At 46.9% G+C, this 61318-nt stretch overlaps 2 protein-coding genes across 3 annotated transcripts; both read right to left on the minus strand.

The window, feature by feature from the left end:
* Positions 1–17554: 17554 nt before the first annotated feature.
* On the minus strand, positions 17555–33914 carry nlrc3 (NLR family, CARD domain containing 3). 2 transcript variants are annotated; one of them, XM_056429889.1, is made up of 19 exons: positions 33848–33914; positions 33126–33265; positions 31140–31403; positions 29173–30919; positions 29012–29098; positions 27700–27783; positions 27365–27448; positions 27179–27262; positions 27013–27096; positions 26597–26680; positions 26382–26465; positions 25675–25758; positions 25345–25428; positions 24896–24979; positions 24606–24689; positions 24355–24438; positions 20690–20773; positions 19911–19994; positions 17555–17896 (listed from the first exon to the last, which is right to left on the minus strand). In XM_056429889.1, exons 2-19 carry the CDS (start codon positions 33241–33243, stop codon positions 17806–17808), a joined length of 3399 nt encoding a protein of 1132 aa, XP_056285864.1. In that variant the 5' UTR covers positions 33244–33265; positions 33848–33914; the 3' UTR covers positions 17555–17805. The 2 variants fall into 2 exon arrangements, with proteins under 2 accessions (XP_056285864.1, XP_056285865.1); XM_056429890.1 differs by lacking the exon at positions 27013–27096.
* Positions 33915–35038: 1124 nt separating this feature from the next.
* si:ch211-183d21.1 (uncharacterized) lies at positions 35039–46973 on the minus strand. The gene is made up of 12 exons (XM_056430308.1): positions 46888–46973; positions 45273–46126; positions 44979–45159; positions 43298–43437; positions 42189–42754; positions 41506–41779; positions 40688–40883; positions 39578–39762; positions 38737–38832; positions 38171–38335; positions 37307–37400; positions 35039–37025 (listed from the first exon to the last, which is right to left on the minus strand). Exons 2-12 carry the CDS (start codon positions 46090–46092, stop codon positions 36962–36964), a joined length of 2781 nt encoding a protein of 926 aa, XP_056286283.1. The 5' UTR covers positions 46093–46126; positions 46888–46973; the 3' UTR covers positions 35039–36961.
* Positions 46974–61318: the final 14345 nt, after the last annotated feature.

Raw genomic sequence — 61318 nt, forward strand, 5'->3', positions numbered from 1 at the left:
TGTATGCATCCAATGATGACAACTGAAATATAGTGAGAATGTAAAATGACAAATCTAGAATAAATATCTTTGGTCTTGAATGCTGGTTGAATCTTCCACATGATTATAGGGGGAGAAAAATGCATCTCCTGGACTCGTATGCATATGAACACTGCATTTGTACGACAAAGTCGAACACGTGATTTATAAATCTAAATCAATATGAAAATAAGTGCACATACACAATCGTTATTTACACTCCCACTACCATGAATAAATGTGTCTCTATCCATCTGTCTGTTTTAGTGTGTCAGACGGACACGTGTGGTAGGTGGTGCACACTTTTCAACATCAGGTCTCTGAACCTATGCATCCCAGGACAGGATTGATTGTGTGTGTCCCACGGCCACTTCAATTAAATAAATCAAAAGTAAGCAGAAGAGGAGTCGTACACAATAACCTTATACAAGTTAACACCATTATTTCAGCAGTGCAACAAAATAGGCTGTGTCTGTCCCACGGCCACTTCAATTAAATAAATCAAAAGTAAGCAGAAGAGGAGTCGTACACAATAACCTTATACAAGTTAACACCATTATTTCAGCAGTGCAACAAAATAGGTCTATTAAATGTGGTCTCCTAAATATTCGATCTCTGTCATCTAAAGCTGTGTTACTAAATGATTTAATATCAGAACCACATTGATTTATGCTGGGTAATCACATTGATTTATGTTGAGCCTAACTGAAACCTGGCTGAGCCATGAAAGAATGTCTCCCTCATATATTCCTCCAAGTCATTAATACTCGACATTCCTCGAGGCACGGCAATCGAGGGGGGTGGAGTAGCAACCATCTTGAATCGAGCCTACTAATCCTAAACCTTAATTAAACCTAACCCTAAACTACACCCCAATTCTACACACACTTTGAAAGCCTTGTTCTTAGTCTTTCACATCCAACCTGGAAAACACTACAGTAATTCGATTTGTGATTCAGTACGGCCACCAGGTCCATTTCAGGTATATCTGAATTCTCAGATTTATATCAAGTTTGGTTCTTAAAACCGATAAAGGATTATTATTGTTGGATTATTGGATGTTGATAATATCCATGTGGATGTTGATAATGATTGCCAGTGCTGCATTCATTGACTCGTTTCTTGATTGGCTTCTACAGAAAGTACCAGAAACCCACTCACAGCTTTGGCCACACGCTTGATCTTGTTCTTACTTATGGGCGTTGACATTTGTTGAGCATTTGAAACGCTCCCACAGAACTCTCTGTCAGACCAGACCTCATACCTTTTGAATTTATACTACGGTACTGCAGTGTACTCCGTTAGTCAAAAGTTTCTACAGATGTCTAACTGACAGTGAGTAGTAGTTAACAAGAAGCGATTCCTATTTGATCTTCCGATTAATACGCGTCTCAATATAACAGGAGGACTCCCTGGTCCCTTAGTCCGTCCCAGATTGATCATCTTGTTGATGAAAAGCACAGTGCCACAGGCTCGCGCCGAAATGACACTGACACTGACTCGATAGCCCCTCTGAAGAAGAAGACAGGAAGAGAGAAGGAGCTTCTGCTCCTAGTAAATCAGACCGTAAACTAAAGCAAGCGTCACGTAAAGCTTGAGCATATGGCGTTCAACTAATCTCGAAGAATCCCGCTTTAGTTTGGCGAGATAGTCTTTAAAACATATAAGAAGGCTCATATAAGAAGGCCAGCGTAATTGTAGAGCAGCCTATTACTCATCAGTAATAGAAAAATTAAAACAACCCAGGTTTCTCTTTTCTCTCAGCACTGTAGCACTGTAGTGACAGAGTCACAGCACCTCTAAGGAGCCGAGCATTCCTATAAACCTTAGTAGTAATGACTTTATGAACTTTTTTAATGAAGATTTTAACTATTAGGACAAGATTAATATTCTCTTGCCATAACCAGTGCCAATCTGTCCTCAAGTGGAATGGCCTTGGACCGCTATATGCCCTGGTGTATATTTGGAGGGCTTTTTTTTCCCATCGTGACCAACCGTGACTAATTATCTTCAACGGTTTCTACTTTAACACTAACTACTCCCTGTCTCTCTTGACCCCATCCCGAGTTTAGGCTGGGGCTGCTTAAGGCGTGTTGCCTTTAATTGGCGGCTCTCTTAGATATTATCAATCAATGTGTCTCTGCTAACAGGCCCGCCAATGACTACACCTCCTTCAAGGTGGCTGTTATTAAACTCTCCTGAAGAAGCCCACTCTGGATCCAGAGTACACCAGACCATAACTCTAGACCTCGATCCTCTAACCTCCCCAAGATTCTCCAAGATTCTTGAGAAGTGGTGAGTAGCAAATCATTTGTGCGACTTTTCTATCATAACAGTTTATTTGAGAAATTTCAATCAGGATTTAGAAAACACCACAACGAGGCCTAGACGGCACTGGTGAAAAATTACAAATGACCTCTCAATGGCAGCAGATAAAGGACTTTCTCCTGTCCTGTCTCTTGTTGTAATCTATAGTGCTGCATTCATACCATTGACCATGACATCCTGTTACAGAGACTGGAGCAGTCGATGGCATTTCAGGCACGGCACTAATTTGGTTTAAATCATTATTATTGTGATCGATCCCAGTTTTCCTTATTTATGTAAACGATGGCGCCTGAGCAACTACTCAACGTTAAACACGGAGTCACGAGTTCACAAGGTTCCGATGTTTGGACCAACTTTATTTTACCTATACATGCTTCCTTTGGGCAATATTATCAGGAAACACTCCATAAACTTTCATTATTATGCAGATGACACTCAACTTGAGTATTCGATCGAAAAAACCAGAGGAGAAGCAAACCAACTCATAAAATTCATTCAAGCATGTCTTAAAGACATAAAAACATGATGACCTCCGTAACTTCTTGATGTTAAACTCCAGACAAAACCAGTTAATTTTAATCGCCCTGAGCACCTCAGAGATCAATTATCTGGTGATGGATTCTGTAGACGGCATTGCCCTGGCATCCAACAATACCGTAAAGAATCTGCTATCTTTGATCGACTTGTCCTTAACCCCACGTAGCAAATCTCAAGGACTGCATTTTTTCATCTACGTAATATTTCCAAAATCAGCACATCTTGTCTCAAAAAGATGAAAAATTGTCTACGTTGTCACATTTCGAGACTGATTACTGCAACCCTTATTATCAGGCCGTGTTTCAATAAATCTCTAGGTCCCTCCAGTTGGTCCAGAATGCTGCAGCTCGGTTCTACTAAACTAAAGAAAAGAGATCACATCACTCCTGCACTAGTTGCCTGCACTGGCTCCTAAATCAAGAATCACTTTTAAAATTCTTCTTAACCTTATGTGCCTGATTATGATGCTCCATCACATCTTTAAGGAGCTAGTAACCATATTGTCTACCAGAGTCATGTCACTAAACATGTGGGACTATCTAGTTCCTAGAGTTTTAAAAGTAGAATGGTCAGAGTTTTAGCGTCAAGCTCCTCTTTATGGAACCAGCTCCACTCAGTCCGGAGGCAGACACAGTCACCCTCGCTTTTAAGTAGTAGACTTCTAAGACCTTCCTTGACAGAGTTTATAGTTAGGGCTGAATCAGGTTTGCCCTGGTCCAGCCCCTTGATATGCCAAGCAGGCTTATAGCTGCCGGGGACGCGTAGGATGCACTGAGCACCCATTCCTCTTTTTCTCCTTAAGGATGAATGTTCATCTCAATCAGACATGTTACTAACTATCTCGCTTTCTTCTCTCATAAGGATGGATCATCTCTCGTCACATGGGCAACTACTACGAGGACGCCTATGAGACAGCATAGATCCCATTCGCGCTGATTCATGGACCATGCGAGTAATTCGTCGTGAAATCCTATCACCTGTTGACTCATCCACTGTCCTGCTGAGACCGCCACTGTTGAGATTCCTGCTCCTGCCCACTCCTCCTCCTACCTGGCTGAGAGACTCCGCCTGATGGATCGCGGAGGTTCCGCCTCCTCCATCCCACCGCCATCACCTACTATGATCGTAGGAATCTCCATATTCATGGAATATACCTGTCATATCTATTCATTGACTCTGTCATTTTTAATTTAGATATCTGTCAACTTCTGCAATAACATTACCTTCTGCATTACATCTATTGCATCTGTCCATCCTGAGAGGACCTCTGTTGCTCTCCTCCAGTTTTTCCACAGGTTTCTTCCTTTTTTCCCCTGAAGGGTTATTTGGGAGTTTTTCCGGTCCGATGTGAGGTTTTAAAGCAGGGATGTCTATGTGTACAGATTGTAAAGCACTCCGAGACAAATTTGTAATTTGTGAAATTGGGCTATACAAATAAACTGAATTGAAACTGAATTGAATTGTGTGTGTTTTCTTGTTTGTGCCGTCACATTTCAACACAATTATTGGATGGATCGTCAGGAAATGTTGTCCAGACATGAATTTGATCCACAAGGTCAGACCTGTGGGTGCTATACGATGGAGGTGAGCGGGAGACAGGAGCTCCTCGGCTCAGAGGGACGAACTATTCTGAAAATTAACATGTGGATGAATATCAAAATTCCCAAGAAACACATTTCTAACTATCCAGGCAGAGCAATGAGCTGTACGACGACGGGCGTTGGCAACATGTCGGTTGGATTGTAATATCTTGCTATATTGATGTGAACCAATCAAGCTTGAATTATGTCTGTAGCGTGTGAGTTAAACCACAAGAGCCAAAAGTTAACTTTTCATTAAAAAAGCATCTTCAAATCATCTATTAATCAACTGAAGAGCATAACAATCCTAGCCTACCCTTGACACACACACACACACACACACACACACACACACACACACACTTTCTATGAGGACATTTTAAATAAAATGACAAAGAGGTAGTTGGGTCCTCATCAGATATCTGATTGGCGAACACGTATCTTACAGATCTCTGCCCTCGTTAGAATGACAAAGTGGAAAATAACCGTTTAAATGTCAGTGTCACTTTATTGTTATACACCAGATTAAATGTGCAAATAGAGCAAAAGTACAGATTGACGTTTACATTAGGACTGCCGCTCCACTTTGTCCTGGTGTGTTTTCACATATGAACACGATGCCACTCAACACATCTCTACCCTGTTAGAAGAAGGACAAATAAATGCGAATTTTTCTGGGATTAGCAAGAGCAAGACCAGACGGGATGGCACCTCTTGTGAGATTCAAATGCCTGGATTCATGTGTTTTAACCTGCCTGTAGATCAATGGTCATTGATAGGATAATGTGATATATGTCTCCCAATGTGTTCCTTATCCTGACCCCCGGTTAGAGGGTGTTGGCGGTCACTGGCTCCGGAGAGTCTCACCAGTCTGAAAGGATCAGAGAGTGTCGCCTGAGAGGTCAGAGGAGGCATTTACAACAGGCTGGTCAAGACAGGACAATGGCATCTCTGGTGATATTCAAATGAAGACCTGGTGGATTGTGTGTTGAGGAGCCCAAAGCCTGATCAAAGGGCCAGAGAGGATGAGACTCGAAGTGAATAATCAAATGCATGGATTCATATGTGTTGGCCTGCCTGTAGATCAATGGTCATTGACATGATAATGTGATATATGTCTCTGTCACTGGCTCCGTAAAGTCTGACCCAGTCTGAAAGGATATAGAGGGGACCCAAAGTACCCAGAGACAGGAGGAACAACGTCCCCTCTTTGATGTGGGACAGAGAGTCTCCAGGACCTCTCAGGAAGAGAGGGGGGATGAAACCCGTCAACTCCCAAAGAGGGGACGGATATCCGGTAAATGTGTGAAGGGTCGTGGGTATAAAGGTGACGAACAGAGGAAACGAGGCTTTTGGAAAATGAGGTTTTGAAAAGAAAAGAGGTTTTCATAGGTTGTGGTTTGCGTCAGGCGTCCGTGAAGAACTCACGGGCGCCTGACGTCTTTATTTCTATTTTCTTCTTCCTTTTCTGAAAGGCTGAAGAAAAGGGTTTATTAAGTTCTTGTGACTTTTGCGTCAGGCTCCCGAGAGGGAAATCATTAATAATTGTACTTTGTTTATTTCTTTCTTCCTTTTTTGAATAAAATACTTGGCTGCCTTGCGGTCTTAAAACTTTACATTCGGTTCGTGGACCTACTTTTTTGTGAGTCCTATTTCTTCACCCGTCAACCCGCCCGAGGAGACCCAACGAGGAGACCCGAAAGCGGAACCCCGCCGCCCCCGAGGTGAGTCTGAGCGACATCTGCACGGCTACACCCACTGATCTACGTCACTCAGGACACATACTGATTCCTCACACACTGGTAACTGACATTTTGTACAAAAGAGATATCGCTGCAGCTGGTAGACCTCCGGCTCTCGGCCGAGCCGTGGTTGGCTCCGGGACCAAGAGAGGGACTCATAACACTTGAGTCCTCGTCGCGGAGTTTGTCCTAAGAATAAGAATATTAATAAGTGTCCCGCCAGCCGCTCTAAGAGCCTAGTAACCTCGAGCGTGTTTAGGAGGAGACTAGATTATTGAATACCCAGCATTTCTCTCCGCGGAGATCGATCTGACATCATCCGGGGTGCCGCGTGCCGAGAATAACAGCTACCACTGTCTATGTGCACGCGTCATTCATCAGGCCCGAACGATCGCGGAATCATATAGAGGAGTTACTGATCTCCGCCTCCTCTCCCCTTAACTCGGTCTTCGCCCTCGCTCGAGTTTCCCGTTCCCCCTCGAAGCGTACGGCGCGGAGACCGTGACCGGGGCCGTTCGTCAGAAGAGAGGGACAGGGCATCGTGACGCGTGGTCCCGCGTCCTCTCCAGTGCGACAGGTTAGCAGACGCGCGGTGACGCGCTGCGCTTGGACGCCGCCGACGGGCTCTTACGACAGTTATCTACAGGTCTGTCATTAGAGCACGATTATTTCCCCTCAATAAAGTACCCGGTGTGAGCCGGCTCGCACCTCAAACCTTTCCCCCTCCTCTCCATCTCCTCTCCCGTCTCGTTCCCGTTCCCCCCTCTCCCCGCTCCTCTCCCCCCCGGTTTCCCCTACACAGAGAAGACTGCGGCGTGCCTTTTTCTTTCCGTCTCTCACCCGAGGCGACAGAATTCGGTTCACGTACGTCGTCTCTCTTAACATGGCGCCCGAACAGGGACCTGAGAGGTAGATAGGCTTGTGTATCATACCTTAATTAATCAATACGCGGTTAATTAAATGGAAAATAACGATTCACGTTTGAAATCTTATTTTAACTTCGAGCACAAGGAGCGGATTCTTCTCTCTCAGGTTAAAACACACGAACCCTCCCCGACGAAAACTGTATGAAACCAGTGAAAACGAACTGAATTGATTTATTTACTGAGCCAGAGAAGGTAACCGGTGATTTCGGGAGCATTCGGACTAACTGTATGTTCTGCACCCGTGCCGGCAAACACCCATTATCTGTCCTCTGCCCTACTCACCGAGGCACTCCACCTGTTTATCAGGGCAATCGAAGCCCGTAATCTGGCCGTCCTTTTCCTGGAAAAGGAACCGTCCATTAACGCGGTACCGATCGATTTTCAGCGTTTTGGTAGTTCGGAGAGGAGGAAACTTTAAAACTAGAAGTACTTCACGCGCGGGCGTTTTAAAGGCAGTTAGCATGGAGTGAATAAATCAGTGCGCAATAGGTTGAAGAGTTACCTAGCTCGTTGGAAAACCCGCTTGGCGAGCGTAAATTTCTACGCTCGTCTCCGTCTAAAACCCAGCTTAACCCTAAAATGCGTTATTGGCACAGAGAAAGCCCAGCTGAGCTGATCCTCAGTGCGATAAAGGCTCAGGAACTGAAGGGACGAAAAAGGCACAAAACTCTCCTAGTACTTGTAATTAATAGAATTTAATTACAAAACTTTAAACACAAGCCGATGAGTTAGGCTCCCCGCTCGGAGATAGCCGTCGCTAGGCATGTGTGTTTAAATAACTAACCGTGAATGAACAGAGTGAGCGTATCACCATTTATTCCGACTGACGTGTGTGGGTGTGATTGGATATAGTGACGCCGTTCTAACCAGACTGCGGCTGTAACAATTAATCTAAAACACGATAGGGTCGAAATCCTTCTGGATTTCCACAAACAAAGTAAAGAGGTGTGTGCGTGGGATCACAGCCTTTTTATTTGGAAGAGATGTGCGCGGTCTGAGCGGAGGCTGAGAGGGAAAAAAAATAAAAAAAATAAAAGGGGCCGGACGAAATCGTCACCACGGCTGGAAGTGACGTCCCACTTTACTCCCCGCAGATGGACCGCCCAGATACTGGTCTCCTCTTCCATTATTGTGCATATTGATGTGCAGGGTGGCGTGAATAATATTGTAATAACGGCAGTGTTGTTTTGACCATCTACTATAAATCTGGCAGTGTTGGATAAACAATCCTTGTGTTCCCCCAGGACATGTGGAAATAAATATATGACTAAATCCCGATAGGAGGCTGCAGTGGGTTCCATGCTGGAGCTTTGTTTACATTGCTTTCCCCCCCTCTTCCCAACAGGCTGTTGTCAAATGCATTGTGCTTCATCCTAAATGATATCAACATCAGAATAGCAGTTTATGGACACTGCGATGTCCTAGTTAAACAGGAAAATATACCAGTAACCTAGAATAGGATAACATATCCTTCTTTGATTTCCAAAGCGAGTGGGACTACCTTGAACAGGTGTGATCCTACTAGGCTGTGAGTGTTCAAGGAACACACTGTATTGACTTTAAATTAATTGATAGTTTAAATCTAAATGACCAATAACTTTAGTTTAATTTGATTTTTTGACTTTGATTTGATCTATTGACTTGAAGTTGATTTAGTGACCTGATTCATATGAGGCGTTTTGTTCAGGTTGATCTATTGATTGCAAATTTCAGTTTGGCGTCAAGAGTAACACGTTCAAAATAGGCTTCTATTTTAAATCAAAGAACAAATCACTACCGGTGTACCCACACCACCCGCAGCAGGGCAGTACGAAGTCCACAACCTAATACCAATTTTGATTTGTTAAACAGTTCCCCAGATGATACTCTAAACTATATCCATAGGACTAAGACTAGGAAACCACAGACCCAAAGATGGACGACGGGCGTCAGAATTCTCGATGCCAGTGGCATCGAAGGGGAACCTACACCCGCACCACGAGGCCAACGAAGATGTTAGAGCCCAACCCCATAATTACAGGGACCGGGAAGTTATTTAAGGGACTTCATGGAGTCCGAGAACCCCTCCGCACCCCCCGCCTATAAAGACCACAACGCCAGACAGACTGAACCGGACTACCCGGCCACGCCCCAACGTGAACTTAGAGCAGCCACTGGAGGCAAAGGTCAGCTGACCCTCCTCCAGACAAGGTTGCAGGACTTAGCCATAGAACACCCATGCATGTTGGTGAATCCCGCCAACGCTAACCTCCATCATGATAGTGGCGTGTCTTTAGAAATCCGACGAATGACAGGGGACCGCATGCAAGACGAGTCTCGAGAAGAGCTGAGGAGGAACCAAGGACCTTTCGCTCAGAACTCAGTGGTGACCACTCGGGAAAGTAACAACCCACTCATTTCCACTGTCCTACACACCGTACTTGTACCACGACAAGACGCGGCAACTCATGATCCAATCTATGCCTTAGGCGAGGCCTACGATGCCATGTTTCTACACGCCATAGAACTAGTCAGAATGGACGAACCCAATTACCTCATAATGCCTCCCTTCGGGGGCGAACCACTGAACTACCAAGCCAACGACTCTAAGGCCGCTTTCACTCACTCATGGGAAAAACACGGCCGTCATTTGAACATACTATTGTGCCTTAAGGACCGGACAGAGTACCAAATGTGGGCCTCCGTCCTAGAGCCCTCGACACTTTCCCAAACCCCACACCCCATCCCGCCAGACGTGGCGGACCCGTCCGACCCCAACCAACCGAGCGTTACTGGAAGCGGACTTTTCGGGACCCGACGTGACAGACACGTTCACACTAGGGACGACCAGATTCCTAATCGAGGTGAAAGCCCCGGATCAGATAGACCCCGCCCTAGGACGAGGTCCCTTGTTGACTCTACACGAACCCCTACTCACCACAAACCCAGACCATGAAGCCGAGGTCAGGAGAATGTTAGGCGAACCACTCGCCCACGCGCATTTGTGGAGTCTAATCGCAGAGCAAGGGCCATAGATAGGATCAATTGCATTTATCATAACCAGTAAAGATAAATAAAGTTAGATTGGGTTGGATAAGTAATTGAGACTCTGTTGGACGACGGATGGCCATTTAATAGATGATTCCTCCCACACGGGGTGAGAAGCTGTTCCTCCGACTCAGTTAAAGATTGCGAATTCAAGCCTAGAAAGTATTAGATACTTATTAAATATAGAAATTAAAATACAATTTTTCATAGTCAAGTGTCACATTCTGTATAGATCCGGCCTAGTGGCTGTTGTGTATTAGTGGACACCCCCAGCTTAAAAACCTACTTGAAGGCCCAGCTAGAAGAGGCCTACGCAGACAGCTGCAAGTCGACTGAGGAATCCGACAGTGAGGGAGAAGAAAGAAACCTACCCCCTAGAAGCCCAACGCCCCACCCACTCCGGGCGCAAGACATAAGACCGTCCCGTCACAGCTGGCTACCCGACATAGGGAGACTTAACCTGACTGACCCTCCTCTGACCTCAACTCCCAGAGACAAAGGCCAGGACCGGGGAGACCCGATCCGTCCTGATCCATCCCAAAACCCGCGTGAGGCCCGCAGTGTGAGCTTTGCGCCCACTCTAGCACCCATCTCCCGGGGCAATCATCCACGAGCCAAGCCCATAGCTAGGAGACAGTATGACCCCCGACAGGCTCCTGCCCAGGAACCAACCTGGTATACGCCCGAAGGCTACCCCTATAACCCAAGGACCACCTTTAGCGACCCACCAAACATCGCTAGTAATCCTGTCCATCCCACCGAGCCCTTGGCCCCATGGTACCCAGTGACGCAAGCCGAAGCTCAATATTCCCAGGCCGCTCCATCAGCCAACACAGTGTTAGAACAGCCCCGACTTCCCCGACCATGGAAGGATTCATACCTATCGGCCGGATACGACTGGTACCGAACAGGAGCAGTAAGAAGAGATGAAGCCGTACAGAACCACGTTCAAAACCCACCGGCGTCGGACCAGCGAGCAGACAACCCCCCAGCCCCGCAGAAACCCTACCCGACGTTGGCGGACCCAAACCCCGGAACAGAGCCCCCACCCGACATTAGGCTCGAAAGTAACTCCTTGCTACTGCCCAACTCCACACAGGGGTCAGGTCTGACCCACCCCAACATAGGCCCCAAGGAATTAAAGTACCTGATCCCCGAGCGTTACAAGGGTGAGTCGGACCTCGCATTCTTCACCCGGTGCAGAAGCATGGTTCCCCACGAAATTCTGACCGATCCCGCGTACACGGGTTTTTTTCAGAGTAATGAGACAACAACAACATCAGACTTATCCCTCAGAGACAACAACAACATCAGACTTATCCTCAGAGAACCGACTTCGCGAAAACCTTCCTTGAGGTCAATACCTGCAGGGGCCACAGGGCAACCGTCCGACCCCAGTCAAAACTTACCATCAAACGCCGAAAAGACCCGAAGACCCCGAGTCGACAACGCCACCTATCAGGCCATGAGCAAGGAGGAAAAGGACAGTCTACGGAAGCAGCAGGAGGACTGGGACGAGGAACACCCCAAGAAGAACCACACCCGATCTTAGAGATGTTGAGAGAGTATACTTGGGAGAACGGTGCGGAAATTTAAACGCAGATTTTAAAGGGGACGGCTACAGAGTAGACACAGGAGCAGACCTGTCCGTTCAGCCTCAGGGCATGTTCACAGGGAACAGAATCTCCGTTGAATTAGCCGACGGAATCAAGTAATGTTAAAAGAAATTAAGCACTGTGGCCTGATCGGGGTTCAAGGCCGCGATAGATTAATTGGCGCTAAAAGACCTACCATTATGCCGTAAAATAGCTTACCTAAAGGAGGTTAACATCGAGACCCAGATCCAAGACCAGGTAGCCAAGACTAACCTCCCGAACCCGAGAAACTGAGAGAAGTACTCAAACGAGGAACTTACGCCCGGTTCAAAATGATGTCGGATACGCCCAAGTACACACATTCCATTCAAGGAGGAATGCCACCCAGACAATCCCAATACCGATTAAACCCGAGATCAAAAAGAGCTTAGACAAACCATCCAGGAGCTAGAACAGCTGGAGATTATCGCAAGGTGCAGAACCCGCCCACTAATCTCCCGTGATGGGGTTCCAAAGCCAGACGGCACCAATCGATTAGTCCACAACCTCATCGAGCTAAACAAACGATCGTACTCCACGCCCGACATTTAATTAATCCTTCCCGCACTATGAATTCTCCCACAGAAACGATACAAGACCAGCTTGGATTTAAGCAATGGATTTTGGTCGATACCCATTGATCCGCAGTCACAGCTAAAGACGTGTTTTACCTGGGGGTAGATGCGTGTCGTTGGCTCCGGCTGCCAATGGGCAACAAAAATGCAGCGAACGTTTTTCAGACGGCTGAGGTAAATGCCTTTTTGGAAGGCCTCTTAGCAGCTAAGAAGAACAACACTTCTAAACCAAGACTTGTAACTGACAGTGATTACTGTTACAAAGCGGGTACTCAAGAATTGGAGTACTGGAAACAAAGAGATTTTACCAATGTATAGGGTGAACCACTCGCCCACGCACATTTGTGGAGTCGGATAGCAGAAATAACTGGTTCTATGTACCTAGATTGGAATCATGTTAATAGTCACACCGACGTTAGAGATTACGATCAGAAAGGTAATAGACAAGTGAACCTAATGGCCCAGACACGACTCAAGGTGGCCAAACTCTCCCTGAAATTTCCACCGGGATGGAAGGGAGAAGACGCACTCACTAAGGTGCCGCCTGACGATGCCTATCAGGTGGTCACTGAAGTGCACGAAGGACTAGGGCATGTGGGTCATGAGAAGATTCTAAAGGTTCTGAAACATGATCGGCATCCCTGCTCTGAACACACACACAACACAGGTCAGATCACGATGTCAGCAATGTGCCATGGGAGATGGGTTTAAGAAAGCTACCAGTAGCGACTTAAGTCGAATGGCAAGTCCTTATCCCATCAATCCTGAACCTGAACTTGACATCGGTGACCTGACCACACACACAACACAAGCCATGTGGACGCTCAGCTGCTCGGGGGACTAAATTGGGGAAGGCGAAAGCCTGAGTAACCTGAAATTGTCTCTCACAGGCAGCCAAACCCCCTGTGGGTTTAGCCAGAGAGGGCCTCCCCTCCTGTCGCCTGATTTTTATGGGCCCTGCGTTACCACGTTTGGCCTAAAAACAGTAATGGGGCGTTATGTTGTAACGACCCAATAATAACTTTGATAGACGATTTAAGGACGAGCGTCCTATTTTTCTTTGATACTTTTATTCAGTTTTGTTTATTGTTTTGACCTCCCAGGATATTTCTGGTGGCGGAAATATCTGATACCTGTTCTGATTATGGTGATATTGGTTGCCATAATTGGTCTGCTGCATAAATTAGGTTTGTTACCCTTAGCCCGATACATCACGGCTAAAATTCTGAAGGGGATATGTTATGTCATCAAACACACCATTATCATATTGTTCCGTGTGTTAAAATATTGCGTAGTGGCTCTAGCAAGGGCACTACATTCAACAGGTGCGAGCCCGAGGAATCGGCTCGTGCGGACCAGGGGTAGGTCTCCCAAGGTGAGATTTGCACCTGGTACTAAAGAGACAGGTAGGAGAGCGCCTCCCACAGATGTTCCTTAAGAACAGGACGAGGGGCGCGAGGAAAGGAGAGAGGGTGTTAGGGGCAGCGGTTCTCTTAAACAGGATCTCCTGATGACAGGTAAAACAACAATTTTTTGACAGGTTTTTAAGACATTTTTAACGAACTGACTGATCGACTGAATGTGTGGATTTTTGTTTTTGTTTTCAATTTTTTATCACTTTTAGCCAGTTAATGGTAAATGTTTAAACGGGTAACTCTTATGTTTTGAATTTTGGGGACGGGCGACCTGTTGACCTTTTTGTTTCTCTCACAGGGTGACCTTGTCACCTGAGGGGAGTTTACTTTTGAACCAGTTATGTCGTTTAATAGAATTTCAGTAAATCATTGATGCTGGCGGCTATCTAATAGGAGAGCACCGTGAATTGGAAGTCGCGTACAGAATCATTTGCTCATAAACCTGGCCTTAAAAGGGACCTGACTGTTTAAATGTTTAATTTTAATTGTATTATTTTACATTTTAATATTTTAATATTTTTTATTATTTTAATTTTTTATATTTTAATTTTTTACGATTGTTTCCATTTTATGTTTAAAAAAAAAAAAAAAAAAAAAAAAAAAAAATGCATTAATTAGTCCAACAGAAGGTTTCTATAACTAGCTTTCTGTTTTTCTTTGATATATTCTTTATTATTAGCTTTTGTGTTTATTGTTTTAACCTCACATCACCCATCGGTACTTTGACAAGTTCAAACCCTCCGCCCAGAATGGGAGCACCATGAATCCCAATGTCAAGCAGGTCCAGGGCTGTTCGCGTCATCCACACAGCGAAGCCTGGATCTGAAAGATCGAGAGAGAAGCCCTGCATGTGCATCCTGTGACCAGAACCAGTGATCCGTCTTCCTGAAGACCGAGCAGCGCATGCAGTGACGTTCCGACCTCTACCTGGGGATCAAGACAGACTGTCACAGATCCCACCAAGGCCAACGGCGTTTCGAGAATCCCCGAGCTGACCTGCCTCTTGGAAGCAGAGCCAACGGACGTGGCACTACCAGGACCGCAGGGGAGCAGCAGAGATCGAGCAGTATGAGGCTTCATAAAGGGGGCCCGAGGTTGACAACCAAGGTCAACACTACAACAGTGTGGGCTCCACCCACATTGTTTTTCTACAAGCAGGACCGGGGCAGACACGTCCCGGTGCTGACCTTTTCGAACTGAACTGTTCGACCGGGGGGACCAATTGTAATTCGTGCAGAGGGTTCCCCCGAAGGAACTCAATTGCACCCGGTGCAGAGGGTTCGAAGAAGAAGACCCGGCTGTACATTGCACAGCGGGTCAGGACAGTTTGTCTACGAACGGAATATTGGACTTGATGGGTAATCATAACTCATAGACATTTAGCGGTCCTGATTTCTGGACTATGTGGATTATATGGTGACAACGATGCGGAAGAGACACTGGGACAATGGAGGGGTACCAAGGTGATTGAGCGTGAGTAACATGGGAAAAAGAAAAGAAAAAAATATGTGATATGACTTGTATTGAGGTATTCATTTTATGTTACTGATTTCAAGGTTTTCAATAGTTTATGTTGTATTTTGTTTTTTTATGTACATATAGGGGTTTTGGTTGGAGCATGATTCAGGTTTTGATGTTAAGTATCTGTGGCTAATCCGAGAGAGGGTGTGAGGAGTAGTCGGGTTAACACAGATAACTGATAATAAGGGAAACAAATTAAGTACCATTTGCCTAAAAGTAATTGAAATATTAAAGGGGCTTGGTTTATCAAAATTCACAAGAGAGGTGTTAGAAGAAGGACAAATAAATGCGAATTTTTCTGGGATTAGCAAGAGCAAGACCAGACGGATGGCACCTCTTGTGAGATTCAAATGCCTGGATTCATGTGTTTTAACCTGCCTGTAGATCAATGGTCATTGATAGGATAATGTGATATATGTCTCCCAATGTGTTCCTTATCCTGACCCCGGTTAGAGGTGTTGGCGGTCACTGGCTCGGAGAGTCTCACCAGTCTGAAAGGATCAGAGAGTGTCGCCTGAGAGGTCAGAGGAGGCATTTACAACAGGCTGGTCAAGACAGGACAATGGCATCTCTGGTGATATTCAAATGAAGACCTGGTGGATTGTGTGTTGAGGAGCCCAAAGCCTGATCAAAGGGGCCAGAGAGGATGAGACTCCGGAAGTGAATAATCAAATGCATGGATTCATATGTGTTGGCCTGCCTGTAGATCAATGGTCATTGACATGATAATGTGATATATGTCTCTGTCACTGGCTCCGTAAAGTCTGACCCAGTCTGAAAGGATATAGAGGGGGGACCCAAAGTACCCAGAGACAGGAGGGAACAACGTCCCCCTCTTTGATGTGGGACAGAGAGTCTCTCCAGGACCTCTCAGGAAGAGAGGGGATGAAACCCCGTCAACTCCCCAAAGAGGGGGACGGATATCCGGTAAAAGTGGGAAGGGCCGGGGGTATAAAGGTGACGAACAGAGGAAACGACGGGCTTTTTGGAAAATGAGGTTTTGAAAAGAAAAGAGGTTTTCATAGGTTGTGGTTTGCGTCAGGCGTCCGTGAAGAACTCACGGGCGCCTGGCAACGATGTCTATTTTTCTTCTTCCTTTTCTGAAAGGCTGAAGAAAAGGGTTTTAAGTTCTTGTGACTTTTGCGTCAGGCTCGAGAGGGAAATCATTAATAATTGTACTTTGTTTATTTCTTTCTTCCTTTTTTGAATAAAATACTTGGCTGCCTTGCGGTCTTAAAACTTTACATTCGGTTCGTGGACCTACTTTTTTGTGAGTCCTATTTCTTCACCCGTCAACCCGCCCGAGGAGACCCAACGAGGAGACCCGAATGCGGAACCCGCCGCCCGAGGTGAGTCTGAGCGACATCTGCACGGCTACACCCACTGATCTACGTCACTCAGGACACATACTGATTCCTCACACACTGGTAACTGACATTTTGTACAAAAGAGAGATATCGCTGCAGCTGGTAGACCTCCGGCTCTCGGCCGAGCCGTGGTTGGCTCCGGGACCAAGAGAGGGACTCATAACACTTGAGTCCTCGTCGCGGAGTTTGTCCTAAGAATAAGAATATTAATAAGTGTCCCGCCAGCCGCTCTAAGAGCCTAGTAACCTCGAGCGTGTTTAGGAGGAGACTAGATTATTGAATACCCAGCATTTCTCTCCGCGGAGATCGATCTGACATCATCCGGGGTGCCGCGTGCCGAGAATAACAGCTACCACTGTCTATGTGCACGCGCGTCATTCATCAGGCCCGAACGATCGCGGAATCATATAGAGGGAGTTACTGATCTCCGCCTCCTCTCCCCCTTAACTCGGTCTTCGCCCTCGCTCGAGTTTCCCCCCTCGAAGCGTCGGCGCGGAGACCGTGACCAGGGCCGTTCGTCAGAAGAGAGGGACAGGGCATCGTGACGCGTGGTCCCGCGTCCTCTCCAGTGCGACAGGTTAGCAGACGGTGACCGCTGCGCTGGCGCCGCCGACGGGCTCTTACGACAGTTATCTACAGGTCTGTCATTAGAGCACGATTATTTCCCCTCAATAAAGTACCCGGTGTGAGCCGGCTCGCACCTCAAACCTTTCCTCCTCTCCATCTCCTCTCCCGTCTCGTTCCCGTTCCCCCCCCCCTCTCCCCGCTCCTCTCCTCCCCCGGTTTCCCCTACACAGAGAAGACTGCTGCGTGCCCTTTCTTTCCGTCTCTCACCCGAGGCGACAGAATTCGGTTCACGTACGTCGTCTCTCTTAACAACCCGTCTCAAGTCCTTGTTCATCACACACATTTACTCCTGGGTAGATTGATGTGTTCAAATAAATAAACAAATGAAATGAAATCTCCTTTGGCGACTGCTCCCTCTATAGTAATAATACGAGAATAAATATGTGAATGTCTCTTAAAATACGTGAAACAGTGACAAAGTGATGTTCAGCACCGACATGCAGCTTGAACTAAATGACACCCACCACCCTCCTGACCGGCCGCTCTTCAGGGCGAGCCGTGCTCCTGGTCAGATGTCCACCTCACAGCCTGGAGCGCCGGCTCGGATCGCGTCAGATATGACCTTTGCCCCCGATTCTCCGAGGCCGTTTTCCTGCAGACTGCAGAACACATGCAGGTTTTATTCTAGTCAAAATACAACATGTAACTGTCCCTGAAACGACACATATACAGGATATATATACACATATATATATACACATATATATATATGTGTATATATATATATACAGGACTGTCTCAGAAAATTAGAATATTGTGATGAAGTTCTTTATTTTCTGTAATGCAATTAAAAAAACAAAAATGTCATGCATTCTGGATTCATTACAAATCAACTGAAATATTGCAAGCCTTTTATTCTGATTTATTGCTGATTATGGCTTACAGCTTAAGAAAACTCAAATATCCTATCTCTAAATATTAGAATATCATGAAAAGTATACTAGTAGGTTATTAAACAAATCACTTGAATTGTCTAATTAACTCGAAACACCTGCAAGGGTTTCCTGAGCCTTGACAAACACTCAGCTGTTATAAATCTTTTTTTTTACTTGGTCTGAGGAAATATTAAAATTTTATGAGATAGGATTTTAGAGTTTTCTTAAGCTGTAAGCCATAATCAGCAATATTAAAAGAATAAAAGGCTTGCAATATTTCAGTTGATTTGTAATGAATCCAGAATGCATGACATTTTTGTTTTTTTAATTGCATTACAGAAAATAAAGAACTTTATCACAATATTCTAATTTTCTGAGACAGTCCTGTATATACACATATGTATATATATATACTCATACATATATATAGACATATATATACACATTAATATATATATGTATATATATATATATATATATATTAATGTGTATATATATGTATATATATTAGGGCTGTGAAACGGTTAAAAATTTTAATCGGATTAATCACAGGTTTTTGTGGATTAATCATGATTAATCACATATTACCGATATTCTCGGTATATTTTGTGAGAACATAGAGATTTATGACAAAAGACGGATATATACATTTATACATTCTTCTATACAATGGTGCTGCAACTCAGCAGTTATTTAGCAGTTTTCTTCCATATGGAACATTAATACATCTTCATCCTAAACAGAATGTTTAACCCTCCTGTTACCTTTAGGGTCAATTTGACCCCATTCAATGTTTAATGTCGGTGTTCTTTGGGGTCAATTTGACCCCAGGCTGTTTTTCACTGTGTCAAACATATCAGAAATATCAACTTTTTATTTATTTAAAGGGCTATTTAGGTAGTCAACAAACAAACATAAAGTACCTCACACTTAAACTTGGGAAGCAATATTAATTCTAATAATTTTCTGGAGGTTTTAATTGCTGGGGTCAAATTGACCACGAGGGTAAAATATGTTAGTAAATGTAAAGGTAACAGGAGGTTAAACAGAACATTTTCTCTTGTTTGTCAACCATTAACTCCACCATGACACAATCTAAAGGCCTCTAGTCTTCCTCAAACTGACACAGGTGGACAGATTGACAAGTGACTTTTTGCTCGGTCCGATGCGCGCGCACGGAGCTCTGTGGCGCGCGAGACGGAGATCGATAAGTGTTAACGCAACGCGAAGAGACAGAAATGACATGCTGCTGTGGAGATACGATCAACAACAGACGTTTAGTTTAATAAAAGAACAAAGACGTGCTCTAGAGAACATGTCAGGGGCGGGCCAATCTCTTTAATGTCATGCGATCTACCGACACTACGCCGCGATCGACTGGCAGGTCGCGATCGACGTGTTGAGACCCTGATCTACAGGAAGTAAAAGTCGTAACAAGGTTTCCGTAGGTGAACCTGCGGAAGGATCATTACCGATGAACAGACCGTCTGCATGAGAGCGGACAGAGTTCAGATTGAAGTGGTGGATTGGAAGCTCATTTTGAAAGTGACTTTTTTTTCGTCCCGACGACCAACAACAGACGGATTGGAAGCTCATTCTGCGCATGCGTTAAATGCGTTAAAAAAAAAACTAGTTAAACCTGTAATTGAATTAACTGAGTTAACGCGTTATTTTTCACAGCACTAATATATATATATACACACAGTTTATATACATATATATATATATATAAACTCACTTGATGTATGTTAATTGGTGGTTTCCCTTCAAGGCGGTTGCGATGAAGATGGCTCCGTCCATCCCCAGAGAGTTCTCCTGGAGACTGATGAACACAACGATAAACATTCATTGCCTTTCATTAAATGTTCAGTGAATAGCTTTTTATGTAAAAGATGCAAAGTGCTGGATTTGACGGACGAAGAGTAGCAGGCTGTTTGATGAAGCGCCTGAGCTTTATTGTTGTACCTCAGCAGACCATCGCCCCCTCGCACTCAGCTGGTGGCCTCGATGTTAACAATGTCTCCTATCCAAACCACGACTGTCAGGCCATTTAAACACATTTAAATATACGTTAGGGTTATTAGAGCCGTACAGAGAGGGCAGCGGGTCCAGTCTGACAGCTGCCACCAAGCGCTCAGAGAAAGAGCTTCACTCTCTGGTGCTATTGGTGTTTCTTTTGGTTTAATCTTGCACCTCTCAACTAACTGTCAACATTAAATGATCTTTAATCAGAATGTGTGTTAGACCGTGCCACCAGACCATTGCATGACATGTCAGGTGTCTGTTCCAGATTTAATGCATTTAGACAGATTTAATATCAGAATATTCTGGTTTTAAAGTGCGTGTGACATTCCTGCTCTGCCTTCCTCTCTCGCCATCCTTGTGTAAAACGATGTTCTCCACAGTATAGCAGGTCAAATGCAATACATGATATATATATATATATATATATATATGTGTTTATATGTCGTCTAAACTGGACACTCAGTGACATGTTGGATCCCGACAGACACTTACTTCAGTGACTTGAGGCTCCGGTTGCTCTTCAGTGCGTTGGCCAGAGCCTTCGCGCCCTCCATCCCCACAGCGTTCCCACGGAGACTGAAGCAGTGGGAAATGTGCGATCATCAGGAAACACAACAATAGCTGTCGCACATACATCCAAATGAATGTTGTAACACTGGAAGCATCAACAATGTCAAAACATAAGAGGTTGTAAAGATTAGAGGCAGAAGTGAAAGTCTAGTATATAGTCTTTCACTTCTGCCTCTAATCTTTACAACCTCTTACGGCTGAGGAGGATTTCTGTTGAACCAGATCGTTCTCTCAATTTACGACCATCATTTTGCGGTCTGCAATTAAAAAAATTGGTCCTTCACCAAAACAGGGAAATGAACAGCTTCACAATGAGCCGCCTTGTGTGCTGCATATTGTAAATGCTCTGCAGGGGTTCATCACGACTTCGAGTGCCCGCGCTCACCCTGGTTGTTGTTCTGCTGTCTGCGGTTCACAAGGGGTTCATTGAAACCCTTAAAAACCTGATAAGTCAATGTGCTGTCAGACTGATTTATAAATCAACAATATGAACACAAAACTGTTTCCCGCTGTCGACGATGATCCAATACACCAGAAATATATCTGACTTGGACAAATTCACACAGACACAAAGTACACAGTGTGTAACCCTGATTGAATGAATGGGATATCAAATAAAGAACAGAATGTAAAGGATTAAAAACATTGTTTTTTTGCGGTTAAATTGATTGAAACTCAATCAAAAGAATCCACTGAGAATCAATAACTGCAGAAAGAGGAACACATGCAGACGGCTGAGAAGAGTGAGAATGGCTGGTTTTAAAAGATGTGCTTCCTGTTACTGAAAGTCACATGAAACTGAGACAGGGTGACTCCATAAAGAGCAGGACTGAAACAGGAACAGTGTGACTCCATAAAGAGCAGGACTGAAACAGGGTGACTCCATAAAGAATAGGACTGAAACAGGGTGACTCCATAAAGAATAGGACTGAAACAGGGTGACTCCATAAAAAATAGGACTGAAACAGGAGCAGGGTGACTCCATAAAGAGCAGGACTGAAACAGGGTGACTCCATGAAGAGCAGGACTGAAACAGGGTGACTCCATGAAGAGCAGGACTGAAACAGGGTGACTCCATGAAGAGCAGGACTGAAACAGGGTGACTTCATGAAGAGCAGGACTGAAACAGGGTGACTCCATAAAGAGCAGGACTGAAACAGGGTGACTCCATAAAGAGCAGGACTGAAACAGGGTGACTCCATAAAGAGCAGGACTGAAACAGGGTGACTTCATGAAGAGCAGGACTGAAACAGGGTGACTTCATGAAGAGCAGGACTGAAACAGGGTGACTCCATAAAGAGCAGGACTGAAACAGGGTGACTTCATGAAGAGCAGGACTGAAACAGGGTGACTCCATAAAGAGCAGGACTGAAACAGGGTGACTTCATGAAGAGCAGGACTGAAACAGGGTGACTTCATGAAGAGCAGGACTGAAACAGGGTGACTCCATGAAGAGCAGGACTGAAACAGGGTGACTTCATGAAGAGCAGGACTGAAACAGGGTGACTCCATGAAGAGCAGGACTGAAACAGGGTGACTTCATGAAGAGCAGGACTGAAACAGGGTGACTTCATGAAGAGCAGGACTGAAACAGGGTGACTCCATGAAGAGCAGGACTGAAACAGGGTGACTCCATGAAGAGCAGGACTGAAACAGGGTGACTTCATGAAGAGCAGGACTGAAACAGGGTGACTCCATGAAGAGCAGGACTGAAACAGGGTGACTCCATGAAGAGCAGGACTGAAACAGGGTGACTTCATGAAGAGCAGGACTGAAACAGGGTGACTCCATGAAGAGCAGGACTGAAACAGGGTGACTTCATGAAGAGCAGGACTGAAACAGGGTGACTTCATGAAGAGCAGGACTGAAACAGGGTGACTTCATGAAGAGCAGGACTGAAACAGGGTGACTTCATAAAGAGCAGGACTGAAACAGGGTGACTCCATGAAGAGCAGGACTGAAACAGGGTGACTTCATAAAGAGCAGGACTGAAACAGGGTGACTTCATGAAGAGCAGGACTGAAACAGGGTGACTCCATGAAGAGCAGGACTGAAACAGGGTGACTTCATGAAGAGCAGGACTGAAACAGGGTGACTCCATGAAGAGCAGGACTGAAACAGGGTGACTCCATGAAGAGCAGGACTGAAACAGGGTGACTTCATGAAGAGCAGGACTGAAACAGGGTGACTTCATGAAGAGCAGGACTGAAACAGGGTGACTCCATGAAGAGCAGGACTGAAACAGGGTGACTTCATGAAGAGCAGGACTGAAACAGGGTGACTCCATGAAGAGCAGGACTGAAACAGGGTGACTCCATGAAGAGCAGGACTGAAACAGGGTGACTTCATGAAGAGCAGGACTGAAACAGGGTGACTCCATGAAGAGCAGGACTGAAACAGGGTGACTCCATAAAGAGCAGGACTGAAACAGGGTGACTTCATGAAGAGCAGGACTGAAACAGGGTGACTCCATGAAGAGCAGGACTGAAACAGGGTGACTCCATGAAGAGCAGGACTGAAACAGGGTGACTCCATGAAGAGCAGGACTGAAACAGGGTGACTTCATGAAGAGCAGGACTGAAACAGGGTGACTCCATAAAGAGCAGGACTGAAACAGGGTGACTCCATGAAGAGCAGGACTGAAACAGGGTGACTCCATGAAGAGCAGGACTGAAACAGGGTGACTTCATGAAGAGCAGGACTGAAACAGGGTGACTCCATAAAGAGCAGGACTGAAACAGGGTGACTTCATGAAGAGCAGGACTGAAACAGGGTGACTCCATGAAGAGCAGGACTGAAACAGGGTGACTCCATGAAGAGCAGGACTGAAACAGGGTGACTTCATGAAGAGCAGGACTGAAACAGGGTGACTCCATGAAGAGCAGGACTGAAACAGGGTGACTCCATGAAGAGCAGGACTGAAACAGGGTGACTTCATGAAGAGCAGGACTGAAACAGGGTGACTCCATGAAGAGCAGGACTGAAACAGGGTGACTCCATGAAGAGCAGGACTGAAACAGGGTGACTCCATGAAGAGCAGGACTGAAACAGGGTGACTTCATAAAGAGCAGGACTGAAACAGGGTGACTCCATGAAGAGCAGGACTGAAACAGGGTGACTCCATAAAGAGCAGGACTGAAACAGGGTGACTTCATGAAGAGCAGGACTGAAACAGGATGACTTCATGAAGAGCAGGACTGAAACAGGGTGACTTCATGAAGAGCAGGACTGAAACAGAAACAGTGTGGCTGCTGCTGAAGTTGAGACGCTTCTGTTGGCCAAAAGGCAAAATGAAAAACGCTACTGCAACTACGAAGATGTCAACATTCGTCAGAGATTAACTGTAAATGGAAATATCACAGACATATCTTTAAAGAGACTGTAGGATTAAAAATAAGTGGAATATGATAATGTAGGTTGTGGTTTGGCAGCAATGTTCCCTCAGGTATGAATACGTTTACTAAATCCATAACAGCATCATCGAGCTGTCAGGCCCTCGTGCTGATGTCGTTTCACAGGGCTGTTAGTGACTCAGCAGGCGGTGCAAGAATGAGAAGAGGAATACAAAGGAAAGAGCTTGAACTCACTCCAACGTTTGCAGGCTCTGGTTCGTCAGCAGAGCCTCTGCTATCGCCAGCGCGCCGCTGGAGCTCAGGGACACTCCCTGGAGACTGAAGAGACGGCGGAGAGACGTGAAGGAGAGGAGAACACAACCCGCTGGAGATGCCTGGCTCTATCACAACTGTGATGTCATTAACTTCAGAGTAATGTGTCATTCATTTGAAGTGAATGATCTAAATATTGATCAATATATGGTATTTATTGCTGTAATGCCAACCATAATGTGTGCAGGGATGTGTTGGTTTGAAGGGCTTTGGCTAGAGAAATGACGCCTTCATTCCCGATAGCGTTCTCCTGTAGACTGCAGAGAAGATGGAGACACAAACACAGACGACTGTAGATAAACAAACTGAAACGACACGCAACCCCCAGCGGGACGCCGAGACGCGGTCAGTCGCCACGATGCCGCCGCGGGAGAGGCGTTTACATTTAATTACAGAGGAAAGGAGTCTGAGGAAAAGAGGTCAATGTAAACGAGGTCAGAGGTCAGAGCGGTGGGCCTCTCACTCCAAGAGCTGCATGGTGTTGTTGGAGAGCAGAGCCTGGGCCAGCGCTTTGGTGGCAGAACATTGGATGAAATTCCACTGCAGACTGTAAAAAAAGAGCAAGAGAAAAGGAACACATCGTGAACTGTGAGGAGGATCTGTGAATACGTCTCGAGCAAAGACAGTAAATGCATAACGGAAACCACTGGTGGCAGCACAACAAACTGTAAACAACAACAACAACACATATTCTCACCTCACACATTTGACTCGTAGAGGGAGTGAGCTTGGCTTATTCACATAAAGGAGTATCACAAAAGGACATTTCTAATCAATCTGCACACTTCATTTGCACTGCAATAGATATGAATGCATAATGCTCAATAGTCTGATGTTTTGTTTTCTTTCAAACTAAAATGTCATGACACGCCTCTGACTGAGCGGCTCGCTGCGTCTCTGTTGCTCACTTACTGCAGAGCGGTGAGGCCGTGATTCAACTCCATTGCGCCGGCTATAGCTTGAACCCCTTCGTCGTGCAGCAGGTTGGCTGTGAGACTGAGACACACACACACATGCACACACACACACACACACACGCACACACACGCACACCTCAATTGTGAGTATCACCATTCTTCGTGTTCATTCAGTAATCTCGGAGGATTTCCCAGTTTCCCATCACACAATAGCCCAAAGTGAGACACCACAGTATGGGGGAGTGACATTTTCTGAACACTCGATTATTTCTACGCCGCTGTGGGGTCAAACTCGACGAAATGCTTTGAATGAGGTGCGACTCACTCGAGGTCCTGCAGAGAGTGGTTCTCCTGGAGGGCTCGGGCCATGTTCTTGGCCCCCTCCACCCCGATGGAGTTCTCTCTCAAGCTGACGGATGGAAACGTGCAGAAAGGGAGAATAAGGGGCAAGTACTCCCAACAATCTCACTATTTGCAATTTATTATTATTTTTCCGTTTAATGTAAAAACTGATACCACTCAAATGTCGATACATTAAATGTGAAGCTACGGCCGGCTGCTTAGCGTGTAGCTGAGCATTATAGATACTGGAAACAGGGTGAAGCAGCGTCTGGCTCCGCCCACCAGGGTAAACCCTACAGCTCACGTGCTGCTGCAGGGTTCCGTTACAAAACTATAAGATATGGTAATAATAACAAATATAACATTTTTATTTATAATATTATTTTGTTTATTTTCAGCAGCTACGACACGACGTCCTTCTCCACAGTCGGTGTGTCCGTGGGGCGTTAAACTAAACTAGTGGAGCAGAGGGACGCCACTCCTCCGTTTACTGGCCACGCAGGAGTTATTCCATCCACCGCGAAGGCACGACCTGCTACTCTACTTCTGATTTCTACTTCTGTGACGTCCTACAAAAAACAAAAGTGCTTCCCGGACAGATATGAGAGTGTAATGAATGCTAAGAAAGCCAAGAAAAAACCTAGTTCCCCAACTGTGGATGTACTAAAGACTGATACCGTATGTTCTTACTTTAAGGAGATGAGGCCGCGGTTCAGCCTGAGTGCTCTGGTGAGGGCCGACATCCCCCTGTTGCTGATTGAGTTACTCTGAAGTCTGCCAAAAGAAAGGTTCCACACATCTGGAGTGAATCAAACTGTTAACGCACAGGATGGGAACACAATGACAAGATGCATCAGCGGTAGACTGTTGAATGGGAAGTGAGGGATGATAAATAGAGGACTGACTGGAGCGAGAGCAGAGTGTGGTTGACTGCCAACGCCTCCGCCAGAGCGACCGCCCCTCTGTCCCCGAGCCGGTTGCTGCAAAGACTGAGGCGAGAACAGAGAAAGACTGGACACATTAAGAAAAAGTTAAATCTTCACCATCAGAATGTGACCCAATGACTGGATCTGCAGTGAGATTTCTGCGACTTGAGCACGACAAACACACTTCTGGACAATCAAGTGAAGCCCCGCGTTCGTCTATTCGTGAGCTACGGCAGATGTGAACAGAAATCTACAAGAAAAGTTGAGAGAACGTAGAAAAAGAAGAACAGCTTCTATTCTTTAATCGAATTTAAATGTAAAAATATGTTTGCATAATTGCACATTATAAGATATCATTGAAAAGCAGCACAGTGAATATATAAATGTGAGATTACATCAGCTTTGTGAGAGTCCGGTTCGTCTTCAGGGCCTCTGCAATCCTTTTGGCTCCTCCCGCTCCGATCGTATTGTTCCGTATGCTGAATCATTATATGCATGGAAGAAAAGATCTACTATATACTCTTCATTGTTAGCATGAACACACACACACACACTACTCACTTCAGAGACACCAGTTTGCGGTTGCAGTGCAGTACCTCTGCCAGGGCCTGAGCCCCGTCCGCCTCGATGTTATTGTTCTGGAAGCTGAGGATCGGGCCGTCGGCCGTCAGACCACAGACAGCGTCACACGGACCTCTTGGAGGATAATCGTTTGTATGAACTCAAATCTATTGATCATTCACTCACTTGATTGATACCAGGACTTGGTTCATTTTCAGTGCCTCTGCCAGGAACTTTGCACCTTTAGAGCCGATGTTGTTGTTCCGGAGGCTAAAATTATTATTTATAATAACAAATGAAGAGCTGGTTAGATGATACACAGAATCATAATATAAATACTATGTATCACTTCATATTTGTGAAGACGCATAATTGAGTATATAAGGGACTTTGAGATAAGCACAGAGTTTGACTCTAAAGAAATGTAAGAGAAGCACACACGTTTCCTCTTATGAATTTAAAAGGTTACGACTTTAATTCAGTTGTGATCAGTCAAAGGTCAAAGGTCAAAGGCGTCTCACTTGAGAGATGTTAGGGTCCGGTTCACCAAGAGGGCTCGACTGAGGGCTTTGGCACCTTTGTTACCGATGGCGTTCTCCGCCAAACTGGGAATGAAGAAAAGAGGTCACCATGACATATAAAGAATAAAAGAGGTCACCATGACATATAAAGAATAAAAGAGGTCACCATGACATATAAAGAATAAAAGAGGTCACCATGACACATAAAGAATAAAAGAGGTCACCATCACACATATAAAGAATAAAAGAGGTCACCATGACACATAAAGAATAAAAGAGGTCACCATCACACATATAAAGAATAAAAGAGGTCACCATGACATATAAAGAATAAAAGAGGTCACCATGACACATAAAGAATAAAAGAGGTCACCATGACATATAAAGAATAAAAGAGGTCTCCATGACATATAAAGAATAAAAGAGGTCACCATGACATATAAAGAATAAAAGAGGTCACCATCACACATATAAAGAATAAAAGAGGTCACCATGACACATAAAGAATAAAAGAGGTCACCATCACACATATAAAGAATAAAAGAGGTCACCATGACACATAAAGAATAAAAGAGGTCACCATCACACATATAAAGAATAAAAGAGGTCACCATCACACATAAAGAATAAAAGAGGTCACCATGACACATAAAGAATAAAAGAGGTCACCATCACACATAAAGAATAAAAGAGGTCACCATCACACACATAAAGAATTAAAGAGGTCACCATGACATATAAAGAATAAAAGAGGTCTCCATGACATATAAAGAATAAAAGAGGTCACCATGACATATAAAGAATAAAAGAGGTCACCATCACACATAAAGAATAAAAGAGGTCACCATGACACATAAAGAATAAAAGAGGTCACCATCACACATAAAGAATAAAAGAGGTCACCATCACACATAAAGAATAAAAGAGGTCACCATCACACACATAAAGAATAAAAGAGGTCACCATGACACATATAAAGAATAAAAGAGGTCACCATCACACATAAAGAATAAAAGAGGTCACCATGACACATAAAGAATAAAAGAGGTCACCATCACACATAAAGAATAAAAGAGGTCACCATCACACATAAAGAATAAAAGAGGTCACCATCACACATAAAGAATAAAAGAGGTCACCATCACACATAAAGAATAAAAGAGGTCACCATCACACACATATACACACATGCGAGTGTCTTCTCGTCATCCCCCAGACTGACACTTCTTAATGTTGTTGCCATCCTGTGAGCATCAGTCACGTGATCAGCTGAATGCTCTTCACACGACGGGTGTGTAAAGAGTGATCTCACCTCATCTTCTGGATGTGGCAGTCTTTGGCGCTCAGGAGGCTTCCCAGCAGCTCCATGACATCATCTTTGAAGTGATTATTCTCCAGCCTGTTGAGGAGACGAGGAGACGTTTCACCATCTGTTGTCTGAGTGTTGGCTGAAGGGTGTTTGGGGAAGCTGACCTGAGGCAGCTGCAGTACAGCAGCTGTGGGAGCAAACACTTCACCGTCGTGAAGTTCAGAGAGCCGCTGAGGTCGGTCTGCTCGCTGCACTGTGGGGACACATGCAGGAGGAAGCCCAGCACGACACAGTGAGCCCGTGTTAGCTTCCCCGCTAGGCTACGTAGCTGTAAGTCTTGCTCAACGCTCCGCAGCAGCTCTGTGTGTTGCAGCTCCTGTAAACAATAAGCCAGGTTGACCTCACGCAGGGACACCACCGCACCCCCGCCGACCAGCAGGCCTTGCAAGAAGCCGGCCGCCCACGCCTTCTGACTTCCGTCATCTTTTCCGAGGGCCAGAAGCCCAGCGAGAGGTTTCAGCGCCGCTGGGCACAGCAGGCCCGCGAGAAAGCGCACAAACACATCCAAGTGACCGTCGTTGGCTTGTTGCGAGCGCTGAAAGGCACTTCTGAAGTGGTTCTGGAAACCAAGCTTGGGCCAAGACATGGTGCTTTCTGAGAATAAGTCAAAGATGGCCCGCTTGGAGGAGATGTGGTAAAAAGTAGCAGCGAGAAACTCCTGCAGAGACAAATGAGTGAAGCGGTACGTTGTGTTCATGGCCAACTCCTCCCGGACGAGAATCCCAGAACCAAGACTGCTCTGACTCAGCAGGAGGTCGATGCCAGAGGCCCGGAGGTCCTGCTCGCTGAAGGTGTACTTGTGTTTGAGGAGCCCGTAAAACGCCAGTCGCCCAAGGTTCCCCAGCAGTTTACGATTGCTCCCATGGAGCGGCTCCGTCTTCACCGGCTCCCGGCCTCTGGGTTCACCCACTTCTGCCTTCATGGAACAGAAGTGAGCGTAAAGCTCGGTGCAAGTTCTCGGAAGGCTCTCCTGCGTTTCGCTCTGCATGATGAACGTCAGAGTGTCAGCTACGATCCAGCAAATGCACGGAATGTAGCACATCACCATGAGGATCTTATGGGACTCCAAGTGCGCCCAGATCTGACCGGCAAAGTCCCTTTCAGAGAAGTGGTGGTTGAGGAAGAGCTGGATGTCTTGCGGGCTGAATCCTGGGATCTCAGTCACCCTGTCAACCAATCCTCCGGGGATGAGCGAGGCCACTCCCGGCCTGCAGGTCAGCCACACTGCCACGTCAGGGAGCAGATTACCGCGGAGGACGTTGGTAACGAGGTCATCGATGGACACTTCTTTCTTTGGATCGCTGCAAGGAGCTGCATCGGAGAAATTCAAAGTGTGGCGGAACTCGTCCAGACCATCAAGTATCAGCAGTGTGCGGCAGGAGCTGCTCAGGACCACGCCCGGGTCTGTTAGATGAGGGAAAGCCATCGTCACCAGCTTCTCAGCGGAGACTTTCTCCAACGAGTTCAGCTCGCAAAAAGTGAAAGGCAGGACGAAGCTCACGTCGGTGCAGACGGCCCCTCGGCTCCACTGTCTGATGAAGTGTCGGACCCAGGTCGTCTTCCCGATACCAGCCACCCCGACCGTGAGGGAGACCCGGGGGGGTAAACTGACCCGTGTCAGGGGCTCCAAGAGTTTGGTCAGCCCCAGCGGTCTGAGGTGATTTCTCTTCCTGCCTCGAGTCGCCCCCACCTGCATCAAGTCGTGTTCCTTCTGCTGGATGTCGGATAGTCCATCCACCAGAAGTAAGGTTCTGGAGGAGATGCTCAGTTTGGGGCAGCTGACTGAATCTCTGTCTCGGTACTGCTCGTAGCGCCGTAACAGCACCTCTTTGTGCTCCTTCACCCAGGAATCTGCAGAAAGGGAAATTGGCTCAGATCATTTATTTTTTCCGATCCAAAGAAATAGATCGTATTCATATTTTGTATTCAAAGAGAAGTGCTTTCCAAGGAGTTTCACTTTACACAAACACATTCAAGCACAGCACTCGTCATGTCGGAGGCTACGAGGCTGTGAGAAGATTCATGAATCAAAACCCCTTTAAAGGAAAGACACACGCAGAGAGCCTCTCACCGTGGCTGATGATGAGCCGGGCCGCCTGGCACTCTGAGCTCTCGATGAAGCCCCGCAGAGCATCCCAACTGTGAGCGTCCTTGCCAGTGACAATAGTGGTGAGCATGTGGACCTGGTCCTGCAGCCGGGCCGCTTCCTTGATCTTGGTCTCCTCGGCTGAACTCAGCACATCCACCTGCCTCAGGTGGGCGAGTATCCCCTCCAGGAAGGAGGTCGTCATGAAGCGCTGCAGATGTTCCTGGTGCTTTTGGATCCAGTCAAGGTCTAAAAGAGAAACAGATAAGACCTGTATTAAAGGATTACTGAGATGTCCTCCTGATAATGAACATAGACAATGTCTAGGACAACCCTTTCTGGTGTATAGTTGGAAAATATGGTGGCATACAAATTCAATGCTTTTGTATTGCTTTCACAGGATTGAGGTATATACGCGGTCATTCAAGGTAAAACACTTAACAAACAGCAAGAGCTCATGATCTGTTCACAGTTTTTTTTTTTACTCCAAAAGTGCATCTAATCACCGGTTGAGACCTTGATTAAACACACCGGCACTTTAACCTTTCTGCAGCAATTACCGCGAGCCAGCAATTATCATGAGTGCTCGGAAACAAAAGATGGCCGCATGACCTGAAGAGGTCACTGAAGCGGGCCAGAAAGATTGTCGCTGACCCCTCCCACCCTGGACACTCCCTGTTCGAGTCCCTCCCCTCGGGGAGGAGGCTGCGGTCCATCAGGACAAAGACCTCCCGCCACACCAAAAGTTTTTTCCCGTCGGCAGTCGGGCTCATCAATGGAGACCAGGACTGACTGACTGTCACCCCCAGGACTACCACCTCTTCTTCCTCCTTCCTCTCTCCTCCTTCTTCCCGCTCCTTCCTCTTCCTCCTCCTCCTTCTTCCTCCCACTCCTCCTCCCTCCTCCTTCTTCTTCCCTCCTGGAGGCTTCCTCCACACACGTCACTTTAACATGCACTTTAACTTAAACACACGCCACGCGTAACATACACTTTTAACTAAAACACACCACTTGAAGCACACACCCAAACACTTTCACATTATTTGTTGTCTTTCTGTCGTGTTGATTGTTGTTTGTTTGTCATGTCCAAATGTTGCACCTTCCGCCAAAAAAAATAACAAAATTCCTCGTTTGTGTAAACATTCCTGGCAATAAAACTGTTTCTGATTCTGATTCTGATTCTGAAATGGGCCCACGTCACACCTCCACGAAGCCTCTTCAAACGCCACGGAATACAAACTCATAACAATTCTGTTTCAGGAAGTCTTCAATAATACACTTAAACACACACAAGAGACATTTAAAGAGATCAGTAGGAATAGTGGGGCAGATAACAGCATTTTTTGATGAAGAATCGTTCAAATGTGGATACAAGCACCAAAATTGGCACAATTACTCTTAGGTTCTTAGACGGAATAGAATATAACGATTCCCCAGACCGGTCATTGTTCAGTCCCACTTTCACTTTCACAAGAAAATTCAAAAGGACTTTTTGCAAACTCGAAAAGGTTCATCAGATTAGGCTTGATACGCGTTTCCAAAAACGTGTTCTAGTTACTAATTCTTTGACATCGACCATCATATTTTATATTTTTAAGATAAATACCTCTGCTGTTTTACCGTTTGCCTTCATTTCACCACCACACTTCCGCCATGAAGGACAGAGTCATTCATCAGATGGAATTCATCACAGCTCCTGTTGCTCTACAGATAAGAATATCATTTCCCCTCCGCGACTTAATATTCATGACAAGACAACGGTAATATGAATTAATATGATGTGGGTGACATGGACGATGACCACACCTCATCATCCTCGTATTCCCCCTCCTGAGTCAGGACTGGTTACAGTTAGATGTTTTTATCTGTTGCATCTTTGTGTTACGCCGGCCTGTGTTTCTAAATACCTGTCACACGTCTGCCGTGGACCCCTCCCAAGCAAACACGACGGAGCGCTCAGGAAAGTCTCACCGTGGGTGTGTGAGGAGGGCGAGCCGGACGCAGACTGCAGGTCCACGTAGCAGTCGTCCTGCCACGTGATGCGTCGGCTTCGGTCCAGGATGGAATCATAATGGGTCTTCCTCTCCATCACCAAGTCGGAGAATTTATGCCTTCAGGACAAAATATCATTACTTCCACAATGTGAAAGGCGACAGGCTATTTTGAAAGGAGGTGAGAAAATGAACCACGGCCACAATATCCTCCAACTCTGAAGGCCCCACAATCTTGTATGCTTATATTGTGTGATAAGTCACGCAATAACGATTCAACACGTCGAAAAGCTGTTTCTGATATGTTTGGATCCATTTTGGATTTAAAAAACCTTTAATAAAGAGATGGCTACACTGACAGTTGATATTCATTTACAAGACTCATCTTAACCCTCAGAGACTGTCAGAGTCCTACCATCCGGCGGCCTGAACAGCACACTTTCATTAAATTAGCTAAAACAATTTACAATTCATCATAGCAGGAAGCTGTAAAGACCTTCCAACAATCCCATAGCATATCATTATGATATTTCACCAAATCAAATGTATTCTAAATGTCTCACTTTAATTCTGCACAACTGGGCAGCTGTGATTGGCTGAGAGCATCTATTGTAACTTTCTTCAGCTTTATTTCAAAAAGACAAAAAATCTTCCGTGTGAAATGGCATCAGAAATAAAAATTATTATTTTGACTGAACTCACCATGCAGGGAAAGCTCTGCACACATGAATTGAAATGACGCTCGAGGTTCCAGTGAGACGGAAGCGGAGCGGCCTTCCGGTGCGGTCTGCCCTCCGAGCTCAAAGAACGCATCGACACTCAGAGGAGCTCGGCGCTTCCGTTGTTGAGTTTATGGAGAGACTGAAGAGCCCTCACCGCTGAATGATGAACGCTGCTGCAGACATGTGTTGGGCCAAACTGGAAGCTCCAGTAATTAAACAATAATAATAATGACCAATACTCTTCATCCAGCTTGACTGGAGATAAAGAGAAAACAGCCTCCAAGTCAGTTTGTAAAACATGTGCCAGACGCATGGAAGCTTATGGCACGGTGAGTAGAAGAGATGTTATGTATTCCATTTCCTTTGGCCTGGACACTTAGCAGTTGTGGCTGAAGGCAGTTTGAGTTGTTCTGGAAAGGTTCAAAGGTTAAGCGTGCACATTGTGCAGCACACGAAGCCGTCGACTCACCGGGGCTCCCTGAAGTTGTCAGAGGATGTAAACCGCTGCCCACACAGACGTGCTCTGCAGCGACGCCGTCATTCTCGCTGTGAACTGGATGAACCTCGACGAGTTTAAACCTGATGGAGGACGAGCGCCCGAATGAAACACAAAGACACAGCAGCTGTCAGCGCTGCAGCTCCTTCCTGTCGATCCAACACGCCTTCCTGTTCTGTGGTTAGCAGGTTGAACAGCGAGAACACACAAACCAACAAAAGAAAGTTGGCTTGAAAGTTCCCCCACGCTTCAGACTCCGTTGGTGCTGAACCACAAAGGAGAGCCGAGGTGAGGCGCACTTCCTCGGGTGGAGGGATGAAGAGCTTCAGGTTGCTCATGCAGCGGCAAGTACGACTGCAGGAAGGCGACGCACACGGAACGTCGCCGGCGATAAAATCGCACAGAGCGAAGATTGCATTCTACTTTATTGATGGCAGGAAGTACAGAAAATCATATCATTCTGGATGCATGCAAAGCACAAAGTGAACCACAGTCTGAGTGAATGTACCTGCTCTAAATAGATGCCCGTCCACATCCACACGGATACAAGAGCAGATTGTAAGTGCATCTTCACCCAGGGGGGGGGGTACATCATAGTAATTATGTCCTTAACTGCGGGATGATAGTGGAGCATCCAACAGAAACACGCGACAGAGACAGAGGACAGGAAACAAATTGCAAATCTGCAGAAGTATTTTTATTTCAAACCTGCTACAAGTGCATGGAAAACGGGGGAAATGAACTGGAAGAGCGCTTTATAATCTGGAGACGCAGACGACGCGAAGCTTTCTCTCCTGCTTCTGTCGGTTGGGCATGGCCACAGCAGACTTTTCAGAGTCTCTAAACAAAGGCTGAACCGTCTCTGGTTCCTCTTGCGTTGAGCTGCTCTCGTTCCACTCGGTGGCGTCAGAGCAGATAAACGAGCGCCGAGCGAAGCGTTGCTCACCGTCGTCAGGACAGCGACTCCAGTGCGCAAATACATCACTTCTTATTTCAAGAGGCGGCACATCTGCAGGTCAATATATTATTACGGATGTGACCTCGTGGTGCAGTTTGCTCCTGCTTTTTGATTTTTTTTGTTTAGAAATGTACCATTTGACACACAACCTACAGAGATAGAAGTTTACGGAACAAGACTTTATATGAACAGAACAAAACGGCAGGGGGAGAATTCACTTACATGACGTTGCTGGTTTTAAATCTAGTCGCACATGTTTTGCTCAGGAGCAGAACTCGTGTGAACAGGAGAATATATTTGATCTCATTGGGTTTTGCAATGCGTGTCAATGTCAGTACTGAGACATTAGAACTGAGCAGAAAAGTTTCCTCACTAAGGCGATTAAAGCAAACACGTATTCTATTGCACTACAGCAGAAGGGAAAAGCATCATTACGAGGTACATTAAAAATAGAGCATATCAATGCGTACACATTATTTCACAACACTTTGTATTGGCAATTTCATGGTAAACTTCATTTGAAGAAAAAAAGAAAGAAATTGGAAACAAAAAGTAGAATGAATTTAGCAAAACCAATTCAAATATTTAACATTTTGCTCTCAACCCAACTATTCTCTGTAGTTCCACAATACGTTATTCCTTCAGATTGGCGATAACTGCTCCACCCTGAGAATAACTAACACATCCAGAGTCTTCACACTTATGGCTGCAGCACAGACGGCTGTACTTTCCCTCAAATGAGGAATCAGCTGATCCAATAATACATGTATAGGTACAATAAGCACAAAAGGCTCAGCAGATATCTGAGCCACTAAAAAAGGAAACATAAAGTAGTTCTGATTTTCTTAAGCAAGCTCTCATTTCTAGAAAACAAATACTCTTTATATAAGAAATTGTTCCCTCGCATTCCTTTTTCTAAATGTTCAAATCAAGAAAATGTAAACAGTTTGCTTTAAGTAAGCGAACACAAGTGGTTACAGACACTCATCAGGAGTTAGCTAAAGACATTCACATTGAAAAGATAAGCCGGGACAAACTGGAGCCTCAATGACTTTACAGCCAGTGGCAGGAACACAAAGCAGGAAGTTCATCCTTTTGAAGACTAAATGTGAATTTGAGGGATATTATCTGGGTCATAAAGCTGGTTGTTAAAACGCCGTCCCAGCTGAGAACGTGATGAAGGTCATTTAGTTGCTTCCTGCATAGCTTGGTTTTTTAAAACTTTTTAATTTAAAAGGCATTTTCCACAGTAACATTAACAAGTCATGAAGAATGACCATTTAGGACTCAAGTGTATATATATATAATTTTTTTTTTTAATCCTCCCTTTTATCTTCCTTTTCCATTTAAAAGTAGAAACCAGCACCGTTCATAGGCAAAGGCTGAACACCAACCTTGAGAAAAATATGTTATCGTTTTAAAATTCGCGGGTTGCCTGTGCCGAGCGTCACCGCTGCTACCGAACATCACCGGATCGACCGCGCCGTGAACGTACGAGCCATGTCGTCGTCGACCTTCCAAACACACAGAAGGACACGTGGTGGTTCCAGAACATCCGCACAGTCGTTACGCTCGGGTGAAATGAACCTCGGATTCCCGCCTGAAGTCCTCCGCCCACACCAGACCTCCAGTCGCCTGGATTAAAGGTCGGCCAGCCCCTCCGCGTGCTCGCTCAACTCCATGGTGTAGTAGTCCAGAGGGCGCCTGAGAATAGAGACCACAGTCTTAACACACACACACACACACACACACGTACTGCTCGTTTCCAGCTGTAACGGATCCCCGTGTATCAATTGGCGTGAAACTTCTTTACTTTCTCTCTTAAGGTGAATACAACTTCATCTTAAAACTTGTGATTATTTCCAGCAAACTCAAATATAGAAATAAAGTGCTGTTGACATGATGTAAGGAGGTAGTTCGACATATCTGAGATCAGAATGCAGCCAGCGGAGCGAGACGAGGAGAACGACATGAGGAGCTCTCACCTCCTCCTGTAGAAATACGTGAACAGAGCCGCTCCGAGGCCGAGCAGCAGCAGCACGGCAGCGACGAGGCCGATCTGCAGCCCCAGGGCCGAGGCTGGGAGAGCCAATGAAAACTTAATACAACTTAATACAACGTAATACAACTTAATACAACGTAATACATCGTAATACAACTTAATACAACGTAATACAACATATCAAACATCCTGATGGAACTTTAACATTGGGTTTTGCCATTTGCACATGCTGTTTCTATATAGTTGTACATTTCCGTTGTTGAACATATCTGCACCGCATTTTTTATTATTTATTTTGTATTTATGGTATTCTGCTTCTTTGCCCTCTCTGGGCCTTTACTCTGGGCCTTTACTCTGAGCCGACGGCTGCACGACGGGACCACGCTGGATCTGGCAGCTCTTACCATGTAATCCTTTGTTTTTATACCACATCATTTCCAACCACATATTTCATTTTATATCAAATGTAAAATTTATGAGATTATTTTAGCATATTTGGGAGAGGATTTACCACCAAGTAGTGGCTGCCATGCTGGGTTTTAACGTGATTTAATAATAATACATTAAATGTATATAGCGCTTTTCAAATTACTCAAAGACACTTTACATCATATAACTAAAACATCCTAGAAGCTATACAATAAAAATAACTACAATCACAATAAAAAACAAGAGATAAAACAATAAGAACGTAGAGCACACAATCCCCTCGGGACCCTTAAAACAAGCTGGATTTTTACAGCAGACTCTTAATCAGTTGATTTATTCGATTCGCTTTCTTCTCGACGCGATCACGAACCGGCTGCCACACGCAGCGCTGAGCGTACGCCAGCCGGGCCTCGCTGACCTGTGCCTGAGTAGCGGCCCGTGGACGGAGAGGCGCACGCGCCCCCCTGTGCGGACGAGGGCTTCATGTGCGCCGTCTGGATGATGAGGTTCTTCTGGTGGTCCGACAGCGCCCGGATGCTCCCCCGCACTCGGAGCCAGCCGGACACACAGGACACGTTGGCTCCTGGAGGAACAGACGGACACACGGTTCACTCTCCACATACGGAAGTGTTCAGGACCTACGTGAGCTTGGTCCAAGATGGAAACGAGGGACAGGATGGTCGTTTACATCTGGAGCATCATGTACGATTAGTCAACATGATGGATGAAGGAGGTGTTGATGGCCAGGACGTCGTCACTCTTGAGCCTGACCGCTTCAAATAATGTCCCTGAGCTGCTGAATGACGCGACAACCGACCTTTAACATAACAGCTCACTTATCCCGACTGCACAACTCCATGGTAACAGCAGCATCCAGTTCCCCCTCAGACCGGCAGCGCTCCGTATTCTTTTCTTTTCACTCAGCGGATGAATCATTTCTTTTATAGATAACATGTTCTAATCCGGAGGGTGAGAGTGCCTCACCTTGGAGAGCCAGAGCAGAGATGCCACAGCGACACTTCTGCTCCAGGTAGTCGGCCACCTCCGCGTCCTTCCACCCCTGAATCAGGCCACTGCAGTCTGGAGAGGGAATGTAGAACACGCTGCTAGAGACGGAGCGTCTCATCCACGGCTTCAAGCAACACTCAACAATATATATCATTGTAATTCCCTTATATAATAGCTGGAGATGCATTGGGGGGGGGGGGTACATTTACATGATGTATGTGTGTGTGCACTCGGGTAAGCAAGTATTGCATATATCTGTCAATATGTATGCAGGTTTTTGCATGTATACCTGTATATATATATATTTTTTAACTTGTTATTTGTATGTATTTTGAGTACCATTGTGTACATACAATGTGTACATATGTTCCTTTTCATTTGCATATCTCCAAAACCAATAAAAGATTTGATCACAAAAAAAGAACAAAATGTTTACAGACAACACAAAAGTAAAAAGTTCAGCTTTACATAAAATCCCACATTGCGAGTTTATCTTCATTGTTTATCTTCATAGTTTATCTTCATTGTTTATCTTCATAGTTTATCTTCATTGTTTATCTTCATTGTTTATCTTCATAGTTTATCTTCATAGTTTATCTTCATTGTTTATCTTCATTGTTTATCTTCATAGTTTATCTTCATAGTTTATCTTCATAGTTTATCTTCATTGTTTATCTTCATTGTTTATGTTCATTGCTTTCCAAAAATGAAATTGGCCTGAATTAGCTTTACACTATGAGCAACATGAAGTCATCCATCCTGAGAGCATATTTGAAATCACATGTTGTCAGTACAGGTTGAAGTTCTGCCGCCTCACCTGCCGCCCGCTCCGGCCCGTCACTGGACAGGCGCCTGAGGCAGAGGTCGATGTGGGCGGAGAAGGCGGCGCTCGGACAGAGGTTGGTGGCGTGGGGCGTGGGCGAGGAGCTGGTCCAGGAGGAGGGGCTCCTCGCCTCGCAGCAGGAACACCGGCTCAGTGAGACGGGACCGTCTTCCACTGACCTGCACATGCAACACATGTATGAATACACACATACACACACATACACACACAGCTGGAAGAGGGACGGTAAAGTCACACAACGTCTGCCTAGAAGGGCACAAAGCAAAACTGATGCTATGCAAACCAAAAAGGTGAGAATGTATTTTGCAACATCTACATTTATTACTTTAATACACAGAAAGCCTCCCACTCCCTGATGTTCACACCGTGAATCATTTGGATCCCATATGACTCGTTTAGTCTGGCTCTCATCAAGCCGAGTGCATTGAGCCTGGACCATCAGTCTCATGTACCTGGTTACCTGTTGTCAAGTCACTCCGTTTACCTGCATTCACAACATCTTCTTCTTTTCTCCAGAGCAACACGTGTGTTGGCAAAGCCACCGCGGCTCCTCCTGAGTGGTGGAGTAACAGGAGGCTGCTGCTGCTCCAACACTCACACAATCCCTCAGGAGTCAGGAGTCCCCCCCCACCACCACACCCCCACCTACATCCCACGTTGATTGTGTGATTCAACTGCTTACCTCACACATTTTCCACCTGCAACACAACTCTAAAAAGGTTTCTGTCCCTCAAACTCGTCTTCATGCCGGTTTGATTGATAGACGCTGAAGTGAATTAAGGCGTTTCAACACGTTTCTTAATATTGCCACTTCCCAGAATCCTGTCAAGTATAACAAAGAATATTGACTGGTTTGGAGGCAGGCTACTTTGATCTGCCCTGACAGTTTAACTCGCCCTGGTTAGCGCTGCAGCATTAGTTGCCATGGTGATCTCCCCTCATTAAAAGAGAATCGGCTGTGAAAAACAAAAACAAGAACACTGAGCAGGAACCACAGTTGTTGTCTGTTCATCGGGGCCTCGCCCAGCTCAGAGCTCTAGATGAAGGCTTCCACATGGCAGGTATTCCCTCCTCTGTCTCTACCTGGCCGCTGGGATGACGTGTCTCCCTCTGCTGGCCGACAGGGAGGAGTGCAGCTGCTGGCTGTCGCTGAACATCAGGACGTCCCGCAGGCTGGAGTTCGTGAGAGCGGTGCCGGCCCGACACACGCTGAACAGGTCGTAGCACAGGACCACGGCCCCCCGGACCGGCACCGACGAGCCCTCCGGGAACGACTGGTCTATGAGGGAGGAGAGTGAGAATGGGTAGAACAAGAAGAGAAAGGAGGTGAAGGAGGAGAGTGAGGATGGGTAGAACAAGAAGAGAAAGGAGGTGAAGGAGGAGAATGAGAATGGGTAGAACAAGAAGAGAAAGGAGAGGGAGGAGGTGAAGAAGTAGAGAGAATGGGTAGAACAAGAAGAGAAAGGAGAGGGAGGAGGCGAAGGAGTAGAGAGAATGGGTAGAACAAGAAGAGAAAGGAGAGGGAGGAGGTGAAGGAGTAGAGAATGGGTAGAACAAGAAGAGAAAGGAGAGGGAGGAGGTGAAGGAGTAGAGAGAATGGGTAGAACAAGAAGAAAAAGGAGAGGGAGGAGGTGAAGGAGTAGAGTGAGAATGGGTAGAACAAGAGAAAAGAAGAGAAAGGAGGTGAAGGAGGAGAGTGAGAATGGGTAGAACAAGAGAAAGGAGAGGGAGGAGGTGAAGGAGGAGAGTGAGAATGGGTAGAACAAGAGAAAAGAAGAGAAAGGAGAGGGAGAGTAATTGGGAGTCATTAAGAATGAAGTTGAAGGAGTTCAGTTCTTCATTTGCTTCGTCTTGGTAATAAGAGGCTGTTCCTGAACGATGCCCACCCCCCCCCTCCTCACCTGCTCCAGTGACATTCCCAACCACGTAGAGCCCGTCCTGGTCCAGGGAGCCGGTCAGAGGGAGCGCCATGACGGTCCCGCTGCGCTCCTGGTCGAACACGGAGAGCACCAGGCCCCGCAGGTCGGTGGCGGGGGGGCCGTGCAGCTCCACGAAGGCCCTCTGCTGGCTGTGATTGGTCCAACGGCCACTCGCCACCTCACTGATGACCACACCCTCTGGGGCCGGGGGGGGGCGGGGGCAGCTGTTCTCCCTCAGAGGTGTGGGTGGAGCCACCTGAACGACGCATTTCAGATATTTACGTTTACAATAGATCCAGTCGGTACACATCGGCATCAATTTAAATGTAAATAAATAGGAGAAAACTAAATTAGTTTAGCTTCTGCTTTAAAGACCAGGAGGAATTCCAACAGTTTGGGAAATACGGACGGAAACTTCCCGGAGTCTCCGCGTAACAGCCAGACTCCGGGAAGTGACTGACGCCTCATGAGAAGCTGCTCAGTGGATTGTGACCTGAGGATGGAGCCAGCTGTCACCTCCACCTGGACAACAGGTGGGTGGAGTCATCTTAGTTTGGGAAGAGCGTTTCAGGTCATGAAGGTTTTAATGTCGTCTCGTTACGTTTCTCCCGTTTTGTGAATGATTTCTCGTGACTGATGCAGATGCTCTTTGAACTCGTACGTACGGAGAAGGCCGACAGGTCGTAGGGGTAGAGGCCTCTGCAGCGGCTGAGCGCCTCGTCGCCGGGCAGAACCTCGGGGTCCTCCAGCAGAGGCAGCTGCCCCGGGGTCAGCGCTCTGCTCAGCTCCTGCGCCTCCTTGTCAGACCCCCTCTGCCGGTACACCACGGCGTCCAGCAGGCCTTTGGTGGGGATCCCCCTCTGCGCGGCCGACGGCGGCCCGAACGGGCTGCGGTAGAGCGCCACGGCGTCCGGCCCGTTCTGGATGGTGTTGGGAGGCAGGCGGAGGGACGGCGCCGGCACCAGCCGGTCGCTGCCCAGCAGGAAGTAGCCCTTGGAGGTGGTGAAGTGTCCGCTCAGGCTGATCTCCCTGTAGGGCCGGTTGTTGTGTGCACTGAACAGGAGGATCCAGGTGCCCTGCAGGGACACCCGGCGCCCCGACGGGTGCCACAGCTCGATGTACTCGCCGTCCTCGGCCGCGCCCGGCGTGTCCGTGTTCAGCTCGTTGATCAGGAAGTCACCGTTCCCCCAGGGGGGGAGGTGGTGAGGGGAATCTGGACCTCCTGGAACCACTGAAGCACAACAGGAAGCTATCAATCGGCCATTAAAGGAATCGTGTTACTTGACTTCCCTTTGATTTGACAAGCTTAGAATGTGCTGTGAGAGGATAAAGCAAATAAGCAAATCTAAACTGTGGCAGATGCATTGAATCCACAGGGAAGAGCTGATGGAGCTGGGGGCAAACACTCCAGGGATGACTGCAACATGGGGGGGGGTATAGCGGAATGAGACAGTCTGCTTTATAACGCATTTTAATACCGACGTCCAGAGATTTATTATATATTTATTATTGTAGATATATTTATTTCATGGTCAGTGAAGCTTTATCTAAGGCAATGTATGGCAGTATTGAATAATGATACTGCATACAATATATAATTTTTGGGAAATATTTAGAGTTATTACCCTGATGTCCCTTTATTTTATAATTTCGTAACTGAAGGATTCAGATTGTTGACTTGTCTTTCCCCCACAATTGGAAAGTCGAACAGCACGCACATCTCCATAATCTGAAGCATCGAATACAAATTCACGAAGCGAATTCAAGCACTCACCGATGCTGTGCGGGCAGATCTTAGGCCAGGGGCACTGGTTGGGCTGAGCAGGAGTTTGCGGGGCCTCCCAGAAGATGCCAGGATCTCTGGCCCAGGTGGCCACGCCACAGCGGCTCAGGTAGAAGCCTCCCTCCCTCAGACTGACATCAGGAAACCATTGAGAAACAACGATGGAGTTCAGCCTCATTTCTCTGGGTTATAATAATAAAATGGGTTTGTGTTGTATGAAACATTCATTCCTTGCAGTGGGTAAATAAAAGCACATCATTATGCCCAATAATAAATATATATACACATACATATATATATATATATTAAATACCCCGAAAAAATTGTAATGTGACATTTCTTCATAGATTTGAGTGATGTAGCTCTCGGGATGGAGAAGTCAGTCAGTCGGTCTTCCTCCACTGAGATCTCTGACAGCTGTTGCGTGCCGTGCCATCACGGTTCCCAGAGGATGAATCCCACTGACTTCAGTGATCACCTGACTCGACATCTCACCAGCAGGTTGACGTTTTAAGTTTGAGTCAACGTCTTCACGACCATCACACGGATTGTGATGCGATTTGTTTCCCTCAATAACGTCCCCATCAGGATCGACCTCTAGCAGCATCATCACCGGAGACAAATATTCAGATTTATGACTAAAAACCTTTGTGTCAACAGCGGATCGGCTAGTACACTCAAAAAAATGATTCAAGCCCTTCTTAGAGGTGACACATTTAAATAAATCAATTACAAAACGAAGATATTTATATTGAATGGGTGTAACACAAAATGTATGAATACTTTCATTTATTAGATTTATTTAGGTTAGATGGTGTACATATCAACTCAAAATAAATGTGTTTCATTGAGGACTACCCTTTGCGCAATGCGCCTTCTGAAAATCAGTTGTTTACATGAGGTGAAGACACTTTCAGGGCTGTACGGTGGTGTAGTGGCTAGCACTGTCGCCTCACAGCCAGAGGGCCGTGGGTTCAATTCCCAGTTGGGGCGTTCCTTCTGTGTGGAGTTTGCATATTTTGTTAGTTAGTTAGTTTATATTTTGAGTTGGACAAACATAAATTAATTTAATTGAATGAATATCGTTATTTTATTTTAGATGTATTTGATACAAATGAGTTGGACTAACTTAATTACATTTTATTGCACTGATGTGCTAAATTTGAGTTGGAGTTGCATATAATTATTGGATGGAAAACCTGCCAACAATTTAATTGAGTTCATCCAATGAGTCATTTCTTTGAGTGTATGATGGAGATCATGGTGAACGATGTAACTGCTGATCCTCGTGGTCAGCGTTGTAACCGTCTGAACTCTCCTCATGTGTGCGGCCTCGCGACGCCACGGCGTGGTCAAGTAACGTCTCGGTGTGCGACGCTCAGTTTTCACCAGAGAGGTGTGAATTAAACTGTCTGCTCAAATAGGTCGAAATCTATTTATGTTGCTGTGAGTCAGCGAGCGAGAGCCGATCGGCGAGGCCCGCTCCGTCGATGACGCGCGCCTGACAGGAAGAAATGTGTCAACAAAGAGGAACAGGGTCAAGATGGCCCTCCACAGTGAAACACGCGTCAGTGTTTCACAACACGAGAGATCTCAGACGCTCAGAACCACCGGATGTCACAACACGTGGTCCTCCCCCGCCGCGGGGCGTCTGCGTGTGAACGCCTCTTGCCTGGTGCTGAGCTGGTAGGGCTCTCTGCCCGGGATGAGCGTCTCGGTGAGGTTGGCGCTCGGCTTGTTTCCGGGTCCAGCGAACACGAAGGCGTCGAGAGGCTGGAGCCGGCTGAGCGGACCGCCGACGGGGAAGTCGGAGGCTCTGCCGCTGTAAACGGCCACGGCCCCCGACTCGTCTCCTGGGAAGGAACAAGAACCGGAGCCACTGATGTTCAAGGAGTTGTGGCTCGACAGGAGCTGGAGAGCTGAAGCAAGCTGTCGCTCAGCGATGATGGATCCTGCGCTCACTGACCTTTCATGAAGTTCTTCTCGATGGTCACTGAGATCAGCCCGCTCCTGGACGTGTTGGCGTCCACGCTGACGCTCACACTGACCCGGTCCGTCCTCCCGTCCAACACGACCAGCACCAGAGGCCCGGCAGCCGGAGCCTCCGTCAGCTCCACGAAGCCGTCCACCTGCCCTCCGCCCAGCTTCAGCTCGGTGATGACGGGGCCGGTCGCCGGGGCGGCGGGCGGCGTGCAGTTATTCCTCTGACCCGGGGAGGGCGAGGACACCTGGAAGCCCCAGCGGTCCTCGGACAGCAGGCACCTCTCGATGGACTCGTCGCCCTCGAGGGCCCGCTCGTCCTCCACGAAGGCCGGTTCTCCCGGCGTCAGAGTCTCGGCGAGGAACTCCGCGCCGCCAGTGCGGCGGGTCATGTACACGACGGCGTCCACCAGCCCCAGGGACGTGACGTTCATCTTCTCGCTGTAGCGGGAAGCCGACGTGTGGTACAGGACGATGGCGTCCGGGCCGTTCTGGACCGTGTTGGGAGGCAGCAGGATGGCGGGCTTGGGCAGCATGTCCACCGAGCCCACCAGGAAGAAGCCCCTGTCGTCCGTGCTGTGGCCTTTGAGGTCCAGCACCTTGTAGGCCACGTTGCCGTTCCCGTTGAAGAAGACGAGGGTGTAGCCGTCCAGGGACGCGCGCTGGCCGCCGGTGTGGTACAACTCCACAAACTCCGTGGTGTCCAGTCGGGGGTTGTCGGCGTTGATCTCGCTGATGATGAGGCAGGGGTCACCGCTGACCAGCACCAGGCAGAGACAAGCCACACAGGCCCAACCCACCGCCATGACTCACAGCGGCACGACGAGAACCAGACAGCTTCTGCACAGAGAGGAGAACAAGTTGCATTCCTCAGGAAACATGCAATAACTGAGAGTGGTGACGCGTTATCCCCCCGCAGGACTGAGGTCCTATTGTCAGGACAACAATGACACGCAATCAACAAGAACCGACGAGACCAGAGACCAGAACCCGCCTCACACCGGGAGTCTCCTCTGCTCGGTGCCGTTGTCCCGGTGTACCGGGATGTCTTCGGCGTGAGTCACGCTGCAACGCACCGAGCACACGGAAACTTTGCGTGACCCGTGAAACGCTGCTTTTTATAGTCGTGAACGAATTGGGTCGCGAGAGCAAATAATGGAGAAAAGCGTCTCAAATGAACCGGGTCCGACACACGTGATGCAGTTCCGGTCCCGACGCATCACCGGATCACTCCACCGCCGCGGAGACAAACGCGTCTTTAAGAAGCTACATTAGTTTCCCCGACAGTCACCACGTCGCGACAAAACTACAAAACAACTCTCACACACACGCGCGCACACACACACACACACACACACACACACACACACACACACACACACACACACACACACACACACACACACACACTCACACACACACACACAGAGTCTGCAGAGTTCAATTGTGCCCTGGAATCATCTCCCATCTCCTCGCGACATTTATTCCGGTCACGGTCGGGCTGCTCTGCATCTCTCTCTCCTCGACGGAGAGAAACGGAAACCCGGTCCAGCTTCTTTCTGTCGGTGCGCGCGAGCTCCGTGAGGCACGGCGGGACTTACGGGGTTTCCTCGGTCTTCGCGCGCCAAGTGTGCCGCCGGCCGCACGTCCAAAAACCTCCTCCGGTTGGATGTGAAATATTTATGGGTTAAAGTTAGTTTTCTGCCCCCTCCTCCTCCTCCCTCCTCCTCCTCCTCCTCCTCCTCCTCCTCCGCCGCTCCCTCCCTTCATTCACAAAGCAACACTTTCTCCCCGGCGGACTGTGGGCGGTCAGACGCTGAGGCTGATGCTGCCAGGGGGAAGCTCTCTTCTCTCTCTCTCTTCTCTCTTCCTTCTTTCTTTCTTCTTCTTTTCTCCACCGTTTCTCCAGCCACAGCTGAAGAACAAATAAAAAAGGTAAAGTTGAACCACAAGTCGATATTGCCACTATACAGAAGATGAAGTGTAATTCCGGCTTTCTTAGAGACCAAAAAAAAGAAGGGATGGCGGCCTTGAGTTTATCCCAAGAAGCCTCGTGGAGGCCCTGAAGGGGCCCCTGAAGGCCCTGAAGGGGCCCCTGACCCCACTTTGTGAATCCAGGCCAGAGGCGTTCAGTGGTAACTCTAATGAGCCGCGAGCCGTAGCTTTCACCACACAACTCATCCTGTGGCTTTTTGAGTGATATATATATATATATATTTAAAAACCGCCTACAAGCTGTATACTATCTAAGATGATGTCTTTATATTTGACCAGGCATCGCCCCGTGTAAACTTTATAAAGCAGAAGAAGAAGAAGAAGAAGAAGAAGAAGAAGAGGAAACCACTTTATGCATGTGACACTTCAAAGGAAGAGTTTCCAGAGGACATGCATCGGGATATTTCCATGACACAGGAAGTACGATAAGATAAGATACTATGAGATCAAATTAAATACTCCTTTATTAGTCCCACAGTGGGACATGTACAGATTACAGCAGCAAGGGGTAAAGTGCACACGAGAGACAGAAACACCCAAACAAGAAGAAATAACGTCTTTGTTTACTTCCCCTTGAGAATCAGAAGAATGTGAAACCAACGTGACTGAAGGTCATTTACTTGAGTCAGAATCCCAACACTACGGTGTGACAGCACTTTATTGAAGAACACATTTATAGCTTACGAAAGTAAAAATGCAGAAATATGTTCATATTGGGCCTCTACAAATGCTCTAATCTTATATTTTCTAAAATCTTCCATCTGCAGAGTTAATGAATAAAAGTTCCATCAACAAGTCAAGGACATCTGAGATGTCGTGGAGCCGAGACCAGCTGATGCTTTACAAGATGGTCCTATGTTGCTTTTTAATGGAACATCTTATTTTGAAGAGTAACTGCAGCTGTCAAATATAGTGTAGTAAAAGATGCACTCATTCCCTCTGAAATGTTGTGTAGTAGAATTAGTGTAAAATATAAATGTTTAAATGAAGTCAATGTTCCTCAACGCTGAACCTTCATTCAAAGTTTCAGAGGATGTTGTTGTTCCGTATTCTTCAGTCAGCAGCTCAGGCTCAGTTCTGTTCTCGGTGTTTCAGAAGATTCTGGACATGTCTCCGGCCCGAGACTTTACCAATATGTTGAGACAGCAACAAGTTAAACCCTCCAAAAAGTGTTTTGAGGAACAGAAAGTAGAAGGAACAAATAGCATTGCTGGGGTGCAGCTTGGAGATGAATACGTATATCTAGTATATTTAGTATTTGGTTAAAAAAGATATACCTACAAAAATGTGATTGTGTCAACTCAGCAGCACGTTGTGGTCTCAGGTCAGAGGTTAAGTTTAGTCTGTGGGGATCATCTTTTCAAGTGCATATTTAAGTATATTTGGAGTGGTTGATTGTTTATTCAGATTTATATATATATATATATAATATATATATTCAAATGGCATACAGTAACATCCTGACTACAGATTGCATGTCTGTCTCACAAGAATACAATCACAAAAAAGAGTGCTGATGATCTTCACTTAAGATTAGCACTCCACGCAACACAATATTCAAGAAGTGAGAGAAAGACACACTTAGTGTGTGTAGCTACAAGGAAGTGGAAGGTGAGACGCATCACACATTAGAAATGTGTCAGCATGTGTATGCTTAACCCCATTATGACAAAACTCTCTTAGAATGCGTTTCATCATCACCAGCCCACGTGTCTTCCTGTTGTTTTCAAGCTTTTGTATTGCAATTTTTTTTTTAAACTGTTGTGTTTATGACTTCAATACCTCTTTGCGCCTCGAGAGGGCGCTCTCCGCATGGCATTGCGTTGTATCTGCTGTGTGGAGACAGTGATCCAGCAGCGGTAGGCGAGGCTCCCTGTCCCCGTCTCCAGGGGACTGACAGGAAGGTCTTTCTCTGATGTTCAAGCTGATATTTGAGGTGTATTTGACACAGATTAAAATAAGTCAGTTTAAATGTTAATGTTGTAACGTGTTGTTTGTGTGCATGATGTGGCGCTGCAGTGGAAGCAGTACTTCAACATTTCAATTGAGTCCCTGGCAGAACGCTCGGTCATGATTCATCTGGCTGGTTTGTTTTGATGACTCACCACTAAGATTCAATTCAGGTTATTTTATAAAGCCCAAAAGGACAAATTACAAATGTGCCTCGGAGGACTTTACAATCTGTACACATCCGACATCCCCGTCCCAGGACCTCACATCGGATTCATCATGAGAACAATATGCTCCCCTCAAGACAATATGGAAAGACGTTATGCTCCGTGTGACCTGGAGATCAACGTAATACATTTGAAGATGTAAAACATCCAACTGAATCCTCATTAAGTCAACTGGCATCTCATGTCATCCTCCTAGGCCTCTGGAGAACAATTTCTAGGAGAACGTGAATTGAATAAATCTCAGTTGACAGACTATTAATCAACATTGATGATGCATTATTATGCCAATTCAGGGCAATACACCCAATGAAGGAATATTGAAGGAAATGAACATATTTGAGTTATCATAACGATGTAATTCCTCTTAACATAACACACATATGCAATCCCCCGTCTCCAGCTATCTCACACCAAGCACTGCGTTGCGCTGCTGAGCCTGACCGCCTCCCCGCTGCGCCTCATGACCCTGACCAGACAGGAACACACGGGCCACCGGGAGGACAGAGCGGGGTGTGGACGTATCCCCGATGCAGAGGGAGGCGTGTGGAGTGGTGGAGCACCACCGCTCTCAAAGACACGAGTCACGTGATGAGGAGCAGCAGGGTGAAGAAGAGGTGTTTCCACCTGTGAGTGTCGATATGCGACGGCACGCACCTGATGGTCAGGCACTGGTCAGAGGCGGATACATGTTGTGGTTTGTTTGCTCTCTCTCTCTCTCTCTCTCTCCTTTCCTTCCCTTCCTGTCCGTCTTGCAGGCACAGAGGAAGCTTTCTACCGCTTCTCCTTTTTTCTTTTTTTCTTTTCTTCACGAAAGTACCCAGAGAACCTCATCAGCATTCAACATGCAACACAGCTCACGGAATCCAATCACGTGCGCTCACCATACAGAGCGCATGTGTGTGTGTGTGTGTGTGTGTGTGTGTGTGTGTGTGTGTGTGTGTGTGTGTGTGTGTGTGTGTGTGTGTGTGTGTGCGTGCGTGCGTGCGATGGAGGGAGACAGGCAGGGAGAATCCCTTTGTGTTCGCTGTGGATTCCCAGTCATGCACAGGCGCCGAGTGTAAACTGGAGATGATAATCCAGGTTAAAGTGCACTCAAAAAACCGATTCAAGCCCTTCTTCGAGGTGACACATTTAAATATTGTTTGATACATTTAAATAAATCAATTACAAAACGAAGATATTTATTTTGAATGGGTGTAACACAAAATGTATGAATACTTTCATTTATTAGATTTATTTAGGTTAGATGGTGTGCATATCAACTCAAAATAAATGTGTTTCATTGGGGACTACCCTTTGCGCATGCGCCAGTTGAAAATCTGTTGTTTACAAGGTGAAGACACTTTCAGGGCTGTACGGGGGTGTAGTGGCTAACACTGTTGCCTCACAGCCAGAGGGCCGTGGGTTCAATTCCCAGTCGGGGCTTTCCTTCTGTGTGGAGTTTGCATATTTTCTTAGTTAGTTAGTTTATATTTTGAGTTGGACAAACACAAATTAATTTAATTTAATGAATATCGTTATTTTATTTGAGATGTATTTGATACAAATGAGTTGGACTAACTTAATTACATTGTATTGCACTGATGTGCTAAATTTGAGTTGGAGTTGCATATAATTATTGGATGGAAAACCTGCCAACAATTTAATTGAGTTCATCCAATGAGTAATTTCTTTGAGTGTAGGCTTCGGGGGACTGAGAGCAGGAGCTCGGCCACGAGTCGATTTCTCCGAGAGGTCGCAGTCATGTTTGATACCCAGTTCCCATGGCAACCGCGGTGTACCTGACCTAAATGTGTGCTGTATGGACACAAACAGGCGCTAACCATCTGTCCCCGTTGCATCGCGCAGCCGCTCGTGCAGGACTGAGCATGTTGTTGAACGAGTCTGATCAGGGATGAACAAACAGGCCGGAGCCTCTGGAGGAGCTGCAGGGAGCCGCGTCGCCGTGAGGCTGTGTGTGTGTGTGTGTGTGTGTGTGTGTGTGTGTGTGTGTGCAGCATGTTGACTCATGAGGGCATCGTCATGTGTTGGCATCATTCAGGACAACGTGGCACGAGCTGCCATTGGAGAGCCACACATAGTGGAGTGATCATAAATACTGTACCTCTTACTCCATTCCTCCATTCCATATCTATATATATATATATCTATATATATCTATATCTATATATATATTATATATATATATAGATATATATTAGGGCTGTGAAACGATTACAATTTTTAATCAGGTTAATCACAGGTTTCTGTGGATTAATCATGATTAATCACATATATACATTTACAGGGCTCTCAAGACGCTCCGAGAAGAGTTGTTGACGGGGGGGGGGTGCAAGTGACTTTTTTCGTCCCGATGTGCGCGCACACGCCGGCATCCGAGCTCTGCGGCGCGCGAGACGGAGCTCTGAGTCGTGTTAACGCGACACTAGAGACAGAATGACACGCTGCTGGAGAGACGACCAACAACAGACGGATTGGAAGCTCATTCTGCGCATGCGTTAAATGCGTTAAAAAAACAAAACTAATTAATCCTGTAATTTAATTAACTGAGTTAACGCGTTATTTTTCACAGCACTAATATATATATAGATATATATATATATGTAGTACAGTAATAGTTACTATCTTAATCAACACCTGTCACGATGCTCTAATATTGATTCGGGTGCCTGTCTGTATATAAAGCAGTTAAAGGGTGATGCTTACACATGAATACATCAATGATTCTACTCTAATACGGGTACCTTTTGTATATTTGTTGTTGTGTATTTGTTGTGTATTTTATTCAGTCGATCATTGCAATACAATATTATTCTATATAATATACAAAACAGAAAGACTGAAACGGTATAGGTAGAAGCAAGAAATGCTGATATATTCCTATCCTAAATTATTATAATAAAATAAATCAGAAAATGTAAATAAAATAAATGAATACATACATTTGATGTGTATACCTATATGTACTTATTTGAAAGAAGTATAAGTGTGATTTTCCTCATACAAAAACAACCCTTCCACCACGTGTGACCCATCGTGAGCCTCATTCTGCCTTCAAGTACAAGTTTGAATGAAGGACATTTACTTGTAAGAGTTTCTGGAACAAATACTTTCACTGAAGGAAAAGATCTGAGTTCAACATCCACGACGGCCGTATGGAGTCATATGAAACCAGAACATAGACACACGTTCCCATTGAAGCTGACGACATTCGCTTTTCTTATATCCAGTGTTCTTTGTTTCTTATTATTTCTAAATCTTGCATCAACTTTATTTCACTTGGATGTTGAAAAGATATTTTTTCAAACAAACCAAGAAGCCACAGAATCCTCATTCCAGGATCTCTCGGTCTATTCTGATGTATTTATACGTGTTGTGTGACACAAGATGGATCTGTTGGTGCCGGACTGCAAATTGCTTTTGTGACACCATCAGCAATTTACCGGGAGTCCAGGGCAGTAGATTACACGGCGAAGGCTGCTGATACATTAGCAATGATGGATGGATAATAAACTCAAGCTAAGCAAAAGTGAAAGTGGATTTTTGCCAAAAAGATCCGTAAGCGTGCGATGTGTGGCTGAACGATACGATGGAGGAGGTTGCTCTGCATACGAGGAACGTTCATGTAGTGCGCCATCATGACACTTTATAACACACCTCGTGTCATCGGTCTGGGAAGTCAAACACAAATGAAATAAATGGATGAATAAGACAAAAAATGTCTAAAAAGAATCCGGTCCAAAGTCTTAAAGAGCACGTTGTAAACGTGTCACTTCTATCTGCTGAAAGCCAAGATGGCAACCACAATAAATAAAGATAAACTGGATGAAGTCCCAGTGACAATGTCCACTTCTCATAACTCTATGGAGTCACTTCATCTTTAGGGATAAAAAGCCTGGAAAGAACCTGCGTGGGCGAGCAGCTCATCTGTAATATCTCAAATAAGTGGACCTTCTCACCGCCCCTCATCTCTGGTTCTTGCATGTCGTTGTTTCTCTCCTGGGTGCGCTGTGGATCCAGATGTTAAATGTCCTCTTCGTTTGCTCCTCTCCTCTCACCGACATGTTTCATTGATTCTGCCCCAGACAGGCCAGGGGACAGTGTTCCCTTGTGATGCATTCTGGGTAATAAATCTAATTCCTGTCGACAAATGGAGGCTCGTGGGAAGACTCTGGCCCAGTTTTCACCTCGACAAATATATCCACTAAATTGAGGAAACTGGGTCAACAAAGTGGCATTGAGGGGCACTAAGTAAGTGTGTTTGCTAAAAGCCAGCGATGGTGCTTTGATACCAACGACGATAATGTTTCTTATACACACACATATACACACACCTGACATTGATCGTCATGGTCAAGCTGAAGACGTGTCTCCGAGAATGTCAGCTTGGTCTCCACCTGAGACCACCTCACAGAGACAGTGTCTGCTGCGTCTCCCACCTGAGACCACCTCACAGAGACAGTGTCAGCTGCTGGTCTCCCACCTGAGACCACCTCACAGACACAGTGTCAGCTGCTGGTCTCCCACCTGAGACCACCTCACAGAGACAGTGTCAGCTGCTGGTCTCCCACCTGAGACCACCTAGAGACACAGCGTCAGCTGCTGGTCTCTCACCTGAGACCACCTCACAGAGACACAGTGTCAGCTGCTGGTCTCTCACCTGAGACCACCTCACAGAGACACAGTGTCAGCTGCTGGTCTCCCACCTGAGACCACCTCACAGAGACACAGTGTCAGCTGCTGGTCTCCCACCTGAGACCACCTCACAGAGACACAGCGTCAGCTGCTGGTCTCCCACCTGAGACCACCTCACAGAGACACAGTGTCAGCTGCTGGTCTCCCACCTGAGACCACCTCACAGAGACACAGTGTCAGCTGCTGGTCTCCCACCTGAGACCACCTCACAGACACAGTGTCAGCTGCTGGTCTCCCACCTGAGACCACCTCACAGAGACACAGTGTCAGCTGCTGGTCTCCCACCTGAGACCACCTCACAGACACAGCGTCAGCTGCTGGTCTCCCACCTGAGACCACCTCACAGAGACACAGTGTCAGCTGGTCTCCCACCTGAGACCACCTCACAGACACAGTCAGCTGCTGGTCTCCCACCTGAGACCACCTCACAGACACAGTGTCAGCTGCTGGTCTCCCACCTGAGACCACCTCACAGAGACACAGTGTCAGCTGCTTGTCTCTCACCTGAGACCACCTCACAGACACAGTGTCAGCTGCTGGTCTCCCACCTGAGACCACCTCACAGCTGCTGGTCTCCCACCTGAGACCACCTCACAGAGACACAGCGTCAGCTGCTGGTCTCCCACCTGAGACCACCTCACAGAGACACAGTGTCAGCTGCTGGTCTCTCACCTGAGACCACCTCACAGACACAGTGTCAGCTGCTGGTCTCCCACCTGAGACCACCTCACAGAGACACAGTGTCAGCTGCTGGTCTCCCACCTGAGACCACCTCACAGAGACACAGTGTCAGCTGCTGGTCTCCCACCTGAGACCACCTCACAGACACAGCGTCAGCTGCTGGTCTCCCACCTGAGACCACCTCACAGAGACACAGCGTCAGCTGCTGGTCTCCCACCTGAGACCACCTCACAGAGACACAGCGTCAGCTGCTGGTCTCCCACCTGAGACCACCTCACAGACACAGCGTCAGCTGCTGGTCTCTCACCTGAGACCACCTCACAGAGACACAGTGTCAGCTGCTGGTCTCCCACCTGAGACCACCTCACAGAGACACAGTGTCAGCTGCTGGTCTCCCACCTGAGACCACCTCACAGACACACAGTGTCAGCTGCTGGTCTCCCACCTGAGACCACCTCACAGACACAGCGTCAGCTGCTGGTCTCCCACCTGAGACCACCTCACAGAGACACAGCGTCAGCTGCTGGTCTCTCACCTGAGACCACCTCACAGAGACACAGTGTCAGCTGCTGGTCTCCCACCTGAGACCACCTCACAGACACACACTGGCTCCCCACACGGCAAATCATCCAGTTATTGATTCTCCTCATCCCCTGCAAAGCCCTTCACCACCTGAACCTGCACCGACACGCTCCCACCGCAACCTCAGGTCTGCAGACGCTAACCTCCTTACCCCCCGCCCCCCCCCCCCCCCGGCCTTCTCCTTGGCTGCCTCCTCCCTCTGGATCTCTCTCCCCCGTCACCTCAGACGGCCACCGCCACTTAAAAACTCACCTGTTTCAGTCTGATTGTAACCTGTGATGCTAGTTCTGTATGTTCCACTCAAGCTCTATCGGTCCGTCTTTCACAAACACCTTCAACGTTTTCCTCGACCTCTCTTCCCGTGAGGAGAGGGGACGAGTGAGCCCAGTGCACCTGAGACAAAATACACGAAGATGCTCACAGCTCTCAGATCCACATCTATTAGCAGCCGCTGGGCGGAGAATTAGGCCAGGAGAATAAAGCCACCTCCTGACTGCTCTTTTCACGTCTCTGTGATAAAAGCTGGACTATTTGTTTCGCACTTTAGAGGATCACTTTAGAGGATCACTTTAGAGGATCACTTGAGAGGATCACTTTAGAGGATCACTTTAGAGGATCACTTGAGAGGATCACTTTAGAGGATCACTTGAGAGGATCACTTTAGAGGATCACTTTAGAGGATCACTTGAGAGGATCACTTTAGAGGATCACTTGAGAGGATCAGAACCGCCCGGCTGGGACACACTGTGCTGCACGGACTGGAAAGGGTAGAGATGAGGTCGTGCTTCGGGACAATGCAGTCACATGACCTTGTCAGGTTCAGTCATGTTAGAGGGCGTACGCTATGGAGCACAAACCGTCCACAGCAGGAGGAACTTGGTTTGTTTTGTTCAGAGCAGGTTGCTCACACATTACCCACAAAGCACAGCAGCTGCAGGTAAAGCAGGCTGCATTTTGTTTAGAGGGCTAACCCTCTTAATCTGAGACCAGAGAAGAGAACAGGAGAGAAATCAGAATTTCTTTGGGTGGGGAATGGGGCAATCTATTAATTTAGTCCACAAATGAAATAAGGTTTCAATGTATTTCAATGCCTTGGAGATGGCGAGAAACCCAAACTTCTAAAACGTAAAAGTCATACTTGATGCACATGACGAGACATATTTGACGGCAGTGTGAGCGACGCTAGTGCTTGTGGGTTTTGGCTATAATTGTACATCTCTTCTTCCAGAAACCATTTCATAGCTGGTGCAGCTCAGCTGGGAATCCTTCTGCCTTGACGCGTCATAATAATTAAAATTGAATTTATAGTCTGGAGAGTACCATTGCTGAGGGGTCATTAATTTGTTATGGTTTTCCAGAAAGGGAATGGGGGGAGGAATTATGTAAGATAATACATCACACGTTGCACATCACCAACAGCAGTCGGTGTCCCTGCGTCAGGGAGTCGAATTTGAGATACAACAAAACCCAAACAGGTCGACTTCCTTTCAAAGTATTCATCGTCATATCGGTGCCCTGTCGCCTCGACACAGACACACCCGATAACACGAGTGCATTCTAAAGTGCTGCCATGTTGCTTTGAAAAGAAATGTCGGCTTCAAATTGTTTTCATTTGAGACAAAGTTTCCCACAAGAGACGCACGAGGTCGACGGACGCAGCCCCTCGGCAACCGATGCATGAGGAGCTGCCCTGGAGAGCCTCCTCTCCCTCTCTCTCTCTCTCTCTCTCTCTCCATTGTGCCTTTTTTTGCACTCTTTCATCTCTCCTCTCCAAGCTATTTCTGACTGCGTCACTCGTGATGAATTCTTCGGGAAAAAATAAATAAAAGCAAGGCGCTTTCTGCAGTGAAAGCCTGTGTGTGTTTTCACCCTGAGCTGGAGGCGAGTCGGTTGACTCGGAGTCCGGAATGTCTCCTCTTTTATTTCGTTGCCATTGTTTTCATCAGCGGGCGTTGTGCATCGTGGAGATGTGTGGAAGTACAATGCGGTTCATAAACATCAGGGGCTTGGAGCTCATCTCAGAGAGACTGGAGAGCTTTCTGTTGTTCCTTTCTTTAGTACGTCACCGTTTGTGATGGAGATATCCCGTCGGACCCTTCTCTCCTCCTGCGATGATGAAGAGGAGGCTTTGTTTCCCTGTGCTCCCCAGCACCTCATGGAGCCTCTCACACAGCTCCTCCTTCAAAAACATTTGCAATGACATGAAACACAGCATGTCTCCGCTCTGTTCTCGTCTATAGGTCATGGAAATCATGTCATGACTAGAACACTGCATTCGCTTTCTCAGAAAAGCTGCATTGTGTTAAAAAGTATAACTCGTGACAAATATAGATTCTATTTCCGCCCCATGCATCACCCACGGCCACCAAAGCAGCTTTTTAAAATGGAAACCTGAAGGTTACACCTCTATTACTCGAGTGGGAGTCTTGCCCCCGGCTGCAGTCGGTCAGCAGGAATGAATCGTTGGTTGAGTCTGACTCTGCTGATGACAGGAGTCCTGATTGGTCACCGCCGTGGGAATATCGCTCACTGCGGTCTCGACACGGTTGCCGCTGGCTGTGCTGAGAAATGATCACAGGAGATTTAAGAATGTTAAAGGAGCTTTTCCATGCGCGTGTTGCCAGTCTGCAAGGTCACGGACACATGGGCCCCCGCTTCACAGTCTGCATATTCATCACCGCTGCCTAATGAGTTGTACAAATTCAATCATGTCGAGGGTTGTTTAGTTCACCAGTTCCTCATTAGAGGGCGAGGAGGGGCTCATTTCTTCCCTCTCAGCCACAAGGCGTATCCATTAGTTGCACTGATCTCTTCACCATCTTTGTTGTTCACTTTATTCTGAGCGTCATTGTCTGTCGCCACGCTGACGTTCACCTCAACACTGAGATGGACTGACATCCTGACTGTCTGTGTTGCTGCCTGCAGTAAGAGTGTCTCTGCAAACCTGTGGTGAGGAAGTTCAAGAAGTGGACCAGTGAGGCTCTGGAGGATCTACGGGCGTGCTTGGACTGTACTGACTGGGATGTCTTCAGGACTGCTACCAACAGCCTGGATGAGTACACAGAGGCTGTAACTTCCTACATCAGCTTCTGTGAGGACAGCTGTATTCCATCCAGCTCCAGGGTGAGTTATAACAACGACAAACCCTGGTTCACAGCGGAGCTCAGGAAGCTAAGACTGCAGAAGGACCAGGCATTCAGGGGTGGGGCGAAGGACCTGTGCACAGAGTCAAAATACAGGTTTAGCAAGGTAGCAAGGCGTGAGAGATGCTAAACGACTGTACTCTGAGAAACTGCAACAGCAGCTCTCAGCAAACGACTCTGCTTCTGTCTGGAGAGGGCTCAGGCAGATCACCAACTACAAGCCCAAATCACCCCACTCCATGAACAATGTGCTTCTGGCAGATGAGCTAAATGAGTTCTACTGCCGCTTTGAAAGACAATGGAGCAGACCGGAGACAATCCCCACAGCCCCACCAACAAGCCACAGACCATCAGCCCACCCTCCCCCAGCCCATCAGGGGCTCACACCTCTGGAGCACCCTCCATCTCCTCAGCGACGACCCTCGTCATCCTGGAGAGAGACGTCAACAGGCTGTTTAAAAGCAGAACCCCGCCAAGCAGCGGGCCCGGACTCCGCCTCCCCTCCACCCTGAAGCACTGTGCTGACCAGCTGTCTCGGTGTTCACGACATCTCTTCAACACCCTGGAGACATGCCACGTTCCAGCCTGCTTCAAGGCGGACACCATCATCCCGTCCCCAAAAACCCAAGATCACAGGACTCAATGACTACAGGCCCGTCGCCTGACCTCTGTGGTCATGAAGTCCTTGAACGTGAAGTCCTTGAAACGCTGGTCCTCTGCACCTCAAGACCATCACCGACCCACTCTGGACCCCTGCAGTTCGCGCCACAGAGCCAACAGGTCTGTAGACGATGCAGTCAACATGGCCCTTCACTACATCCTCCAGCATCTGGACTCCCCAGGAACCTACGCCCAGGATCCTGTTTGTGGACTTCAGCTCTGCTTTCAATACAATCATCCGTCCCTGCTGCAGGACAAGCTCTCCAGCTGCACGTGCCTGACTCCACCTGCAGGTGGATCACAGACTTCCTGACCGACAGGAAGCAGCACCGTGAGCTGGGGAAACAAGTCTCAGGCTCCCGGACCACCAGCACAGGTTCCCCCAAGGCTGTGTTCTTTCCCTCTGCTGTTCTCCTGTACACCAACAGCTGCACCTCCAGTCACCAGTCCGTCAAGCTCCTAAAGTTCGCGGATGACACCACCCTCATTGGGCTCATCTCTGGTGGGGCGAGACCGCCACAGGTGGGAGACTGACCACCTGGTGACCTGGTGCAGCCAGAACAACCTGGAGCTCAACGCCTAAAGACAGTGGAGATGGTTGTGGATTTCAGGAGGAATGCAGCCCCACCGCCCCCTCATCTTGTAGTGTGACTCCCGACGCTGTGGAGTCCTTTCTTCCTGGGCTCCATCATCACCCAGGACCTCAAGTGGGAGCTGAACATCGGCTCGATCTCCAAGAAGGCCCAGCAGAGGATGTTCTTCCTGAGGCAGCTGAGGAAATTCAACCTGCCAGGAGAATGATGGTACAGTTCTACCCACCATCGTCTGAGTCCATCATCTGCTCCTCCATCACCGTCTGGCACCCTGCAGCCACAGCCAAAGACAAGCGCAGGCTGCAGAGCATCATCCAGCTCGGCCGAGAGGCTCGGCCGAGAGGGTTATCGGCTGCAATCTGCCTTCCTCCAGGTCCTGTTCACTTCCAGGTCACTGAAGCGGGCCAGAAAGATTGTCGCTGACCCTCCCACCCTGGACACTCCTGTTCGAGTCCCTCCCTCGGGAGGAGGCTGCGTCCATCAGGACAAAGACCACCCGCCACACCAAAGTTTTTCCGTCGGCAGTCTCGGGCTCATCAATGGAACCCGGACTGACTGACTGTCACCCCAGGACTACCACCTCTTCTTCCACCTCTCCTCCTTCTTCCCGCTCCTTCCTCTTCCTCCCTCCTCCTCCCTCCTCCTTCTTCTTCCCTCCTGGGCCTCCTCCACATCCACACACGTCACTTTAACATGCACTTTAACTTGAGGCCTCCTCCACACATGCCACTTTATTTGCATGCACTTTAACTTAAACACCGCCATCATACACATACACTTTTAAACACACCACACCACTTACAGTACACACCCAAACACTTTCACATTACTTGTTGTCTTTCTGTCGTGTTGATTGTTGTTTGTTTGTCATGTCCAAATGTTGCACCTTCCACCAAAAAAAATTCCTCGTTTGTGTAAACATTCCTGGCAATAAAACTGTTTCTGATTCTGATTCCGGGGGTAATGTAAAAAAAAAAAAAGTATATTCAGCAAACTTGTTGTTCTATTTTTTCATGGTTTGTCAAACAAGCCCTTAAAATCACAGCTCTCACAACATGGAGCTGCTCATCTGTTTACGGCTAAACATCCTCCAAGTGCTTGTTTGTATACGTGCCAAAGTTCATGACTTATGGTGTCCTGAGAAAAGACAAACATGTTCTTTTGTAAGCCAACAGAGATATCTTCACATTGATTATTCTCATTTCAATATCTTGTTTACATCTGTCCATTTCCATGCAGTTTACATGTATTTAGTTTTCATATTTCCAGTCAGAGCTAATGTCGTGTGCACTCAAACTTTCTACTTCGAATGATCCATCCATCCGTTTCTTCGCCACTAATCCGGTACAGGGTTGCCATGGCAACAGGATGACCAGAGACACCCTGGCGTCCCCCCCCCCCCCCCACCTGGGAGCTCTCCCACGGCCCCGGGCCCCTGCAGCATGGGCTCTCCACGTGTTCAAGGTGGCCTCCCCGCCGTTTGGTCCGAAGGAAGACGAGCCGTAT

This window comes from Pseudoliparis swirei, chromosome 13, assembly GCF_029220125.1.
Source record: "Pseudoliparis swirei isolate HS2019 ecotype Mariana Trench chromosome 13, NWPU_hadal_v1, whole genome shotgun sequence".
Taxonomy (NCBI): Eukaryota; Metazoa; Chordata; class Actinopteri; order Perciformes; family Liparidae; genus Pseudoliparis; species Pseudoliparis swirei.

Bases quoted from the DNA above. Each gene is read 5' to 3' on its own strand.
- nlrc3 (XM_056429889.1), bottom strand. From the start codon at position 33,243: ATGGAGAGGAAGACCCATTATGATTCCATCCTGGACCGAAGCCGACGC. The intron at 31,404-33,125 runs GTGAGACTTTCC...TTTCTCTTTTAG, and splicing joins GCCCTCCTCACACACCCACG to ACCTTGACTGGATCCAAAAG. The intron at 27,097-27,178 runs GTGAGTAGTGTG...ATAATGATTCAG, and splicing joins CGCAAACTGGTGTCTCTGAA to CATACGGAACAATACGATCG.
- si:ch211-183d21.1 (XM_056430308.1), bottom strand. From the start codon at position 46,092: ATGGCGGTGGGTTGGGCCTGTGTGGCTTGTCTCTGCCTGGTGCTGGTC. The intron at 45,160-45,272 runs GTCAGTGAGCGC...GTTCCTTCCCAG, and splicing joins CGAGAAGAACTTCATGAAAG to GAGACGAGTCGGGGGCCGTG. The intron at 38,336-38,736 runs GTGAGGCACTCT...CTGTTCCTCCAG, and splicing joins CTCTGCTCTGGCTCTCCAAG to GAGCCAACGTGTCCTGTGTG.